The sequence below is a fragment of the Rhipicephalus sanguineus genome, chromosome 1 (assembly GCF_013339695.2).
Source record: "Rhipicephalus sanguineus isolate Rsan-2018 chromosome 1, BIME_Rsan_1.4, whole genome shotgun sequence".
Classification (NCBI taxonomy): domain Eukaryota; kingdom Metazoa; phylum Arthropoda; class Arachnida; order Ixodida; family Ixodidae; genus Rhipicephalus; species Rhipicephalus sanguineus.
This window is the reverse complement of record NC_051176.1, coordinates 289,350,820-289,415,479: the sequence shown is the minus strand read 5'-3', so window position 1 is coordinate 289,415,479 and position 64,660 is coordinate 289,350,820. Positions and strand designations below refer to the sequence as shown.

General features: G+C 47.4%; 8 non-coding genes across 8 annotated transcripts; all 8 read right to left on the bottom strand.

Moving 5' to 3' along the window:
• Window positions 1–28,459: 28,459 nt before the first annotated feature.
• On the bottom strand, window positions 28,460–28,532 carry Trnar-ucg (transfer RNA arginine (anticodon UCG)). The gene has a single exon. It is a non-coding gene; the product is annotated as a tRNA-Arg (tRNA).
• A 75-nt stretch (window positions 28,533–28,607) lies between these two features.
• Trnar-ucg (transfer RNA arginine (anticodon UCG)) lies at window positions 28,608–28,680 on the bottom strand. Its single transcript has one exon. It is a non-coding gene; the product is annotated as a tRNA-Arg (tRNA).
• Window positions 28,681–29,051: 371 nt separating this feature from the next.
• On the bottom strand, window positions 29,052–29,124 carry Trnar-ucg (transfer RNA arginine (anticodon UCG)). Its single transcript has one exon. It is a non-coding gene; the product is annotated as a tRNA-Arg (tRNA).
• A 223-nt stretch (window positions 29,125–29,347) lies between these two features.
• Window positions 29,348–29,420, bottom strand: Trnar-ucg (transfer RNA arginine (anticodon UCG)). Its single transcript has one exon. It is a non-coding gene; the product is annotated as a tRNA-Arg (tRNA).
• A 75-nt stretch (window positions 29,421–29,495) lies between these two features.
• Trnar-ucg (transfer RNA arginine (anticodon UCG)) lies at window positions 29,496–29,568 on the bottom strand. Its single transcript has one exon. It is a non-coding gene; the product is annotated as a tRNA-Arg (tRNA).
• Window positions 29,569–29,643: 75 nt separating this feature from the next.
• Trnar-ucg (transfer RNA arginine (anticodon UCG)) lies at window positions 29,644–29,716 on the bottom strand. Its single transcript has one exon. It is a non-coding gene; the product is annotated as a tRNA-Arg (tRNA).
• Window positions 29,717–29,939: 223 nt separating this feature from the next.
• Window positions 29,940–30,012, bottom strand: Trnar-ucg (transfer RNA arginine (anticodon UCG)). Its single transcript has one exon. It is a non-coding gene; the product is annotated as a tRNA-Arg (tRNA).
• Window positions 30,013–30,087: 75 nt separating this feature from the next.
• Window positions 30,088–30,160, bottom strand: Trnar-ucg (transfer RNA arginine (anticodon UCG)). Its single transcript has one exon. It is a non-coding gene; the product is annotated as a tRNA-Arg (tRNA).
• Between the last annotated feature and the right edge of the window lie 34,500 nt (window positions 30,161–64,660).

The window sequence follows — 64,660 nt, the reverse complement described above, 5'->3', positions numbered from 1 at the left end:
GCCTGCCGAACGTTGTATCTATGAAGGAATCGAAACGATCTTTTTCATATCCTTTCCTGTTCCTGCGGCCGAGGGGCCTGAGTCTCGTCAAAGCGTTTTCACTCCACGCCTTCACGGGCTATAGCGGTCGTTACGCGAGTCCAATTCAAATACACGGGCGAAAATGAAGGAAACGCAAATGACAGTTCACCTCCGCGCGCACAGGAAGCGCGTAATAAGAGACTGCGTATATCGTCATCAAATAAGCGTCCCACTTCCCTCACTGCCCCCTGCAGCATACGGGGGAGACGCCCACAATCGCGTACACCGCATCGGCGCGCGGTTTCAGCCGATTATTGTAAGCCGCTCGGGCACGCGTCACACGTATACACTCCCCGCGGCCATAGAGCTCGTGCTGGCGGGACCACAATCTCGGCGGGTGGTTACGACTCCGTAGGACTCGCGGGGTTCGCGGCCCGGCGGCGTCGGAGACACTGGCGTCATAAAGCCCCCAGTGCGCACGTTCGCGCGTCTTGTCGTGCTCGCTTATCGAACGAGGACGGGTGGAGGGTGCGAGGCCAGTGTTCGAGCGCGTGCACCGTGCCGAGAGCGCTCACTAGCCGCCGGCGTGCGCCGTGCAGGATTTATGGACAGACCACCGCAATACCGCGCCGCCGTTGCGCTCACGATAAGGGCAGCGCGCGCCTGATGACTTTACGAGCGCGTGCGGCCCCCCTGCCGAAAGAGTCGGCAAGAGGCGCGACCTTCCTCCCCGCGAGCCCGGAGCGCGCACCGTCGGCGGGACCCGGCCTTTGATTACCGCGACGAGAGCGTCGAGCCGTGCTCTTTTCGCCGACACCGCAAACAAAACCGCGTCGCGCTCACAATGGGAGAAAGAAAAGTGTCCACAGCATCGAAGAGTGCCGTGTGTGCGAATATGGGTGCTCGTTTTCAAATCTTGGCTATGTTCTGAAATGTATTCATTTCTTTAGCGGCTGTTTAATCTAACAGAAGCCCTCGCCGTTGCCTTGTATCTGAGTGCCAGCCCAGCTGCAGGAATAGTGTGTTTGATATACTTTCATGCAGTGGATCGTCGTTCAAAGGTGAAACGAGCATCCCGCGGCCTATAGCATCCAGTATTGTGCGAGGATATACAGCTCCGGGAAAAAAATCGAACTTTGTAAGCGCTTGTTCTTGCATAAAGACGAGAGCCACTGACAGCGGACATTGCCTATACAGTTCATTCACGTGATCCTGACGTTGTTCGATTCGTCTGACGCTGTACGGGCTGAAGGGGCATCGAAAATGGGAGGATAAATCTGTGTGGAGATTGGCCTTTCCTGATATATCAGGGTGACAAAGACTAACCTCACGAGCTGCAGCATCTGAGGATGAGTGACTCGCCGCACGCAATGGAAAGTGAATAAAAAACACATCCGAATTCTGCATCGATTCACGTCGAAGCGGTGTATAAGGTACCTTTTAATTCGTACTCTTCCCACGCCTTAATTGGCGACACCGCGAATCGCCTCTCTGCAACCAGCATTTTGTTAAACACGAAACATTTGTTAGCGAACCAAGGGCACTTTGACCGTTTCTATCTATCTATCTATCTGTTTAGCCGCCTATGCCATGGGCGCTCTCGTGGTCGCCTCTTTACCTTGGCATATACCAAAATTGATACACGAGGGTAAGGGTCATTATATAAATAGCATGATATGCCTGTCACGTACGTCATGAAACCCTTTCCACCAGTCACCTGTGTGAGTGAGTGAGCACAACTTTATTAGTCTAGTGCAGACGCGGAGGTTGTCCCGCGCCACTTGGCTACTCCCACGAGGGGACCGGCGCACTTACCTATATATATCACAGGCCACGGTACACGATATGCGCCACAGGTGATTCACAGTCAATATGAACACAGGAATGGCGAGAACAGACATTGCAAATTTGAACGCGAGAGCATCAAGGAGCACGTGTCGCAGAAAATCCGGTGTCGGCGTCGGCGGCGTGTCGGTGAGTGAAAAATCCCTACGGATGCAAAGAATAAAAATTAGGATTCGAGCCGGAATCGATCCCAGACATTCTGCGTGGCAGTCAAGATGTTCTATACCACAGAGCCACGCCAGGTCTTAAATATGCTTTGAAAAAAGACCTACGCAGGCGTCATGTCGGGGCAGCGTCCACTGTGGTTGCAGTGTTGGCTATCTGCTTTGATAACAATGTAATAAATATTAGTTATGCAGTCCTATGACTCATCTAGCCATATTCAAGCGTTGCTAGAGCCCGGAGGAATATGCTAAAGAACGCTACGTATGTTCACGGCCGGGCTAGACCGCAAGCGCGCGCGCGTGTGGTCTAGCCCGGCCGTGGTATGATATGCACGTCAACGCACCGCAGCGTGCACTTCGTTTCGATAATACTGACGTATGTGCTCTATACCGTGGGTGCTGACGTTACGTCGGACCATAAGCTGCCCTTTAAGCGCCAGTGTGCTCTACGTGCCTGGTAAGCCCACGATATGCACACAACTACTCCATTTACTCAAAACACGCCGATCCACCTCGTAACGCTCGGCTCAAAGCCAAAAAATGCAGCGTAGGCATTTTCTTTATCCGTATCCACAGCTTTCTTTATCCATAAGGCAGGAGATAAATGTGTGGCACAACCTTCAGAAATCGGTGCACTAATCAGAAATAGACTATATTAAAGTCAACGTGAAACAACTGTATCGCTGTGGCTTGTATGGTTTCTACATGTGCTCGTGATACTCCGAGCTTTCTGTAGCACATAGTTTTTTTCTTTTTTTCAAATGAACATTCAGTTGTCAGTAAGAGCTCGTGTTGTCACATTCGTATCTTTTTATTCGTCGTTTCTAGCGCGCCATTTTATAATGAATTACCACCTCGCCCAACATTCCACTCTTCTAGACACGTATACAATAGGAAACACGAGAAAGAAGTGCAAGACGCACACAAGAGGGAAGGAGAAGACTGCACGTGCTATGGTGGGAATGTGAAATGAGAAATAGAAGACTGCACGTCGTCTTCAAATACCATATACGCGTACGTAAACATCACTCATCCCACAACACATGTTCAAAACAACTACAACAGCAGCAGAAGCAAGCCGAACGAATACGCATTTCTCGAATACTTCCCGTTTAGGATGGTTCTATTTCATGTTTCTATTCATGCATCGCGGGCTTCCTTGAGGCGGCAGAAAAAACGATTGCGTAATACTACGAATGACTTTAATGCGTCAACACACGTCGTGCTTGTATTGAAGCGCTCTTTCCAAGGTGACAGTCAGTTACGTGCATACTTGTCACACGCGATTATCGCACGTGTTAATAGTTTGTGCAGATTAATGAATTTAGGGAATGAAAAATTCGTCAACACGGGGTGTCGCTGAAGAAAAACACGGCACGGGGTGTCGCTCAGGTGGCTCAAGGAAAAAAAAATGTCAGAAAGAATGAAGAGCAGGAGAAGCAGTGTCTCAGGCAGAGTTAAGCTGGTGGAATTAGACTATATATTTTGTTACCTTTACCACAGTACGCTACTACAAGTGAGGCGTTTTTTTTTTTTTTTTTTTTCTGAAGGAGCGGCGTCCACTTTAAGTGAAACTGAGAAAAACGCAGTTGTTTGGTATTGATAATATGGTCGGGCCTGTTCCAACAATTTTTTGCCAGGGCTTGTCACCAAAATACCTCAAACCTATATTGAGGCTAAAATCTATATAGGCCACAATCGTCGGTATTCGGGAGTAAAATTTGTATTTGGCTCCTATATATAGGAACATATCATTTGCACTTGAATTGGCTATGTAAAAGAAGTCGCAGCGAGTGAACGATATAGCAACATTTTACGACAAAATTAACACCGTCATTGTGCTTTTGTCGTTTCCGTCCTTTGCTGCATCGGCGTAATGGCGATGACTATAGTTGAAAAACGAGTGGTCCTTCTTGGAAATGGGCGCACTATCCAGGGCTGTCGGCCGCGTTTTCTTGTCCTTCCATGGCATCTATTGAAGGCCTTCAAAAATTCTTAAGCTCTTCTTCTTTTTAGCTGGTTTTATACACGGTTTTATGCCGTGCCATTTAGGATCACTTCTCATTCTAGGAATAGATCGGTGCCCGATTACCTTAACTTCAGATGTTTTCCATTTCAAATATATATCCTCTTGAAGCGAAAGAAGGGCATGATACTGTATAGCGCAAAACTCGAAAAGAAACTCTGTAGGCAGAAAGAAGTATAGTCGGCCTCTTACTATTAATATTCGAGTTTTGCCCAACATAATGTCCTTCAGTAAGTACTAAGAGTTACTGTATATGCTACATTTAGGTAGCAGAGTTGCGCATCTGCCTTCCAAACGCCGCTAGCAACCATGCATTGCGGAGAAGCTGACGCTCGGGCCAATTTCTGTATGTTTAGGCGCCGCCGCTCAATTTACGCTAGTCATCGATAGTCAATGCTTATTGCCGGTGTTCGATATACACTAGACCTGTTAATCGGCGACACGGTAGGCATGTCGCCTGCAAAAACGGAGTGCGACTTCACCGCATAGCTGTGGTTGCTAGCCAGACCTATGCGCAGCTCTGCTATCTAAAGGTAGCATATACAGTAACTAGTAAGTACCAACTCGCCCAAGAAAAACGTTATTGTGGAGTGAAAGCACGACAGCAAAGCAACTAGGTCGCAAATGAAAGAGAATGAGTGCGGCTATGTTGGTTGTTTTGGTCACGATTGTTGACGCAGCGCTGGTTTAGTGAGTCTGGCTCAGTATGATTCATACAGATGTAGGATATGGTTCATTTTTTATTCGAAACTTTTTTTTTTAGTTTCTGTTACAATCAGGAATCGCCCCATTTTGATTACAATTGATTTAAAAGTGAAAGATACTTAGGCGTGCTTTACGGTCCCGTGAAATTTAGCCCAGTTTCGGTTTCTGGATTTGGCTCTTTCAGAAAAAGAAACGCCGCAATTAATTGCAGCCAGGAATCAAGCGAAATTGCGTAGCACGATATAACACGAGTGACTACAGTCGAAACCCGCGATAACGAAATCCCGAGGGAACGAAATTCTCACCGCAACGAAATATTTTCGGAGCACCGGCGAACGCCCATAGGAGTCAATGCATTTCGTAACTCGCGACTACGAAAGATATTCATACCGCAGTCCCTCATTAACGAAATTTTTGAAACACGAGTGCGCAAATAATCTACTCTCGCAACATCAACTACATTCGAAAACTGCTGAAATGCAGTCATGCTACACTTAAATTGTGCAAAACTATCGCTACAGCGCACTTGAGAAGCAGCCGCCATCATTTTTTACAAAAAAACATAAAGCTGGCGACAATGATGATGATGATGGCTTGCCGAAACACCTGCTCGTTATCGTGGACTACGTAGCCAAATCCAGATTCCTCATGGAGTTTCATTCGTTGGCTTGGCCCTGTGCTTGGCTTTGTCGGTTTTGCGCGCACATGGTCGCGTGTGTGGAGCCATTTGTGGAGCGTTTGCTTGCTCGCTTGGTGCAACGTGAACCTGTGTGTTGCGACTGCTTCGTCCGATTTCGCTGCCTGCGAAGATGCCGCCTCCAACGAAAAAGCGGAAGTTCATCACGCTGGAAGATAATGCTGCAATCATCAGTGAGGTGGAAAAGGGCAGGAGAAAAATTGACATTGCTGAAGAATTCGGCGTTGCGTGCAGCTCGCTGTCCACGATTCCGCGCTGATCCAGCGGAGCCGGAAGAAGGTCCGCCTGTAGGCGCACTTGATGACGGTACTGGTGACAGCGCGGTGCCGCCGTCACTGACCAGTGCATGGGGAGAACTTTGTGCCGCGGCAAACGAGATTCCCGATCGAGAGGCATCAAGATGCTGCATGTTAAGGCCCGCCAAAGCAAACTTACTGACTTTTGGCAATAAAATGTGTTTTTTGTAAATTTCATGTCGTTTCTGCTGCATTCTCGCGCAAACTAAATTCCCGCAAGAGCGAAATTTTCTGCTTTCCCCGCCGATTTCGTTATTGCGGGTTTCAACTGTATACGGATAGCATAGAGCGTGTTACTGAGGAAAAAGTAAATAAAAAAGAAAGCTCTAGTATGCTTGCGTGCAAACGGCGTGCAGAGTCGAATAACAAACAGAGTGATTCTCTTCCTCTTCTATTTTACAGCTTTGTCGCTTGTCCGAGTGGTGCCCCGTTTTCGTTATTAGTATTAGCATCAGCCGATCGTGAGCCGTTGATGACAAGGAAGTAAAAGAGAAAGGAAGCGCTTCATTATACCGTCGAATAATTTAAGCATTATTAAATGGAATGCTTAGCTGGGTATGTTTTCTCAAGGCCAGCCGACGACACCGCGTTGTTATACTGAAGCAACGCGTAGTTTAAAATTAAGGGCTCGAAGTGTGGTTTTATTCGCTGACAACCACCGATTTCAGTCGTACCGTGTATTAGGTAACACCGTAAGCGACAAACTAATACGAAGGGCACGCACTTGAGTGTTTATCAGTCCAAGTTGTCTCTACGTGCACTGACTCGGAGTATTTAACTTGCCGCGCAGCGTTCTATAAACACCCAATTCGATTCGGGACCGAAGAACGAAGGCCCATTGGAGACCGATTATATGCTGACTGTGTTGACTTAGCCATAAGGGCAGAGAACAATGGCAGGTCAATTACTAGACTGTATACCTCTATACGCCGCTCGGTTCACTCACGTGAATTCTGCCTAAACGCATAATAGAGTTCTGCCGAGGGCTATTAACGGCAATGTAATCGTGTAAACAAACAGGGACACGGGACGTGGGCAAATACCTGGTTGCGTTTTCTCGTTAAACTGCGGAGCGTGCGCCGCAGGGCCTAAACTTCAGGAGCAGGCGTAATCGCGCTGCAGGGGCGTAGGCTGAGAAGGCACGGAATAGGGTGACGTGCCTGGTCATGGATGTGTCCACTTGCAGGTAATGGACCGCGCGTGGAGGAGGCGGGGGTTGAGGAATATTACGCTGGAGAGAGGCCACAGCCTCCCAATTCTGCAGAATCAAACAAGGCGGCGCCTTTTATTGGCTGCCGGCACGCATGCGAGCGCACGGCAGTCCGCGAGGCTGCACGCGCGGCCGCCAATCGATGCGGGCTCAATCGCACTGCGCTTTCGAAGCGCGACGCGGTGGACAAAGTGGGTCTCGAGAAGCGTCGTAATACGGGTCACGTTCGGTGCGCATGTTCGTGGCTGCTTTTCAAGTGAAAATGCGACGAGCCACGAAAACGTTTCTGACGCATCTTCTGTCATAAAGCTTGATTCGGAAAGGGCGTACACAGTTAGCACGCATTCTGTTTGTCCGAATGTTGTGCGCTGCAAGTTAGTATGGAATGTAAGTGAAGTCCAAATTATCCTCGCTTCGGTTTAGCTACAGAGCTCGGAGTGAGTTCTCAATGTGTCTTCTCCGAACGCTATGCGTCCAGCGCAAAGTAAATTATTAGCACCTAGGCGACAGAAGTGTTTCTGTGACACATTCCCAGCAGCGAATAGTGCACTAAGAAACGAGTGTCAGAGGTTAGGTTAGGCCCTGGAACTGCCTACCGTGACCGTGACAGGGAATGTAAGCGGCGCGAATTGCGCCATGGGAGTGAATCTGCTCTCATGATTTACATATCAAGCCCGCATATAACGAACTCAATATATTAGTTCGATATATTAGATAATTCGATATACAACTTTTGATGAAACTGTATTTTTAATGCGAATTTCGGTGCGCAAGTTGACATGGCACTGCTCAAAATAATGTAAGAAAGCCGCCTTCACGGCAATACGTATTTATTTATTTTTTCAATTTTGTATTTTTCCGCAGTTTGTAGAATTGGAGATGCGGGGTTCTATGCAGGGGCGGGTTACACAGGAGAAAATATGGTATCGTTGTAAATAGCGCCTAAAAATCTTCATACACAGCTGTGCGTACTCGTCGGGCGCCGGAAGCGTCTAGTCTGCTTTGGCCCCGGGCTTAATTTTCAATATCATACTCGGCGTGCTTCTTGGGGTGCTGTACGCAGCTGCGACGTAAGACTTCTTTCCCTCACGTTCGACTGTATTGATTATCGCCAGTTTTGCGCAGAACAGCAGGTTCTTCTGTTTTACGGCATCCACCGCGTTATCAAAACGAGCGGAGAACCGAACAGCGACCCCGACGAGGAATGATGGTGGAAAGAACGTGATGGCAAGCGGTAGTTTATACTCGGTCCGCATGGCGCTCTCCGAATCAGGCCGCTCGCTCTCCAAAATGCATGCGGCAAACTACAGTTCAGTGAGGAAAAGCCACTTCTTTGTAAGGGAAAGCCAAGTTCTTGGGGCGTTTCGCGCTGCCCGATTTTCGATATATGAAGTGGTCAGACAATTTTTTTTTTCGATGTAACCGTAGATATTTCCGTGCATTGGCGATAAAGTATTGCCGTGTTCGAAAATAGTTCGAACCCGTACTTTCAAGCCGTCAGTATGCAAGTATACCTATTCTTTGCAGTTATCAGCGTAGTAAAAGCCAGCGCACGTCGTTATTCTTGTAGAAAACAAAACTTAGTCTAACCGGAGCTACTATCGCAGACAAGGGAGATTGAGGGATGGATTACAGGCACTTATGTGGCAATGCGCACATAGAGTGCAACGCAGCCACGCAAAACAGGCGTTGGCCGCCCAGAGAAAGAAAGCAAGACGTGCATTCATCTCTTCCGTCTCGGTAGAAAATGCAGCGATAAGTTGGTTGCAGCAGCCGTTACTGCTGTTGCTCAGAAGACGACGAGTTTCTCGGATGCCTCCTTTCAGCCGCGCTGTCGGCGGGAGGGTTGGCGGCGGAGGAAAGCGGCCGACGGCAGCGGCTATCGGACCTCAGGGAGGAGGAGGGGGAGGGGAAGGGGGGGTGCGGCAGCGCTGTGCCCCTGCGGTGCATTAAACGAGTAATAATACGCGCCACGATACGGAGCTGTCGGATGGCGTTGAAGCCCGCGCCAGTGCTCGGAGCCTCATTTCCGCTCCCACCCACGTGGTTAATTTCCAAAGCTGCCAATCACGCGCTCGTTGCCAGAGCCCCGCCAGAGACTAGGCGACGTCAACGCCGCTTGTGCTGCTCCCGGCTGCTGTTTCTCGGAACTAGTTGGCTCCTTTTTCGTTTTTTTAAATCGTTTGCGGGCCTTCCTTCGCTCTTATAGTTCCCCTGGTGCTTCTCCTATAGCTAGGCGCTGTTTTGTGATTACCTGGACAGAAAGTTTCCAGCGGGGTGCCATTGCTGCTTTTGTGTAACACGGCCACGCATGAATAGCACGGGCTTTCTGTATTTTTTCCTTCACCGCGTTTCTTCCCTCCAGTTCTCTCTCCGCCCCCTCAATTTTTTTGTTATTTTCACTTCCTGTCTTAGTGAATATGATATGGCGGCCGGAGAACGGCTGACAAGCAACTTTGGACTGTGTCACGGAGAATTACTCCTGAGTGAGACGCCTCGCTTGCAGAAATGTGTGCGCTGCAGGTGAGTAGCGGCATACAACGACTTGCGCTGCAAGCGAAATCTTTTATTTCTCTAGTATGACTGTTTACATTGCAATTACGTATTTAGGCAAGCGCGCCCTCTGCTTTGAACAAACAACAGACCCTGGTTGCTCAGGTTCTGCATACGTAAAGCACGCAAACCTATTTGTTAAGCAGACTTTCTTGTTTCCTTTTTTAAATTGATTTTCTCCATATGTTTCGAAAACCACGCCTTTAAAAAGTTATTTTCCCATAGAGCATCTGCATGTGCAGATTGTTAGGGCCATCAGCTGGGTCTGCGTATTAAGCTTCACGTCCTTTATACATTCGTCAAAGCATATCAATGCATATGTATACGTCACAAGAAATAGATAACGCATAATATACTGAGGCAAGTGCTTCTGTAAGTTTTCCTTAAGGTATGGAGGAATTAGAGCTGATGTGCTTATAAGTGATATATTACGTTTTTAGTCTACATTTCACCAGCATTTGGCGCGCTTGTTCTTGGCTTCCCCCTATGCATTATATATATACTACTACACGGCTTAGTGTCAAGATACGCAAAGACGTCGTACTATGTCATTACTTTTACTGAAGAAACTGCCATCTGAAAAGAACAGGCAGCTGATCTAGGTAAAAGCACATATCCATTTCTAACGTGATTGCGTTAAAGAGCCCGTGTGGCAAAAATTCCGGTGACGATGTCGGCGGCTTGTCTGTGGGCGAAAAATCCCGATGGACACAAAGAATAAAAATTAGGGCCGGAATCGGGGGCAGGCATTCTGTGAGGAAGTCAGTTTTTCGACGGCAGAGCCACGTAAGTGCTTGAAACTGTATCATAAAAAAAACGTATACAGGCGTCAGTTATTGGGTGAGAAGTCTCGCAAACAGACGTAAGATTGCGTGGCAGAAGCGCAGAATTGCACCAGGCGTAACGCCAAAGGGTTCATTCGTAATTCTTCATAAATTAAGGACAAATAAACCTAAATTCAATATCATCATCAGCCACAGCATCGAGAAACGGAGCAGTTGCCGCGTAGGCGCGTGCGCACGCGTATAGTGGGTACTTCTATACTTCGGAAAATGATTGATTATGGCGTGGCGGGCACTTCGCAACTGTCCTTGCAGTACAGGCACGGGTAATGCCACGCGCACAGAGGTTCCTTTCCTCGATGCACGGTTGATGTGTCCACCGCGAAAAAAAAGCATGACAAGCGAATGAGAAGGCGATGCGAACGGTGCCCGACTGGGCTGTCGCGTTCCACTCTTAATAAGGTTTAACGTCCCAAAACGACGATATGATTATGAGGGACGCCGTAGTGGGGGGCTCCGGAAAGTTCGACCACCTGGGGTTCTTTAACGTGCACCTAAATCTAGGTACACGGGCCTCAAACATCAGCGTCTCCATCGAAAATGCAGCCGCCGCGGCCGGGATTCGATCCCGCGACCTTCGGGTCAGCAGTCGAGCGCGCGTTCCACTCTTGAAGGCGAAGCTTAAGCGTCCTTCAATTTTTTTCTTAGGTATTGCATGTCAATACCGCGATATGAGGCATGCCGTAGTGGGGGACACCGCATTAATTTCGACCTCCTGGGGCTCTTTAACACGCACCTGATTTCATTGCATTTCAACCCCGTCTAGATGCGGCCGTCGTCGCCGCAGTCGAAGTCGAGTCCTCGAGCGTATCAGCGCAACGCCTTGCCTGCAAAGCTACCGCGTCGGGTAAACGTATACTATAATATGTTCATTAGGAATGAACAATCTAATAGGAGAGCGGAAGCTTATATATATGTATGCGAGCGAGTTTAAACCATGTGCTTAATTCTCTTTGTATTAAAGACAAAAAAAAAAAAGAAAGTTGGCGACTCCTGTTTGTTAGATATAAGTAGTTCAAACCGATCAGTTTCAGTACTTCTGCGGAAGCGTCGTTTCATGTCGGTGTTATGAATAATCTTTTACGGCATGTATACAGAAAACGCTGCCATCCTGTTTTCAAGAACACCGAGCTTCTGCAGGTTACATTCATTAAATAAAAAGCTGGTTTTGTTGAAACTTGCAAACAGAGACGCCCTTTCCACATATGCATGCATTTTTTAAAAACCTATGATCATATCATTTTTGTCACTGCGCACTATCAAGGGCGCATCAGTGCGACACAGCCTACCGGAGGGAGTGAAACTCGAGGCCACCCACCTTCGTCACGTTTTTAAATTTTCCCTCTCTCTCTTTTTCGGATGCACAGGAGTAAAGAGCGCAAAAATCTTCATCCTGCGATAAGTAAAAATACACTCTTCAACGAACCTTTGTCACTTCTGTACTTTAATAATGGGGTGCAGAAATGGCAAGTCTACGAGATATAATCCTTTAGTGAGACACTGTTTATTTTTCTTCAAGTTCCTATTTATTTATATTTTACAGTTAGAGTGCGAGTGAACTGCACTCTTAGGGCATGCGGAAAGCGCGTCTTTGGTTCTTTCGAGAGATTCAGAAGCGGTCCGTTCTGTTGAGCTGAAGCTGTAGGCAACTGCACTCTCTGGGCTCTCAAGCCAGCATTAAAGGCAAACTTCACAGGGTTTGGATGCACTGCGTTGACTATACCGTATACGGCGTTAAAGACGTTTACAAAAGAGTAATACTGCTAGTTTATTTACTTCTTTTTTCTCAGCTTCGTTACTACTGCGATATAGGAGGGAAATAAACGTGAGCCTTCCTATCTGCTGGCGTTGTGTGTTTGAAAGAGGCCGAGGTCGGGCTTCTCTTTTTTTTCTCATTCTTTTTTTTCTCTGTTTTTCATTTCTAAAGCTTTACAGCCCTCGTTGGAGGGGCTATAGATGCTGACCGCATAAAAGCACCACAGTACTTCTTTGCAGGACAGCGCCGCTTTTTTTGGCTGATCGGGGAGAGCGAGATGCGCTGTCCGGCGACATGGTCAGCGGTGGTCCGAGCGCACACCGGCCGAACGAATCTGATCACGTTGGTCACACCGGAAACATTCCACTCGGGGCGGCGGCGGCCATAAGGGGGAGATAAAAAAAAGAGGAGTCCGAATTTCCCTGCGCACATTTCTCCTCTCTCCGGGGAGCTTATGAGGTCAGCGGGATTCCGAGCGCCCGACGCTGGCGCGCAAAGGTGTCTCTCCTCCCGCACACTAATGTCCGTGCGCGTGAGCCTGCTGCTGCTTGACACCCGGCGCCGCCGATAAGCCGGTCCGCGCGGCGGGAGCCGATAGCAGTGGCCGCCAATTTACTGTCACTCGCACCGGGACTCGTCAAGCGAGCCTCGTTTGCCGGAGCGGACCACGCTTCCTGGAGCTCGCGACCCCCCCTTTCTCCGCGTTCTTTGTTGGGACACTTTTTGTGTGTGTGTGTACGGGCGATTCTGCCTAGCGCGCGAGGCGGGCATTATTCGGAGCCCCCGAGCGTCCGAGCCCCGGGTCCGAGCGCCGATAAGCCCCCGCGGGGGGTTTTTTGCGCGACCCTAAGTGGGTTTCTCGGCGTATCCCCGCGCTGGCCGGCCGCCCGCTGGCTCCATTATTGCCAGTGCCGCGCAATTTGTTGGCGCTCCCCACACGAGTCACGCCGTCTCCAAAAAAGTCGGGCGCGCGCGTCACGCCGGCGCGCACTTCCTGCGCCGAGCTGTCGGAAGAGCCGTTCAGGTGGCTTGACAATTAAAAGCGACGCGTTTATCGCGCACCACGCGTCACTTTTCATTTGGCGAGGAGGAGGGGCGGAAGCGGCGCGCCGGGAGCCGAGAATGAATTAAGCAGAGATTAGAGCGCCGCTTTTGTGCGCCCCCCTCCGCGCGCACGGAACGTCGAGGAGGGGAGGGCGCCACGGAGCGCGCGCGCCTTATCGGCTCGCCGATAAGGCGCCTTTTGTCGGCCGGCTGGAATTAATAGCTCTATTACAGCGTCCAGCCTCGCGTCATTGTCGAGGAGAAAGTCGCATATTGACTCCCCGATAGGATTGTGCGTCGCCCTGCGGTCGCACCGGCATCCCCGAGCGGATTAAGCGGGAGCTGGGAGAGCATATGCGACCACCAACACTATTATTTTTTGCACCGCTCTCTCTCGGCGCGCTCACGACGGATTATCGCGCTGCCTGTCTGTCAACGAGCTAATGGATTCCCGGCTGGTCGCGGCCGACGCGCGCGCGCGCGCGCGCTTCTGGCCACAATACAAGCGCGCGACGTCGACGACGTTGCGACCGGCGGGGTGGTCCCCAATGGTCGTGTGAAGTCGGGACCGGCCTTTGTCTCGGCGCGTGACGTCCGCTCTATCCACGTTCTGACTGCGAGCTGCTCATTTGCATTCGGCGGTGAGCGGCCGGTTGAGGACTCGCCTCGACGCTGACGTCAGGCTGTCACCGGCGCCCCAGGGTGCGCGACGCCGGTTAAACACTCCTTCCATCCCTCCCACCGAGATTGCGCGCACGTGGGAAAGTTGCCGGCAGTTTTCACTCCCACCCGATTCGACACTTGACTCACCCGATATTGCGACTATTATCGTGAGATTTCGTGGGCGCTTATAGGATGTGTCTGCCGCTCGTTCGGTCCGCCAGGTGCTTTAAGCTGTCTTTCCTATATTGTGTTTTCGCGATGGAAGCGCCGTCTACTCACCTTTTCTTGTTTTTTGTTAACGCCCTCCCAAGTTTATATGTTTAGATGCTCGTTGTGGCACTGCTCACGCGTTCTCGTCGAACGGTTGTTAACTTCTGTTAGTTCGGTATGAAATTCGAGACCCTTTCGTTTTGTCTTTGAGAAACTTCGTGCATTCTGTGCAAAAGTGGCTTTCTTTCCGTTCTCTCTCTCTCTCTTTTTTAACTGCTGAACACATAATACATGGAGAAGTTGTCGTCATTTCCTGGTGACGCCAACCATTCTTCAGTTGGTTTTTAGTGGAAAGGAAAGCTCACGAAAGAAAAAAAAATAAAAGATAGAGTTTTGTGTTCGCTAAACAAAAGTTATCGTTCTAACGCACGTCGCGAATGTTTGCCACACAGGAGTACGATGCATACGCACCATGTAGGCCAGTCAGTACTTATTACACTGAAGTATTAAAACAGTCACAGCGATATCGAACGCTGGTGTAATCTGGGAATGCAAAGTAAATTTTCAATTTATTTCTCGTCCCTCTCGCTTTCTTTCTGTGCATTCATTCAATCGCTCATTCATTCTATGCAGGTACCCTTCAGTGCTTCATCTAATTTTTTCATGTAGTAAATGAACTTGGAGCACTGCAATGGCCTGGATTTTGGACCGGGACTCACCATTGGAAGCGCAGGCGTGTCCCATCCTATTGGTTAAATGACTGGGCCTTGCCCAGGCCCGCTGTAAGATCCCTGTGTGCACACGGAGCCTTAATAATGACATTGCTTAGGTGGCATATCAAAAGACATTACAATATAGTTGCAAGGACAATAAAGTACGCGAAAACAAATTTACTCTTTTTCGACAGAGCGAGTCTGCAGCTACACACACACACACACACACACACACACACACACACACACACACACACACACACACACACACACACACACACACACACACACACACGTGTACGGAGTTCTTTATGTTGATGGATACCTGCGTAAAGGGGCATGCCACGTTTCTTTTTTTTTTTTGCTTTTTAAGCGAAGATTATATGCCTCATAGTTCGGCGTTGGAGGTGTGACCGCAGAAAAACCCGGCGCCTGCCGCGTCTGTATTCTGCCGTTAGTATCTGGAGAACGAATGACACATGGCGTAATCAGGCAATAAAGAAAAAAAAAACACATGGCGTAATTGTCTGAGGCAGCGTGCTGTGAAGCGAGGGGTCACAAGTTCGAATCCCCGGACGCTTGTTTCGGAATTTTTTTCTTCTGAATAATTTTTATTCGTTGCTTTTACGTACGTTTACATAGACATACATACATACATACATATACGGGACATGACGGCGACGGCAAAAATCCGCCGAAAGTGTCCATATAATTGTTATCGCGATAAAAACTCATGCCATTTATCACTCTCTGTAATTCCGGACATACTGCAAACCGGGCACAAGGTAATATACAGTGCTTAAGCAAAATGAAGTGAAGTGTATAAAGAACTCAACTGGCGTCGTAATCTTAAAGGCCTTAGAAATAATGCCTCAAACGCGAGTCATAGAGAGAGAATATAACCAGCCGTTGTGTAGGAAACTGTTCGCATACATGTAAACAACTTCACGACTTATGAGTACGCGAACAACGCATGGTTTTGTGATATGCAGTCAACCATAGACAAAAAAAAAAGAAAGGAAGATACACTAACCGTGAGCATCACAGAAAATCAAATTCGAGAAAAGTATTTGGAGTTGTGCATGATTAAGCAGCACAGGCAATTCGTATTTTAGTATGCTATGAAAATACTTGTATCGTCTCCACACGCAACAAATTTGGTGTTAGCGTCAATATTTGCTACACTGTATGCGGTAACTATGATAACGGAACGACATGCTTCCGTGCTTGGCATCGCGTACATTCGGCTGTCACGGAGTGATCTAGTAAAAGGTCGCGTTGCGTTGATTCACTGCACACACACACACACACACACACACACACACACACACACACACACACACACACACACACACACACACACACACACACACACACACACACACACACACACACACACACACACACACACACACACACACACACACACACACACACACACACACACACACACACATTTATGGAAAGGCGATTTGTTTGAAGCTGTTAAGCACTTTCGTGTTCAAAATGCTGTGGATTAACGATATTTTTGAGCATGACTCCTGAGTATTACGTAGCTGTTGCAGCAGAATCAAAACGTTATATTATGTTTGACAACGAGCTCAAACTTCAGCCGCGCTTTCGACCACATTTTTTTATTTTACTAAGGCATATAGTATACTAGCAACTTCAGCTTCGCACAGAATGTTTTGAATTATGCAGAAAACGACCACGTGTGCTCGAAGGCAGGCCGCAGCAGCAACAGTCCCGTGCTGCCCAGGCACGCGATTTCCAGCCCCAGCTGGGCCCAGGGCCGAAGGCGTCAGTTCCCGCACAGGTCCGAGAAAGAAAATATCAAACGCTTTACCCAGCCCGGTCGCATGCAGTGTTCTAATAAGTAATAATAAATGTTTCGCAATTCTCATTTTACCAAGCATCCGGCTACAACTTTGTCGGCGCTTAAAGGGCCCCTAAGCCGCCCAGAGGTATCAATTTAGTTGCGGTGTTGCAGTTGTGCCCGAGTCTACAACGAACACGTAGCCGCGAGAATGTTTCGAAATGCTGCCGTAATAGCGGAGTTACGCGCGTTTGATGATCGAAATGCGGCCCTCGCTCGTTTCGCTCTTTCCTTCGCTGCTCTCCGTTCGTTGGCTCGTCTCTCCTTCTGGCCGAGTGTTATATACCGGTATACGTAATTTTCGTCAACATATCTCACAAAGCTAAGTCACCTGTTATGAATTAGGATCTTTTTTTTTTCGTCGCCTGGAAGGTATAAAATGGATGAAAATGTGCCAAATAACGCATCACTGCTCTAGCTATAGAGCCAGGAATTTCCTAATTTGCTCAGCACCCATAGTATATTCCCACTTCTAACGCCAAGAGCTTTAAAACAAGCGTTAATTACTCACATTTTTTATAACCCCCTCCCTCCGCTCTCTAAACTATTCGGCACTTCGAGGTGTGAAAATAAAAGCCCTACATAAAATGGAATATTGATTGATTACATAATATATAAAGACGAAAAATTGTTTACGCCCTGCCAGTGGATTACTTGAAGCTCTTGGATTACTTGAAGAGGCGGGCATCCCATGCAAAACAAATTGCAGTGTTCTATCATGTAATTCCGGCCAATTCCTTTCTTTACCTGTGCACCTTCAGGACACATATAGTAATAGAGTTTTCTAATGTTTAAAAACACCCGGACATAACAAGATTTGCTTCAAATTATGATGTTATATCCTATAACTCATACATGGGCAAACGACTGTCGGGTTTTTGGCTCAAGGCTGCTGAACTCGCTCATCGTTAAGCAAACGTGGCATCATCTTTTTTTTTCCCCAAGTCTTCTCTTTATACATGTATAGGTATGTATACGTAAACAAGCTTACGTGTCACTTATTGCTACTCGTTTTTCTCGCTCCACTTATTATTTTACTTGTTTGGTCACAAATTATACTCTTAATTAATATCTGGGGTTTAACGTCCCAAAACCAAGATATGATTATGAGAGACGCCGTAGTGGAGGGCTCCGGAAATTTTGACCACCTGGGGTTCTTTAACGTGCACCTAAATCTAAGCACACAAACAAATTATACTCTTACTACAACTGTTCTGCCCTCTTGCATGCTCTTGGTACTCATATGTTCTACATATTTAACAAATTTCAGTAATCTACCCTGGGGCGCACCTCTTCTTTGTATACATAACCCTATAATGCAAATATCGTGAAAAGACAAATAAAACAAACAACCGTACAACAACTACACTACTACCACTACACCTTGAGGTGGATATCTGACCCAAGAATTCAACATACAATGGAGTTTTGGTAAATATTTTCCTGCAATATATATACCTCGGACGTGTACTGTGGTACAAAACTTTTGATTATGAGGAGCTGCCCCGACAGTCACCGGTACTCCTTGACGTATACGACAGGAATATTTAAAGAGTGGCGTTATCGCAGTGTGTTTGCGTTCACTTGAAGGAATATCTATCTATCTATCTATCTATCTATCTATCTATCTATCTATCTATCTATCTATCTATCTATCTATCTATCTATCTATCTATCTATCTATCTATCTATCTATCTATCTATCTATCTATCTATCTATCTATCTATCTATCTATCTATCTATCTATCTATCTGATAGTGTATGACGAACACGATTCACAGGTCATGACATGAATAACGTGACTTCCCTGTCGCGTGCGTCATGAAGTCCTTTCCACTAGCCACGTGTGGCGCATACCCGCATAACACGGCCAGTGGAATACGGGAATGCGCCACAGGTGATTCACAATCTATATCAACCCAGGGGCAGCAAGAATAGACTTTCGAAATATGTACGCGAAAGCGTTAAAGAGGTCATGTCGCAGAACATCCCGTGCCGGGGTCGACGGCGTTATCTATGAGCGAGAAGTACCGACGTAAGCAAAGAATAAAATTCACGGCTCGAGCCGGAATCGAACCTATGGAGGCATTCTGCATGGCATTCAAGTAATCTACCAAAAAGTCATGCCAGTCCTTCGAACTGCTTAGGAAAAAGACCCTACACCAGCGTCATGTCGGGGCAACGCCAATTGTGGTTGCAATGTTGGCTATCCGCTTTTGTAACCATGTAATAAACACTGAAAACGCAAGCCATAGTTAAGTGTTGCTCGAATACGCCGACAACGGCTATGATACGCACATCATCGCACCGTAGCGCGCACTTTGTTGCGATAAAACTGACATCTCTGCTCTAACGTAAGTACCGACGATACGTCGGATCACGAGCTACCCTTTACACGCCAGTGTAGTCGACGTGCCTGGCAAGCCCATGATATGCGCACAACTGCTAAATTTGCACAACGAAGTCGATCCCCCTATAACGCTTGGCTCAAAACGAAAGATCTGGCATAGGCTGCTACTCGCTGATTGCTTCGTGTGAAGTCGATTTCCACAGCATGTGGGATCTGCCGGAATTTTTTTATAGATAGAACTATAGCTAAAAAAAAAAAAAAAAAAACCTCACGTCACATCTCAGCCCATCACGGAGGTATGCAGTCGATATTTTACATACATTGCTTGAAAAAGATCATGTGCTCAGCCACATCGCCGAAAAAGAAAATGAAGAGTCAGTAATATGGTCAAGAAAGGCCACAGGCTCAGCCCCAGGGGAGCGCTCGTGCACGCGCCTCTGTTCCGATCCCCTCGCTCAGTCAAACGCGATCGCGAAGACGGCGCTGGTGGAGGCGGCGATCTGCGTGCTACATCGCAAAGACATTACAGGAACGCGGCCCCAGGAAGCCGGACCCATTCAGTCCGTCAATGGGCTCGTAAACTGGCCGCCGCTCATTGATTCCTAATGATTTCCCATCAGCGCCGTCGCCGATGCGGCATTGTGCCGCCGCGAGCCGCTCATCGATCGGCTCGGCCGCGCTCTTTGTCGAGGATGCGACAGTTCGTCCCACGGCGGCGGCACGCTGGCTGCACTGGCCAATTTGTTGACCGGCGGCCGCCGCGTATGCTAATAGCGGTCACGACCCTGCGCGCCGCGTGGTGCCTCTTTCGCCGCGTGCGCCTCATATTTCACCTCGAGCGGGAAGGGAGCCGGGTGCCGATAAGACACCGGCGATCGTTCATTATACGCGAAGCTCGGACTGTTTGTCCGGCCGTCGATAATTAAAGTGGCCGGCGCCGATTGTTTGCGCAAGCAGCGCGCGCGTGCACCGCCACCATGATCACCACTGCGTGGCGCCCCGCGCTGCCGTCCCGCTGAGGGAGAGTGAGTCAGCGCGGCTGGGGTGGGCCCGCCGTCCTGACCTGCAGGTGAGGCTGTGCTAACCGCTGGCCGATCTGAAGACAATACACGGTCCCGCAGCCTTGAACAGGCCTCATAAGTGGGTTACTGATGCTTAACGTATAGTATATACATACGATCTATAAATAACAGTTACGCACCTGGTAGAAAATAGGCTACATATCATAATCAGTATACACAAAACACGGTACTACAAAGCGCAGAGAAAGAGAGAGAGAGAAAGAAAAAAGCGCGCAAATAATGCAGCAACACAAGTGCTAGTTCTGGGACAATGTGGCTCGACAGAAACACTTTATGGCTTTAGCCGAAGCACGAAAATGATCAACATCCCCTTTATCGAACATTACGGTTTTCGTGCGATACAATGGATGCTTGAAGACGCACTTTCGGAATTCCAAGATGGTCATGTAAATAACGAAACTGTTAATGTAACACGCGAAGCAATCTTCATAAGGTGTGAAAAAAGAAGACACAATATAGTTAGGCCCTTTTTCCTGTATACAGGGCGTTTCTTGTCTTTTTTTAGAAACTACAGCTTTTTTATCAAATTACTATATCACAGTCAGGCTGCTGTTGTTTTCACACACGAACGCTACGTCGAGGCGGAAATACTTTGCCGCAGCTAAAGTGACATTCAAGTGACAATGAATTTTCAGGATGGCACATCTTCAAGACATTCCGATTCGCCAAGACAGCCAAGTCGTTGGCGGCAAAGTACGCGTACATTAAGGTCCCAGTAATTTTTATGCTGAAAATGACGTTTTTATAAAGAATGAGAAAGAGAACAGTGCAGTTTAAACGACAGTTTAATGGCGCTATTTTGATACCTGCTTATCATTCCAAGAATAAGTTAGAACTCGATACCGCCTTGTGAACTTACAGGCTGCACTTAGTAAATTGCTGTATGTGCCATAATGTAATCCGTAGAACCGTAGTAACTAACGCTTTGTTAATTATTGATGATCAGGCATTCTTATTTGTCGCGGAGGTAACGTTCGTCTGTAGTCCAGTTCACCAATTAGAACTCTTGTGACTTGAAATTGCCCCATAGCCGTGGAGACAACGTGGAGCCAATGCCATAACCGTCGGTGGAGCCAACGTTTCGGCAAAGAGACCGATCTTCGTGAGGGCCCTGACGATGACGTTGGTTCTTGAGAGATTCCTTGTCGGACGATTTCTCATCACTCGAACTTCTGTCTCGTTTGGGCTCTGGTGCAACGTAATTGTGCATGTTGTGTTTGATGGCAGGCTAAATGGGATTCCCGATGACGGTGGTTAAAACGGCAATGCTCTCGCCGATGCCTCGGAACTACTGCTTGCGATTCCCTATACAAATAGCTGCAGTGGCCAAAAGTGACTGACACAGATAAATAAAAACTCAAGAATATGAATGGTAGCACATCATAGGTTGCATGGGCGTCGGCAGGGAGGGGGGTGCAAAAGGGGCACTCCCACTGAAGCCACACCAGCACTCCCCCCTCCCCCACCCCCTCCCTGCCGCCGCTTGCACCTGTGCTCGTCTTTCTGGTGTCCTGTCTCGTTGCGCGATGGTTCCTATGAGATGCAACGCGGTTTGCATCCCCCAAGACAAAATCCTGCCGACGGCCATGATGGGCCGCTAAGTTATATAGAGGGCATCGCACGTGTAATCCAAAAGATTTAGCTCCCACGTGCGTCAAGTCGTGCTTTCATCCACATTGTTTTTCGTTTGGCATTTACTTCGGCAAAGGAAGAAAAAAGAATGAAAATGAACACTTAATTTTTTTAATGCTCTCATTGGCTATGTTGTCAGTCATTTTCACTTATGTGTGTTTAAAGGGATAAGAAAGTAAGTAGAAGGCGTGTTTTGAACGTGTCTGGCAAGAGTGAAAACCACGCAACACAAATAGAGTTTTATCAAGAACGTGCGCTCGCTCTTCCCGCAGTGGCTGCTGCGGAGCATATTTGCAAATGATGACTTCCGCTTTTATATTTCAAAGGCCGCAGCTTGCCTGCGGCGGCTGCGGCCTGACTGCGAGGCTATATCGAGGTGCGAAAGCATCCGTCATTCCGAACGAGCAATAAGCGTACGAGGTGTGGTCCAAATTAATGCTACTTCAGTCCAGTCTGGCGGTTCGTCTCGGTCTTCATAGCATAAAGACCTATCATCTGAGGTCCAGCGTGCGGAGAAGAGCACTGAGGGAGAGAAAACACAGGCTCAAAATAAATGCTCCCGTAGATTCCCTCCTCTCAGGTCGGCCTCTGCCACGTAGACACACCGGCGCACAGCCATCGCGTATAGCAGCCGCCCTTCTCGGCGGGCGCCACACTGCAGCGTGCGACAAAAGCGCGTGGGCCGGGCCCGCGGTTCTGGTCGGCGGAGTCGCGCACACTCGTTTATTAAGAGCGCGCCAGCACCCCCCGGCATTGTGGCTGATGAAGCGTAGTGCGCACCGAGCGGCATTGTGAGCGCCGCGGGCGCCGTCGCCAATCCAACGGAGCCGCCGCTTTGCTTTCGCGATGCGATGGCTGTCTGAGCGCATAATGGCGCCGCGACACGGACTGACGCGCACGATCCTCGGGGCGGCGCTCTCCTTTTTTTCGGCCCGACTTGCTCGGGCGCGCCGGAAGTCTTTCTCCGAACAGCGGCACAAAGTCGGCCCGAGCTTTTCTTCGGCGGCTCCTGCGTGCCACCGGTGATGGGGCTGCTGAAGCGTGTACACACCGCGCATCCTTTTTTTTTTATCTTTCATTTTCCGCCCTGCATCACGTGGGAGCATTTGATACGTGAGAGTCCAGTTCTTCGCAACACGATTTCTTCTTTTCATTTTTCCGGAGATAAATTTTCTCTAACATTAGAGGACCTTTCTCGGTTCGCTCGTTCTCTCCTCGCGGTCGACATTACCCGACATGAGCGTCGATCATTCGCTAAGGGCCACGAAGTGCTTCCAGTGTAAACAAATAAACCACAGTAGGCATGCATACATAAAGGAGTAATTTTCTGACAACGCATCATTCACGGCCAAGACCGGCAAAAATTTGGTAATACATTAGAAATGTGTCTATATTTTTTTTATAAAATAATTATGTTAACGAGAAGTTTTAGGAGAGTGCTTACAAGTGCGATAACAAAGCCGGTACCCTTACGCCACGTCGATTTGCCAGTAGCCTTTAACAAGCACCAACATATACATTCTGCCCCCAAAAGTTTACAGCAATATTGCATTAGTTACAGGTGTGATGTTTGCCACGAAATCCCACTTCGCGAATTGCAAGACAAGGTTAGAGCAATCCCCAGATCTCTTGCGAGATATTTCAAAGATAACATGCTAAAAGTTGGCAGACGTCTCAGACAGAGACAGAGAGAAGCTTTTTATTGAAATGCAGGGCTTTTTAGAGAAGTGCCTGAGTCGTGTGTTATCTTAATCACCATTCTGTTTTCGCATTCTTTGCATTATTAAGTTTCCGTGAAGGCAGAGCGTGTATATGGCCTTTGACCTGGTAACAGCGACAGGAAGGGGAAGGTTTCTAATGGGTTTCAATGGTGAGCGAAAAAAAATGGTATAAAAATAAATTGAGTCAGTAAGCCTGAGAAAGTGAAACCCACAAATGTATCGACCCCTAGAGTGGATGGCACAAAAGCGTCTGTGTGACTGACGTGATCATAGACTGCTCTAGTTTAGCGTTTCGAGGGCATGCTGATATCGATGTCACCTCAGGAGAGGGCCACCGAAATTTTCCTTTCCATTCAAATGGAACCTCACAGTGAGGCACCTGTTTAGCTTTTGATATTCATTTTAATTGCAGTTCATACGGCGTTATGATATACACTGGCGTAAGCTGACTAACCTGTATCTACTAGCATAAGTAGCCGGTGCTTGTTCTTGCTTTCGTGCCGGCGCGTTTTCTCTATCTAATTTTTTTTTAAACCCGTATTTACTGTTTAAAACCTGTATTACACCATGCTTCCGAACAGCGATGTGAGTACTATATGCACTAAATAACCTATTGGTTTTCTTGCGCATAACGACATTTAATGTTTGGAATCTGTCAGCGTGCCTCAAACAATATCAGTTAAGCCACCACCTGCGAAAAATTATCTCCATGGCAAGAAATGAAAATGTCGAGACAGGGGATTATACATGGTAACCTTTCAGAGCTAGATACAATAGTTACATGTCTTGTTCTTTGGGTGTGTCTGGAGGTTACTTGGTCTTATGCCGGAATCTATAGTTGTATTGATATTGTCGATGAAGCAGTCTATGCATGCCAGAGCGGGGAATTGTGTTCGATTTTGGCTTTTGTAGAATGTTGTGTTTGCGTGCCTCATAAAGTACAAGAAGTATAGAATTTTATATGTACTATAGTAATAATGTGCCCAGAGTGGCCGCGATGCCGACATTTTTGGAGTTTTCAATAGTGTCTGTGTACAAGTAGGTAAAAGTAGAAGTAAAAAGCTAAGTGAGGATAAGGGTACGGTATAATCACGCCCATGAAAGAGTGAAAAAGTTAAAGGAAGGAGAGGGAGGTTAACCAGAGATCTTCAGTTGGCTACCCGTACGTGGGAATGGGAGAGAGGGCATGAGAGAATGATAGAGACGAGTCCGTAAGGACACGACTTATGACTATAGCTAATACACGAGAACATTATCAATGCACGTTAACAATGTGTCGGTTTCTCTAAGAAACCGCAGCAACGCCTTCACAGTGACTTGCCTTTAAGTTTGCGTAGGTCAGTGCCCTGTAATTTTGCTTTCTGTGGGCGAGTGTTTGTCCAGCGGGCCTTGCGTGGCACAGAGGGTTCTTTTGCTGTGTCAGATCTTGAAAGGGGAATGGAGACGCAGAACACGTCGTCGTGGACAGATCTTGCACACTGCGTCAGCTTGATCATTTCCCTGACTATCGAAGTGCCTTTAGGTAACCACTAAAATATCATGGTGTGTTTTGCTGCTACTTCATGGTGGAGTTGCCCAATTTCTGCAACGAGGAGCTCGTGTGAGCCGCGACGTCGTGTGGAGAGTGAACTTTGGAGGGAAAAGAGCGTGAACGAATGCGACCAATTAGTCGCATTTGTTCCTACGTATATTCTTAAGAACACGTAGGAAATAATACGCTCTACACACACTTTCAACTGCCCCTGCTGCGACGCCATATCAGGCTGTTCATTTCCTGCCTATATTTGTTGACCGTTGTGTTAAAAGTGCCAGTTTCAGCCGTTTAGTAAATTACCATAGGCTCAATAAGAAACAGGATTGAAGATTTTTGTCTTCTTTCACACACTGAATCTAAAGTATAAACGGTTACAGAACAAACCCTTTCTAGAAAAAAAGAAACAAAAAGAAGCTTGCTCTACGACGAGTGAGAGGACTCTTCATTGTTTTGGGATGCATTTAACTGTATAGTTAGCTCCTTGCAATTTTGGCAACAACTAGAAAAGGACCGTTGTAGGACACTATACAGAATTCATGCTTAAAGCGGAAGGCTCAATATCCGATTTGTTCGCAATGCAGATCAACCAAGGTAAGCTAAATGCAACGGAACACCCTCTGTTTGCAAACGATGTGACGTCACTGCGAGTGTCCGGCCCATATCCCAAGCACTATATAGGAGCAGGTGCTGGTTGGCAAAATAAAAAAGTTTAACATGGCCAGATTCCTCCGCTAAAAGAGCCAAAAAAGTATTGAATGCTCGTGTTTAGCGTGCAAAAACCGTGATTGTGGAACACGCAGCGAGGGATTCCGGATTAATGATTTTCCGCCTATGGTTCCTTAACATGTCAAGATGTACTTTTGGGCTAGTTGGTTCATATTCGCTGTAAGGCAGCGCTGGCGAAAACAGACCAGACGAGGAGAAAGAGCGCAAACGAGGTGAAAGAGCACACAGAGCGCCTTGTGTTACGTGTCTTTCTCCTCGTCTGGTCTGTTGTCTTCGCCGGCGCTGTTTTTACTGCGAGTGGTTCCTTGTCGGACATCTAAATCTATAGGTACATACACGGGTGTTCTTGGATTTCACCCACATCGAAATGCGGCTGCCATGGTCGGGAATCGCACCCGCGCCCCCAAGCTTATCAGCGCGATATCTTAACCTACCATGGCGGGTCACTCAAGTAATTAGTCACTCAGGTATTTAGTTAAAAACAGCGTTGCCTTGTTCCCGGCGTCGTCATGGCTTCCTCGTTGCGTGCACAGCGTCGCGCAGCAGTGGCAAGGCATCACAGAACGACGGCAAAGGACCAGCAGCTAACAGTTGAGATGCGACTATAGCACAACACTTCGGCATAAGAATCAAGTGACTCGCGAGATAATGTTATCCCACCACGTAAAGAAGAGGCGACATGACTGTGTTAGTCAAGTCACGATTACGCTGTACGATAAGTATATATATAGCACACGTTTTCAGACACGTAGGGATTGTGCTAACTAATAAATAGTATTTAACGTCAAAATAGTATTTAACGGCTCCGGAAATTTCGACCACCTGGGGTTCTTTAACGTGCACCTAACTCTAAATACACGGGCCTCAAACATTTTCGCCTCCATCGAAAATGCAGCCGCCGCGGCCGGGATTCGATCCCGCGACCTCCGGGTCAGCAGTCGAGCGCCATAACCACTAGACCACCGTGGCGGGGCGCGCGCTAGCACAGTATACAAATAAGTTTAAGCGTATATAAAACAAACGTAAGAGACTGTACTTTCCAACAGTGATTTTGATACGTATCTTAGACACACAGCACATTAATCCCCTACCTTTGTAGCCATCATGCGTGGTTCACCACCCATATGCGGTCAAAGGCCTCGTAGCCGCCGGTTTTCCATCCGGCACTGCCGCATTTGGCGGTGGTTCCACTTCCTCGCTTGTAGGGTCTCCTGTATGGCACTCCTCGATCCCTATAGACTATTTTACGGACGGGTTTCGGTGCCGCCATGCTGGGCTGTTAACCTTGCCGTGTTTTATCTTGAACAACTAAGCGAACAGCGTTACGGTGGGCGTATACGCATGAAAACTGTTGGGTTGGTGCATTCGGCGTTTCCTGACTTTATCAGTTCACGTCAGGGAATAAAAAAATTAGAAAACATTCGTTTAACAGCCCATGATGGCGGCGCCCATATGCCTCACGTAACATAGTCCATATAGCAGTTTGGCCGTGTGTTCTTTCCGTTACGTTCCTGCTTGCGGTAGCTATAGTATACATCCATTTCCACAGTCTGGGATCCTCCGCGGTCAGCGTCCTGGAGTTAAATTCATTTTTCCCAATCACTGCAATCGTCCCTCGTTGTGTCTTGTCTTTTGTCTTCTTCTTTTTTCTCTCGTTTTAACGCTCACTGGTCTCTCCCAATTCCTTCGAGTCAGGTAACCTCTGACGTTTTCTTCTCAGGGGGCGTTGCCTGTGCCTTCTGCGTGTCACCTGAATGCGCTTCCTCACCTTCGGCTTCATCCATAAGGAGTTCCCTCACATGCTCCTTTGCTGCAAAGCCTGTCATGCTCGCCAGGCCCGTAGCCGAAATTTTTATGATACACGGTGTTTTACCAAAAATAAATAATGAAAATAGGCGTTTTTCTCAAATAGTCAAGGCTTTCAGCAAGTGGGCCCCTTCGTAAAAAATTCCTGGCTACGGGCCTGATGCTCGCATATGTTCACACGTGTTGCGACTCGTCGTGTTCACAACGCCGGCAGAGAGCGCAGCGCAGAGCGCTACATTGACGAATATATCCTGTGTTGTTACCCCGAAGGCAATCCACAGCTCGGCGGGGTGCGACAACCAGTGCCTGCATGCCCGCTTCACATAACAAGTGCGGCACGTCATCCACAGTTAGGCCTTTCCGCAGCACCAAGGTGACAAGCCGTGTTGATGAACCCTTGCCGCGCCGCCCCTGAACACGTCACCGCTCACGCGTGATGTCCTTAACAATGCTATAGAGTGCCAAGGCTTCGCACATGTCTTCATCCAGTAAGTTGTGCAGCAACGAATGCATCTTTAGGTGTATGGCTTGATTTGCAAAGTATATATATCCATAAGGCGACCGATCTTTCACCGATATCCTCTGCACGTAGCAGTTGCTTAACACACACAGCACCGGCGCTCTTGAATGTCAGTGACCCTTCGTGACTGATATGGTACGCCTCTAGTGCGATTATGTCAGGCAGCAACATTAAATTTGCCAGCATGTCCCTGAAGTACGTATTCCACACGATACAGCCGTGCATTAACATCGGCATGTAAAAATAACGTGTTCAAAACAACTCGCGCGGCGAACAACTGAGCCAAATTCCTGGGCCAACTGAGTATGTAATCTAATGGATCCTTAACAGTTTCCCTGGTACCACGGCCTTGTTGCGGACGGAAGTGGAATTGCCGTTACACCACAGGCCCGAGATGACGCGAACATATTTGGAAGGTTATGCCATTTCTGCTGTGCTCTTCTAAAATCGGTAAGTAAAAGACGAGCGAGCCCGCCAGGATTCGAACCTGGAATCTTCTGAACCGAAGTCAGACGCGTTATCCGTTACGCCACATGCCCGACATGACGAGAACGTATTTCGGAGGATATGCCGTTTCTGCTGCCCTCTTCCAAAAGCGGTAAGTAAAATGCGAGCGAGCCCGCCAGGATTCGAACCTGGAATCTTCTGATCCGAAGTCAGACGCGTTATCCGTTACGCCACAGGCCCGACATGACGAGAGGGTATTTGGGAGGATATGCCGTTTCTGCTGCCCTCTTCCAGAAGCGGTAAGTAAAATGCGAGCGAGCCCGCCAGTATTCGAACCTGGAATATTCTGATCCGAAGTCAGACGCGTTATCCGTTACGCCACAGGCCCGACATGACGAGAGGGTATTTGGGAGGATATGCTGTTTCTGCTGCCCTCTTCCAAAAGCGGTAAGTAAAATGCGAGCGAGCCCGCCAGGATTCCAACCTGGAATCTTCTTATCCGAAGTCAGACGCGTTATCCGTTACGCCACAGGCCCGACATGACGAGAACGTATTTCGGAGGATATGCCGTTTCTGCTGCCCTCTTCCAAAAGCGATAAGTAAAATGCGAGCGAGCCCGCCAGGATTCGAACCTGGAATCTTCTGATCCGAAGTCAGACGCGTTATCCGTTACGCCACAGGCCCGCCATGACGAGAGGGTATTTGGGAGGATATGCCGTTTCTGCTGCCCTCTTCCAAAAGCGGTAAGTAAAATGCGAGCGAGCCCACCAGGATTCGAACCTGGAATCTTCTCATCCGAAGTCAGACGCGTTATCCGTTACGCCACAGGCCCGACATGACGAGAGGGTATTTGGGAGGATATGCCGTTTCTGCTGCACTCTTCCAAAAGCGGTAAGTAAAATGCGAGCGAGCCCACCAGGATTCGAACCTGGAATCTCCTGATCCGAAGTCAGACGCGTTATCCGTTACGCCACAGGCTCGACATGACGAGAGGGTATTTGGGAGGATATGCTGTTTCTGCTGCCCTCTTCCAAAAGCGGTAAGTAAAATGCGAGCGAGCCCGCCAGGATTCGAACCTGGAATCTTCTGATCCGAAGTCAGACGCGTTATCCGTTACGCCACAGGCCCGACATGACGAGAGGGTATTTGGGAGGATATGCCGTTTCTGCTGCCCTCTTCTAAAAGCGGTAAGTAAAAGGCGAGCGAGCCCGCCAGGATTCGAACCTGGAATCTTCTGATCCGAAGTCAGACGCGTTATCCGTTACGCCACAGGCCCGCCATGACGAGAGGGTATTTGGGAGGATATGCCGTTTCTGCTGCCCTCTTCTAAAAGCGGTAAGTAAAAGGCGAGCGAGCCCACCAGGATTCGAACCTGGAATCTTCTCATCCGAAGTCAGACGCGTTATCCGTTACGCCACAGGCTCGACATGACGAGAGGGTATTTGGGAGGATATGCTGTTTCTGCTGCCCTCTTCCAAAAGCGGTAAGTAAAATGCGAGCGAGCCCGCCAGGATTCGAACCTGGAATCTTCTGATCCGAAGTCAGACGCGTTATCCGTTACGCCACAGGCCCGCCATGACGAGAGGGTATTTGGGAGGATATGCCGTTTCTGCTGCCCTCTTCCAAAAGCGGTAAGTAAAAGGCGAGCGAGCCCGCCAGGATTCGAACCTGGAATCTTCTGATCCGAAGTCAGACGCGCTATTCGTTACGCCACAGGCCCGACATGACGAGAAGGTATTTGGGAAGTTATGCCATTTCTGCTGTGCTCTTCTAAATCTGATTACATGGGCCTTTTTGAATTTCGCGCCTATCGAAATGCAGCCGCCGTGGCCGGGAATCGAACCCGCGTCCTCTAGCTTGGCAGCGCGACATCTTACCTGCCAAGAGTCTACGGTGGGTTAAAGACCGACTATTTAATATCAAATGTAGTGTAGCCTATTAAAAACGTACTTCACTGGTATATAATGTTTTTTGTAACGAAAAGTAGTTGTTGAGTATCGGCCGAATTAGATCTAGATCTAGTTATTCAATATGGCCCATGCATGCAGACCATAAAAGTTGCATGCACATGCGACTTTCAAGTGTTTTGTTTTCGACTGGAAAGTCGAGGGTAAAAAACAAAACAAAACAAAAAGAACACGCACCTTTACTTAGACATATGTCAAGCTCATGATAGCGTCGTTGAAAATGTGATTTTATATGTTAATATAATAGGTTGTTTAAGGGACCATGTGCTCACGGGATATGTTATAGTGTAGATGAAGGAATTTTAAGTAGGGGAAAACGTAGTGTTTTCAAAGAGGCTTTGCTTCTCTCAAACACGAAAAAGCACGACGTACCCCAGGGATCTGAGGAATACGCCATGCACAGTATTATTTAATATCATTCTGAGCATAGTCCCTGTTCACCAGGGGCGTAGCCAGAAAGGGGGGGTCAACCATACTTTATGTATGTTCGTGCGTTCTTTTGTATGTGTTCGTGTATATATGCGCAAGCAAAATTGAAAAATTTCGGGGGGGTTTGAACCCCCCCCCCCCTTGGTTACGCCCCTGCTGTTCACCAAGGTGTGATCCACTACATGTATGCTGACTTGGCAGCCGTATTTAAGGGAACAGGAATGTTTGTATTTGCACTTGAGTGACAATAAACGTACTGTTCTTGTTTTCACAGTTAAAGCCCCGAGTGCAAAATACCGCCGAATTTTAAGCTGCAAGATATATCCCACAAGTACAGTTCATCAGACATATTCGAATTGCTTATAGCAGATTGTTTAATTGGCCCACGCATATTGAATTTGTTGCGACAAAAGGAGCGTGCAATGGTCAATTTATGAGCAAAGATAGATAATCTGTGAGAAGAAGGGTGACTTTGATGGTTATAAAATATTCGTTCGTGCAGTATTGGAATTAGGCTGCGTACTATTCTCTGGTGCCTCAGCATACATGTTTCGACCGCTAATCCAACTAGTACTGTATGTGCTTAGGTCTTTCTAAATATGCTGTCAGTGCTGCATTGTAGTTCTTGGAAGCGCGAATCCCACCCCTTGTGCGTGATTTCACTTTCTGGCAGGGCAAACCTTCTAAAGGTTAATGAATCACCTTTCAGCCACTATCAAATCAATTTCATCTCCGATCCAGATTTTCTTATCGGTTCATTAGGCCAGATTTCGTATATACTCAACTCAAAATTATGTTTGTTCAAACACTCCAGTGAATCTACAAATTTGCTATGTGCTTCCCATAAGTACGCATTCTGATTCTCCCGGCATTCTATTTGATACACCTCTTTCGCAAATCACGCCAAACCACTACCGTACGGCATCTTAAATGGGTTGTTGCAAAATCATCTAAATACGCTAGAAACAAATGTTACTGCAACGGACGCACCTCCATATTATCAGTACTTGGCGTTTCCCTGGCGTAGCGAATCCTGCAGCACAAGTACGATCGAGGTCTCTACAAGAGAATTACACCCTGCCGCATTTTCTATCTCAGCTTTTTCTCAGGTCAGGCTCCGTGCTCTCCCCTCTGTTATTTTTGTAATCATGAAGAAGCAATTCATCTCTTCTGTCTTGTCGTTTTGCTACTGCAAGAAAAAGAATGTTGAACAATGCCTTTTGTCTGGACTTGAGAGAACCTGCTATTATTTCTTTCGTTCATATGCTCTCGTATCAGCTATATACAGAAATGTTTTCCTTACTGTCGAGGAATTTCTTACGGTGCTCCAGCACAGTCGCCGTTACGAACTCCTTTTATGTTTTTTGTTCTTTTTATTTCTCTTTTTTTTGTTTCTTGGGTAAAAAAAATCGCCGAAGGATAAGAATGGGCAGGAACGCATACGACAGACATTCCCAAATCATGACAGGCAATTTACCGCTCTCCCTAAAGCGGAAAGTGTCCAACCACTGCATTCTACCAGTACTAACCGACGGGGCAGAAACTTGGAGGATGACAAATAAACTCGAGTAGAAGTTGAGGACCACACAGCGTGCAAACGAACGAACAAAAGGTAGGCGTAACGTTAAGAGATCGGAAGAAAGAGGAGTTGATCAGAGAATAAAGAGGGCTACAGCTGATAAAAAGACAGCTCCTATCCCTGCTGCCACTAAGAGTAAAAAGTAGACACGGGTGGGTCACGTAATGCGCACGACAGATAACCGATGGCCAGTGGTAACAGTTGAATGAATAAACATAACAGAGGCCGGTAGGAAGTGCGATGAAGTGAAGAAGTTCGCAGGGATAAAATGGAATAAGCTCGCGCAGGATAGGGTGGGTTGGAGACTCGGGAGAGGGCTTCGTCCTGGCAGCGGACATCCAACAGTGGATGATGAAAAGATGATGATGGTGACGTACTCTAAAAAATTCATCATTGATCCTTCCTGATATTATCGTCCCCATTTTCATAAGTGTTAATGTGCAGCAGTCCTGAAAGCCTAATTGTTATCGTAAAGTGGAATTATCCACCAAATTACTGGTCAAGTTGCCGCAGTGGGTATGAGCTAGATGTTCTATGGACAACGACGCAGCCGAGTCGTGTTCGATGCTTTTAGGCGGGTTGAGTAAAATGTAAATAACGTCCGATATTCCTCTTTTTTATTGATATGATGGAAAGCGTTGATGCACAAATAAGGCGCCGGCTATTCCTTGGCAATTGGGTAGGTCTATATAAACATACAACATCTGCAGGATTCAAGACAAGACGTCGATAACGTCATCAATGTAGCACCAGGCCGTTATTAATGTGTGATACACGCGACGCACAGGTTTGGTGCCCCATAAAATTTAAAACAACTCCAGGTCATGGCGAAATAAGCTAAAAAATAGGAATAATACAGTAACATAACAAAAGCTTGTCAAAGCATCGGCGGCCCATACACTAAGCAGCTGCGTCATCACGTACAGACGTAACATAAAGATCAGCATGTCATAAACAATAATCATATGCACGTATTCCCAGCGACGTTACAATGGAAATAACATTAAAAGTGTTAATAGCGGCCAACAATGCAAGGAAACGTTTAATGCTAATGAAGAGCACTCTTGCAAAAGTATGGTCTGCCACGTGCCCAATAATTTCTTTAAACTAAATGGTCTGCGGTCCAAGGTGCGTCGTGATGTGTGCTCGCTCAAGGATTATTTTCCAGTTTTTTTTTATGCTATCACAAGCACGTCAGCATGAACGCACACACACACACGCACACGCCGTCATCAATATTGCCAAGAATAGCTTTTATTAGCACATCAAGCCAATACAAGCTTTAACCAGAGAGCTCAAGAACGCTATCAACACAGCCTCCGAGAAATTCGATGTCGCCATGAGAAAGTCGCATCGCCTAACCGCCATGGTGGTGTGAGAATGGAACCGAGCGAGTGAGCAGACGCGATTGGTTCTGAGATGATCTTCCAGGCCCCAGGCTGCAGAACCGAGTAATTAGTCAATTTAATTTTTAGTTTAAATGTCCCTCCTCTTTCAGCAACTCAGCTCAAGGGCTGTAGAATTGTACTATCAGCAACAGTCGACATTAAAAATTTCTTGCCAATAGAATTCTGCCCCAGAAACACCCAGAGAGAGGGAATGTGTGTGTGTGTGTGTGTGTGTGTGTGTGTGTGTGTGGGTGTGTGTGTGTGTGTGTGTGTGTGTGTGTGTGTGTGTGTGTGTGTGTGTGCGTGCGTGCGTGCGTGCGTGCGTGCGTGCGTGCGTGCGTGCGTGCGTGCGTGCGTGCGTGCGTGCGCGCGCGCATAACAATTTCACATTTTCTTCAGAAGCTTATAGTGAAGCCATGAAGGATGGTCAAGTGCCGCCTTCCCCGAAAGTGCGTGGCGCAAGCAACCAAAGATGCTGTTGGAACATATACTGCGTGGAACGAGCAACGTGGGCGGAAGAGAGAGCTCTGTTCTCTATGAGCCATGCAGCACCATGCATACGTTACGACGCTGACGGTCCGTGTCAGTCCTGGCACAGTGGCTTGTGAAGCCAAACCCGGTTCAAGCTGAATCCCGGTCAAGGTAACACGAGGAAAGTGAAGCTGCGCCGCAAAATAAATCGGGAGGCGAATCATGACGTTGCAGGTGGCGCATAATGTACCGTCGGAACACGGTCACGCTTTGTTGCAGCGCGTCGGCTGTTTGTCCCAGCGGGAGCCGACCGGTCCTCGCATGAGTCGCGATACAACGCTGCTCGCGCGCCCAGCGAGCGCAGCGGTGTACCGGTGCAAGGGCGTCCGACGTGGCCCGCCAGGGAGTGGCTGCAGGTAAGTCGGCGGAAGGGTTGGACCAGGTGGGCACCCCCGCGGGGCCCGTAAATTGCCGACCGGGACAAAGTAGCGAGCGGCGCGTTTACGGGCGCGCCTCCCACGGCCAGCGGGGCCGGTTTGAGTTACGGCGCTGACAGGGCGGCCCTAATTTAGACGTCGCGCGAGGGCAGCTGCTTCTTCTCGGCAGCCACAGGTCGGCATCGAACGGCTTCGACCGGCCCGCGCGCATTAGGTTAATTGCCGGCCGCCACTGGGACCTGATTGAAAACCGCGCGCCGGCAGCCGCTGCCGCTGGCGTGACGGCCAGAGGCGCGCCGGACCGCGCGCCTTTTGTCCGTCCGGAAATTGAAATTCGATCTGGCGCCGACAATGGCCAACGGAATCAATTGATTTTGCCATAAGGAGCTGCGCGAGCGCCTTATCGGCGTTCCTCTTCCCTACTGCGGGGGAGGGTGTACACCTGCAATTGGCCTTCGTTAGGCTCCACGCGCACCGAGGAGGAGCGTTATCGGCGCGCCTGATAGATGGGTCCGCGCGCACTTCACGGGGACGCGTCTTGGAGCGCGCCAGAAGGTTTCAATTTTCTCTGCCATTACACGGACGCCTATTTTCTTGGCGGCCGCACAAAGGGCCGGCCAATCTGGGCCGCCCATCTCTCGGCGATAGCTGCCGACGGCGGCGACTGAAAAACGGCGCGCACCTTGGGCCCGGATTGGCTCTCGGGCCGCGCCGGGGGCCGGGAGATGGAATTGAACCGATACGGACGCCACGCGCACTCGGGCCCGCACAAAAGGCGATACCCGCCACCACCCTCCGCGTTGACGCTCCCAAGGCTCGATTAACGGGCGCGCGCAGGTCGATCAGGGCCGAGAGCGCCCGCAGTATACAGTCGCACCCCCCCTTTTTTCTATCGCGCCATTCTCGCACCTCACTATACGCACACACGATAAACGCGGTGGTGGCCGAGCTCGGCAGCGCGCAGAGTGGGCGCCACACAATGCAGCTCGTATTGCTCCACGCTCGCTGTTGAAATCTGGCAGCCTTTTTATACATTTCCTTACGCACTGTTCGCTTGCGCGACCCACGGTTTGTCATGGGACGCAGTTTTTCTCTAACGCACACTCCCCTGACTCGAAAGAGACGCGATCTACTCAATTTCAAATGAAAGCGTAGCTGGCGTAAACAGGCACGAAGATGACATCCTTACAGAGCTTCATGTATGTCTACCGTTCAGGCAGAAAACGAACAGGGAGCAAATTCATAAGTGAGGCATTCTCACTCACAAAATTTTAAAATGTTGCGAAAGAACTTCATGTCACTGAAGTGAATGAAGTTCTGTTGCGGTGTGCGGCGTCCGTGTTGTGCATGTGAGATCTAAAAACTTGAAATGTCACAAATTTTTGTTAAGGTTCGTTCATGTTATATAGCATGTCAAGTTGACCGACGCTTTTTTATCGTGTTTATTGCGACTGTTATAGCGTTATTCTGCTGAACAGGGGTATCGCTATACACTCTTAATCAGGTCCCGCTTAAAGTGCTAGATATAGCCGGGAAACCGGACATTTTTCGTCTGGTTTCCTGGATATATAGCGAGCCTTTAACCAGGACCTGATTAAGAGTGTAAGGGTGGTTTGGCCCCTCAGAGATTTGAACCTTTAATTAGCCATGTTCTTTTACATGTTTGTTGTCGTTTTATAAAACGACAACAAACATATATATGCGCAAATTTTCCGCGTCGGCATCACGTCTATTTCAAATGATCGCTTCGCATGTTGGTTTCATTATTCATGAAAAAAAAAAAAAAATGCCCGCCATCCTGCCCTGCGAACGTAAATGTCCAGCAAAACTGTGTCAAACATCACACGTGCTGATAGGGGGGGGGGGGGGGGGGGGGTTCTCGCCACGGAGACGAAACTTTGCTGTGAAAACGGCTTCGATACTGCCTGCTTAGAGCCTATGAGCCTATGCTCGGGCAGTTCGTTTCGCTGCAGCGGTAGGCGAAGCACTTACACCGGTTGTGCTCATTGCTCATAAAGAAAGCGTGAACAGGGGAACCCATGGCTTGAGTGGAGATCATTGGGCGCTGCGGCTCGGAAATGTTAGCTGAAACCAGTAAAAGACGACGAAGAAGAGGCGAGTCTTTATTTCGCATGACGTCCAGTATCACGCACTTGTATTTCCCTTGCTTCTTCTGAGTTGCCGCCTTTTCTGGAACGTCGTTGCCGAGTGGCATCGGCGCGGAGTCTTTGCACTTCTTTCGTCAGCGCCCTGCTGTACTTTCCCGCTCTGCAACCTCCTTGAGTTGTTTCTGACGTCAATTCGGTCGGCGAATGAACGCCCCACCGGAAGGCGCATGGCGCGACCATAGAAGCGCATCGGGTGTTTGGCGTGTTTGGTACACACCTCTCTGTCAGTCGTTCGCTCGTCACTGAGATCACACGCTCTACGTTCCCGCGAGGTTCGACCTGCGCACGCTGTTTTTCATCATCCACTGTGCCAATCGTTCGCTCGGTTACGCAGTAGGACGGCGCGAAGCCCACGAACAGTCGCATAAAAGCTGCACTCCAACATATAAGATATAGCATTTTAGAACATTTCTCTACTCGACGCCCTGCCTCGACTCTAGAGACTGGAAGGTATACAGCTGCTCCTCATTTCAAATGGTACTTATGTTTTGACAGCAACTCTTGGAGATTTCTACATCTGATGAAAATACTAGACACTCGGTACCACTTGGCACTTATCAGTTTTGGCCATAAGAACCGTGACTTCATTGACAATGCTTGCTGCACCGGGCAATCCTTCATCACCTCTACGCAATGAATCGTGCATGTCCCAACGACCAGGCATTTCTAATGATTTCATAGATATGGCTGATGTGTGACTCGCTAACGCAGTACTCACCTCGCCATCATGCTATAATACATTCGACTGGAAGCACTATCAGTCACGCGTAAGCCCGGCAATTTCTTCGTGCAAGTGAACGATACATGTAATGATCCGAACTGTGTCTTATTATTATAACAGTCCATCTATAGCAGCTTGCGTAAAAAAAGAAAAAAAAAAAGATCGGGGAGAACACCACTCCGCCGGTTATCATTCTTTTCAAGTTTGTTCACATCCTGCGCGACATGCTGCTTGGATCATTTATTTATCATACTCTGCGCCTCGTCGCCTTCAGTAATGCGTTTCGTGATCGCGCACGGCCGCTGCAGGGGCTCTCGGCGCGACAGATGAGAATCACAAAAAGAGAGGATAAAAAAAAAAGAGCGAGCGAGGCATCATAGGCGCTGGAAGCAAAGTGAGAAAGATCCCGTCGCGTATATGTAGTTTTTGTTTTCTTACTCGGCTGCTCCTTGTCGCACGTCGGCGCCACGGGCGATGCGGTGCGGACACAGCAATGCACTCGAGCAAGTTTTTCCGCAGTTCCTCCTCCACGCAGGTCGTTAGCAGCTCGACGGCTGCGGGATGCGGAGGAAAGCGGCTTTTCCCGCAGCGAGGAGAAGGAGCCCGGCGCACTTTGCCAATTAGCGGCGAGCGCGGTGCCGCGCTCGGCCGAGCCCCAGGCTCATTTATCGCTCACGGGGGCGAATTGGCGGCGGCGGAACCCGAGCTCTTCCCCGCCCAAGGTTGGGGGAGAAAACCCCGGGCGCAAAGGAGACGATAAAGGAGTCGTCAGACGACGGCTTCGAGGGGGCGCTCTTAGATAAGACGTCGCGCGCACCCATTATACAATTCATCTGGCCAGAGATAAGCGTTTACACAGCAATTTCCCCCGTCTAATGGAGTTTTATGAGCTGATGACTGGGCCGCGCGATCCTTCGGGGGCCGGCCACGATAACCCTCCCCGACCGGAACACACCGGCAAGAGGAGGGGGGGACTCGCCATCTTGGGACGACGCCTGATCGACGCGTCCAGGAAATAGCGTCCGCGCTTTATCGGCCCCCGCTGCTGACTCGGCGTTGGGACGTGATCTCATCGGCCACCGCCGCTACTGCGGCCCAGTGCACCGCCGCTGTCTCTGACGAGCTCGTGTACGCGCTACCAGCGCCGAACAATACGCCCACCTTGGTCGGAAAAGTCGGTACATGACGCCCAAGCACGCCGATGGACAAGCTTTTTTTTTTCGTTCTCTTTTCAAGCCCCCTCATACCTTATGCCACTCTCATCGTCCAGCCTCCGTTTTAAACGTATCCCTCCTTTTCTTGTGCCTCAGTAACCGACAGCTGCAACGATGCTGGCCTTACAATCCAAGAAATCGTCCTCAAGGTAAATTTCTTCCCTCCACCCCGTTGGAACTACGTATGTGCATCCTGTTTGTCGACTACTACGGGATCATACAGGGGCAGTTCATTTCGAATGTTTGCTGGAGATGACACCTTCATGTAATGACACCTACAGCGATTACGAGCGTGGTTACGTAAGTAAGTTTACGTACGTAAGTTAAGCGTATGTAAGTTTCTGTTTATAGGATGGAAACTTGTTCGTAGTAAATTTACAGCGCGAAATAACGAGAGAATGAAAAAGAAATACTGCACAAGACAAGCGCTGACTGCCAGCTACAACATTTATTGTGCATAACCCATGCTTAAATAACATCGCTGCGTACCACGTGAACATGCGGGGACGAAAAGGTAAAAACTTATTACAAAAAAGGAAACTTATTGCGTAATTAAAAGCGAAACCTGAACAAAAAATAGCTATTTCATCAGTGGTCTCAATATCAACTGCAAAACGAGAACCTCGCGTCAGACTCACAAAGAGAGCGAAAAGAAAATCCAGGATGATTACTAGACTGTAGGTGGACAACTGGGAGAGAGAAATGGAAAGAGGTAAAAATTTTAAGAGAGAAAATGGGATGCACGCACGACAGCCTTCAGTGTGCGTACTCAGCAGCAGCCTAACAGTTTACTGTTTTGAAGGGCCGGGCACCAGGCCTAATATGCCGTGCAACGTTAACTGATCGTGTCAAATCATCTTCATTTGCCGCTCAAAAAATTGTCTCTCGTCGCGGTACGCAGGGCATTCAAGCAATATGTGCTCCACTGTCTCTATGTGCTGCCACAGTTATCACAGCAAGCAGGGACTAGTGGTACGCCCAATGCGGTACAGATAACCGTTCGTGTATGCCACGTTCAGTCGAAGACCATGGTACAGCGTCTCCAGGTGGCGAGGAAGTCACTAGTCCATTACGTGTCAGAAGTCGGCCTTGTCGGAAAGCTTTAATGACTGACTATTTCACATAGGAAAGCCTTTCGACACCCTAGTTGTAAATATTTTTATCAGGTTCACTTGCGCATTTCATAGTTGTTTATGTTTTTTTTATTATTATTTTGTCCCCTCTGTTCTTAAAACTTTTAATCCCATTCCCCATCACTATACAGATTAGCATGCCAGCGATATATAGACGCCGGCAAAAATCTCCATTTTTCTAATAATGAGTCTCTCTCTCTCTCTCTCTCTATAGTTTACTCAGCGTCGAAGAAATGCCCAGCATTTATAGGAGATCTCAACTTTATCTAACCTTTCAGAGCGGTTTCACCATTTCTGCGCTGCTACAGCACTTCCGCAGCGTGCTAACAATTAAAAAAACGCATGTATTTGTTGCCTTCAGATGTGCATTGCACCTCACTAGCGCGGAAATGACAGCTCTAACGTGACATTTGTGGGATGCTTTAACCGGCTAAAACATCGGAATTTGAGTGCATACGTATATTTAGGCATATATTACAACCAGACTTGTACGTTATGCGTTACAAGGATTACTTACAATCGATTACGTTTTACTGCAATTTCGTAACGCTTCAATCACTTCTTTTAAGGAGTAACGATTGTAATTGTAATTGTAATTACTTTTTTTTCCTGTAATCGATTACAAAATTACAGCTTACAGATGTTCCCAAGGATTCACCCACGGATGATTTCTTCAGCTTTTCGCTGCCTGTGGAGCCTTCAAGCGCCAACAGCGATGAAGTGCGTCGCTTCCTGGACGACTTGGAGGCATGCATGGAAGTGCTGCAGCATCCCGAACTGAAGTGTTTGTACCGTACAACTCCGCACTTCCCTCTAATGCGTCCTTGGAGGGGCACTTCAGCGTTGCAGCGGGCGTCTGCACGAAGAAACGCGGGAAAATGAACACTGAGAGACAGCTGCGCTGCTGATACTGAACAAGGTTTAGAGTACTAAAGAGCATCATGCAGATGTACAAATGCAGAAGACCTACTTAAAATACAGCGGGCATAAATAGCGAGGTCACCGATAAATCGAGTCGGAAAAATCGGTACCCACACGCAGACCCCTCAGCTTTTTGTGTTAAATTTCAAGCAGCGCTTTGAAATCTGGCATGGTAGCGTGCATCACTAAAATGACCTTTGACGAAATTTGACGTACGGACGTGCAGGTACCGAATTACCGACAACCTCACTATTTATGCCAGGCTATGTGTATTACGTGTGCTACCGTAATAAAAAAGTTGTATGAAAAGTAACGTGGGAAGCAATCGAATAGTCAGAGTAATGTTTGATTACTTTTTAGGCGATAGTTGTAATCGTAATCAGTTACTTTTTGCAGTGAAGTAATTGTAACTGTAAATGTTACTTTTTTTTTCGGTAACGTGTACAAGTCTGATTACAAGTGAGTTGGGTTTTGCGAGCATTCCGGGACAATGTGCGTATCCACATTTGCATAATTTTATCGAATGCGAAGACGCGCTTCCACTAGATCAGTGTACCCCTATCCACCACGGTTTAATTGTATAGTATTATTCGACCACTGTTTGTTTATACTCAGCAGGAAGGCACAGATAACATGCTGACACTTCATCCTATCTGCCATCACTCTAGAATATTTTACGCCCTCTTGCGGTTATTCGTTTCTTATAAAGTACAACCGCTGTTTGCTCCAGCCTTGCACCACAGATGCGCCCCTTTTTTTGTTGTTGTTTTTTGAAATGTTTCTTTTTTCAGCAACATCTGACTATGACGTCTAACGAATATGAATTTTGATAAACATTTAGGACTTTTTTTCGTGGCTTAACTTGAGTTGATAACTACTCAACTTCAGCATTACTATCAGCCTTATGACGGCTCACGCTTGTACTCGCTCCTACTCACAGATACTTCAGCGCACTAGCGTTCATATGCAAGCTTAATATTTATTGATCAGGGGACCTTGACAACCCCCCCCCCCGCGAATTTTTGCATAAGAAGTTCTTGATAAATATATCTCGTGTGAGTCATATATTTCAATAAAAATGTCCTTACTGGATTGCAATAACTGATAACACGTATGTGAAGGTACGAAATCAAAACGTGTACGTAGAGCACCGATTATGCAAGATATTGACATTTAATGTGGTTGAGATCCTGATCGAAAAAGCTAATTATACGCTAACGGACTCTGACTGACTCAGACTCAGATCGAGCCGTGAGTCTGAGCGAGTCCGAGTGAGTAATATTTAGGTGAGTTTGAGTCCGAGTAAAGCCGAGTGAGGAAAGTTTTGGCGAGTCTGAGTCTGAGTGAGCCCTAAGGGCAAAATATATTCCATGAGTGAGTCTGAGTGAGCTCCACATTTTTTGCCGACCTGTGCTTCAGTATATCACGGAAATAAGCAGTTTTACAGTTTCTTAACGGGCATTATTCATTAGTTAATGTGACATTTATATCTATTATTTTATTATTTTATTTTATTTTGCCGTAGAACGAAGATAAAAAATTAAGGCAGCTTCGTACTAGGGGTGCCCAAGCCTGAAGGAAGTGCGGAGCTGGGCGGCCTGCCTCGTTTTTCTTCATTTTTCTCTTTCTTTCTCTGTTTGTCTTTCTGTTTTTTCTATCTCCTTTTTGTCTCTGTTTCTATTTCTGTCCTTCTCTCCCTATCCGTTTCTTTCTATCTTTCTTTGTCTTCCCTTTCTTTCTCCATATCTCTCTCTCTTTCTTTCTATCTCGATCTCTCTATCTCTCTCTCTGTCTTGCTTTCTCTTTTTTCTCTCTTTTTTTGTGTCTCTTTCTTGCTATATCTTTTTCTCCCTGTCTATTTCTTTCTGTGTCTGTCTATCTTTTTCTGTCCTTTAACAGCGATGCTGTTTAGGCTGGCGGTAACTTGTGCTCCGTCGTAAAAAAAACTATCATCATCATGAACCGGCACGCGCTCTTTTCATTCTCTTTACGGTGAAGCTGTTTGAGCTGTCGGTAAATTGTGCTCCGTCGTGCAGGACTCCTTAGGTGGGTATGCACCAAAGGAAGTGGGCAGGCCCCGCTACCGAGTACAGCGGGTGCGAGTGTCAAACGAAAACGAACACGTGAAAAAGAGAGAGATAAAGAAAGAGACAGGAAATAGAGAGAAAGAAAGAGGAAGAGAAAAATAGAGACAAATAAAGGGAATAAAGACATAAAAAGATAGAGAGAGAAAGAAATGCATAGAGTGAGAAAGAAAGAAGTAGAAAGATACAGATACAACAGAAAGAGATACAAGAAACAGATAGCAAGAGAAAGAAAGAGAAGAAGAAAGAGAGAGAAACAAGGAAGGCCGCCCAGCTCCGTCCTTCCTTCAGGCTTGGCACCACTAGTTCTAAGCTGCGATAATTTCCTCCCTTTCCTTCTATACATTTCTCTCTCTCTCTCTCTCTCTGCACTCGTTCTCTCAGCCATGAGAGTTATCGCATCCCTTGCCGGACAAATCGATGCACGTGTTCTGGGAGCGAAGCTGAAGATGAAGAAGAGGAGGAATAAGAAGATGATGAGCGCCTGCCGGTTCATGGCGATGATAGTTTTCTGTCCGCTCTGCACGGACTAACGGTCGGCTTAAACAACTCCGCTGTTAATAGAGTAGCTGAGACATTTTCTCTCTCAGTCTCTCTGTAAGCACGACACGGGTTGCCTTATAGTTTCTTTTTTATATATAAACATTTCTCTCTGTTCCTTCGCTGCAGACAATTTATAAACAGAACCGACCTAGTTGTGTTTACAAGACTTCACCTTTCAGAAAAATGCAGCTTTATTTAGAGATATATACAAGAAAAACTTACAGGCGACACAAGTTATATTATCTAGATATTGCAACCTTGTGCCAGGTTTCTGGTAAGCGGCAACGTCGCCAATGACCTGAGTCTGATTGAATCAGATCCCCCAAAACCAAGCATTCCTAGATGCCCGCTAAAGGAAGATACATGCGTTGTACTAGCTGCGCACTTCTCCCGTTGCACAGACCATATATAGAAGTGACAGACAACTACGGGTGGTTCGATATAGGCAGGTGTGAGATATATAGACATATAGAGGAAAGAAGAGGACTTTTAAGGGCTCGTTTTTCTTTGTTAGACACAATATGAGAACTAAACAGACAAAATGCCAAGGAAAGTATAGGGGGTGTTATTTGTAATAATTGGGATATAAATGTGAAGAAAGTAAAGTGGACGAAAAGATAACTTGCCGCGGGCAGGGACCGAACCTGCGACTTTCGAATAACGCGTCCGATGCTCTATACCACTGAGCTACTGCGGCGGTCATCCTCCAGTTCACTTTATAGGGTATATATGTGCATTAAACCTAGGAGTGTTAGTCAGCGCCGATTGCAGCCATGGCGGCGTGTGTGGAACACTCTTTTTCTGCCTGTTGGAGTCACGTAGCACGTGATCGTTTTTCTTTTTTCATCCACATTACTTTCTTCAGATTTATATCCCAATTACTACAGATAGCATCCCCTAAACTTTCGTTGGCATTATTGTCTGTTAGTTCTCATTCATATATATATATATATATATATATATATATATATATATATATAGGTTGTACATTCGACTTTGCACTAGCATAGCACTTATGACATCGAGGAAACAAAAGGGGATGTACGCAAAAAGAAGAAAGAAAAAAACCTTGCTAAGCTTAGAATCTAGTTGCAGGTGGACGCACCTAGTTTTATGGCATTGAGTACTTGCAGAAAGAGAGAGAAAAAAAGACAAGCCGAATTTTACAACAACAGGATCAAATTACAACTATATAACGACAGCCGCAAACTCTTAACCGCACATATACTTCTTGAAACCCTTTGTCTATTTCAAAACGGTTTACTTGTGAAAATCTAAAAAAAGAAAAAAGAAACGTCAGAAAAATTTGGCTTGTATTATGCAGTGAGTCTGGGACGAGCTGGTTGACAAACTTTTACTGGCGCCGTTATAACTGTCAATGCTGCTGTACAAAGGTTGTGTTGCAGATTCAGCCGGCTCTTCACTAGAGCAAAATTAGTTTCAATTAATGCGAGAGCTAACGCACAAACTATTAGTACGAATGCGAAGTAAATGACTAAATAAAGACTGGCACGATGACTTTTTTTTTTTTTCATGTATTATAATAGATTGGATTAAAGCTCTCGGTGCCAAGCACGTTGAAAAATAAAATGCGAGCAGCTGGCGCTTTTCTTTTTTTCTCTCCTCCCTTGTCGTAGCGCGACGTTAATCAGCTAAGTTACACGACTGTATACACGATCCTGTCCGCAAGGGTGGTGTAAGTGTTTCTCTATACACTTGCGCAAAGTATTTGTTTGTTTCCTTGAAGGAGTCGCCACGGGGCCCCGTTTTATGTCCTCGCGTGCGAGGGCGTCTTTCGGTGAAAACGTTAAAGAAGAATGGAGCGACACCTTTTATTTAAGCTCAGGGGGCTTTGATGGCACGCGTCCGATAAAAACGCCGTAAAACGGCCGTAAAAATCAGCGCAGTGTCAAGTTCGTTCAGAACCGCTCAGCGCTGAACGGCAGCAGGCCGCTTTCTCTTTGTGCCACTTTTTTGGGGGGCGACATTTTGCCTCTTCGTCTGTAAGTTTTCCGCGTGAACTGCGCCTGTATTATCAGCCCTGTTCTTGTCTTCTTCTTCTTCTTTTTTTTTTTTTGCGTTCTCTACTCACTCCGTGCGCGCCGCTTAATACCATATTATTCGCTACTAGCAGGTTATTTACTTGCGAGCGCCTTGTATCTGTTTACTCCGGCTTACTTTTCAGCGGCACGTGCGCATTCAACTCGATCGAGGAAGAACTAAAGGCACAGAAGCCAATCAGACGCGCGTCCGGTTTGCTACCCTACTCTGGGGTAAGGGGTTAAGGAATGAAAAGACAGAAAGACGATTGCCTCAACTGTGAAATCACTACCATAGGCGTGCGCAGGGTTCCCCTTCGGTGGGGGGGGGGGGGGGGGGGGCGAAGGTTTTTCGCAGCGCCCTCCCCTTCTCAATTATGTCAATGCATGGCGCTGACATTGCGCCCCCCCCCCCCCCGAGTCGCAGCGGCCCCCCCTCCCTGTTATGTCAATGTATGGGGCTGACTTTGCGCCCCCCTCTTAGATGAATAAGGGGGGCGGCCGCCCCCCTCCCCCCCCCCCCCTCCCCCCCTGTGCGCACGCCTATGCTTACTACAACAGCAGCAGCATCCCTCTGTGAAGACCATCATCTCAATTTCGTTCGTCGGCTGTTTCTTTTTTTTTTTTTAAATTCACCATGGGAAACTGGACAAAAATAAAAAAACAGCAGTTACAGGGAGGTAGGTTTGGTGAATCAAAGCAGTCATATGATAATGTATTAAAATAAGAATTTTTAAGAAGTCTTTATGATATTTAACTCTAAAACGTTAACTACACAATATACGATAATGAAAAAATAAAAGCGCGTATTATATTAATAAGTTTTAACTTCTTTGCGATGAACGCAGCTTCCTATTTATGACATATATAGTATACAGTGCATGTTGCGCTCAAAATGCGTATATGGACTGACTTTAGCAGTTTCAGTTTTCTATGTCTAAGTATAAGCTACATTTCTTTAGTTGAAGCCTATTAATTTATTGAAATCTCCTTTTCGCAGCTTTTGAGAAAATTTATGCTATTTCTTTCGTTCAAGGTGATTCAATATTTTACTACTTGAGCATAGTTTATTCAGACAAGCTTGATCCATCATGCTTATGTCCAGTTATTTTGGGTGTATTATAACAAGGTTGCATTATACCTTAACAAGCACGTCACGTTGGCAAGAGATAGCATACGGACTCATATGTAAAGGTACACTAAAAAAGCTGTGTAAAGGTGGTTGCAGCGAAGGTTGACCGAATGACAAAGGAGCTTTACAGATCTACAGGCGTTGCTTTTCGAATTCGCCCGATTTTTTAGCCCTAAACACCATCTTTGGGCATCAGCCCAATAGTTGACGGATATCCTGTCTTGTATTGATTGATTGATTGATTGATTGATTGATTGATTGATTGATTGATTGATTGATTGATTGATTGATTGATTGATTGATTGATTGATTGATTGCAATTTTGAATGTGTCACTATACGCATGGTCTCACTGATACAGTTGTAGCAATAGCACGATTAGATGACCCTATTAAACGACATGGCTTTATGCAAGAGAATTTCAGCATAGATGCATACAAAGGTATAAGCGTCACGGATTTTGAGGAATGGCCCTGACGAGGCTCCAAACAGCAGCACAGCAGTACAGTATCACTTCGTCTCCATCTCTCTGTGAAACTCAGTCTTCTTAGGACAAATGTTCAGGCAAATAAAATAATTGGTGCGGGAATTTGTTGCCGAAAAAAAGAAAACGGGGATGGGTGAAGAGAAGTCGTCTGGTGCATGGTGGAGTTCATCATTACATGCAAGGTGTCCGCTCAGCACCTGCAGCTCGAAGATGGTCTCAGGCACTGAAAGAGAGAAGCAACTGCGGAGTGGCACAATACGCAGTTGCGTAGCACACCGGATGGCGTCGCGCCGTCTTCCCTGCAACATCGCGCGAAAGCACCGAAAGGGGGCCTCCTGTGTAGGCGCCGCCGCCAAACAAGGTGTCTCATTGACCCCGCCGTGTTCATCGGGCGCCGATTTATGGCGTCGCGAAGGGGGCTTTTCCTCCGCGCCCGACGCGGCGCCATCGCAAGCTTCCAAACGGGCAGCCCTTGTGCGCGTCGCGTACTCGGCCCTGTACAGCATAACGTGTGCCCGAGCCGGCAAAGAGAAAACAGGGCGAAATACAAAGACGGTTGCTTACGGCGGCCGGACGTGGTGCAACCGCGGCTTTCCTTAGCAGCGATACGTTCTCTTTTTGGAGCATTTCTCTTCTGCTTGTAGGAGAGCGTTTCGCTCTTTTTAAATCTCGCTCGCTTCTTTTCGATGTCCGCACTCTGGCCTCCTCTTCGGGAAACTAATTGGGAAGACTTCGCGCGCCGCTTCAGCGAGCTGCTTTGGAAGCGTGGCGCCGCCTGGGATATTGGAATGCCCCCACCGGAGATTTATATGTACTGCTCGCTAAAAAGGCCGCGATGCAGCCGAGGGGTGCGGTGCTCGGCTTTCCTTGCGCACTCCGTACAATCCAACGCGTTTGTATGCGCCGTCGCGCTCCGGAAAAAAAGAGTTGAAACATTTAACGTCCTCGCTGAGAAAAGAGTGTTTGTTGACGCTGCGTGCAGTTTGCGTCGGTACTTACACAAGGCACTACGTTGTGTGAGTTCTCTAGCCGCAGAAGCCGCTGCTAGAAAAAGCCGTGGCCTGCGTCGGGCTTATTAGAACGTAGTGAAAGCTGAGCTGCTTAGAGGTGAACGCCATAATTATGTTTTATGACGCCGCGCGTTCTTAAACGTTTTCTCTCAATTACCGAACCAAAATATTTGGCTGAGTCGACACGCCAGGCAGTGCAGTGAAACACGCGCTCAGCCTATTGAGTGCGCCGCCAGAATCAAGAGCTTCCCAGTGCAGGCTTAGGGATGATAATAATTCATCGAACCTGAGTGGCCAGACGTGTGTATGTAAGTGTCACAGCTGGAGCTGCTCAAGCCCTCTCACAAGTTGTGCTGCGCGTACTTATCTATCCATGTGTTTCTATAGGTTGTATAAGTATATAAAACTCCGCTGAGCAAGCTGTAACTATTGCGTGGTTAAGCATAGATTAACATTTGAGTGCATCCCCCCCCCCCCCACACAGAAAGAAACAGCATTCCGCCACAACCTTCTGGAATCAAAGCAGTAAGTATAGGTACATCTATTAGAATGTCGACCTTGATTAGTATACGACGGGGTGAACTGCTAGACTGTCGGACTCGTATTCTAAAGTGTCAAACTCACAAGTCCTTTTCCCATGAAATGTCGTTCTTGTCCCAGTGGGACAAGAACGAGATGCCGCACCCAGCAAAAGCAAACAAGGAAAATCAAACCGCTCACGTCACCAGATATGGATCTCGGTTGAGTTGCTTTTCTATCACTGCAGTTAATTTTTGTAACTGTAGAAAGACATTTTCCGTCCACGTGGGTCGTTGTGCACGCCACCAAAATGCACCATCACTTATTCGCCCAAACATCAACACCTGCGAAATCGCTACTGTGGGAAAATATCTTTTCCGTATAACTGGGGGACGTATATATATATATATACACACCACCACCACCATTTTCTTGAGGGCGCTTCTGTATTAAGATCACGGCGCCATCTATGACCTGACCCATTTGGCTGCTATGTTCGACTGTGCTTGACGCACCGTACGTGCTGTTGGTGAGGAACTTCAAACACACATTGCACACGCTAGAAATACTCCAACTTCGCACAGTTATCACTACAGCGTAAAGCTGCCGCTGACATACACAGTCGTCCGCACTATGTGCCATTAGGACGGCGACACGGCGCGCTAGTTCGAGGCCACGCTACTCCTCCCCAGGGAAAAGGTCTATACGAATTGCAAGAAAAGTTACAAAGGTAGTTTCTCATTCATGTGCACGTACAAGCACTAAAAAATACAGAAGGAAGAAATGGGACCGAAATTCGGTGGAATTCTCGTGGTGTTAGGCATTGCGCTCATCGATCTCGTGACAGCGACGCGCGTCTCTATAGCTGGTGGGGCACATTATACGTCCGCAACGAGATAGTTCAGTGGGTAGATAGAGCTTCTGGAGTTTCATTTCTACCATCAGGTGATGTCTGGTCTCATTTGTAAACTAAACGCCCCGACAAGGCAGGCATACAGGGTCTCAGCTACTTTGTCATGTTCTTTATCATACATATTTATCGTGATCAAGGTAGGTGCGGAGTGTCGTTTTACTGCGTAGTCGTCAGCCAACGAGCACCCTTGGGGAGAAAGTTCAGCGGGGGCTACATGTGAACAAGTTCAATTGCTAGATTTATTGGGTTTCGGTGAACTGAAAATCTGGCGAGAGATTGCAAAGCGTGGCGAGATTTCACGAGGGCCCGTGTAAAAGTTCTCAAAGAATGCTTCACAGTAATAGGTAAAGGAGCAATCTGAGTCCGTGCATATAGAGTTAATCTGCATGTGAATTCCACATATATATGTGGGATTTACAAATTTTTTAGAGCTTCTCTTTTTCTCAGCGCCGGCCACATTGCCGGCACTATATAGGGGCAGGAGCTAACGACAACTGTTTTCAAATTTGAAGATATAGTCTAGCATATGAAATTGAAGTTAATATGGAAAATTAAATAGAATTTAATCACATATTTTGGCATTTAAAGTAGCATAATTGCAACGCTTACACTATAAGGGACAGTGTAGGTATTCCAGAATGCTACCCATGTCATGTAACGGCTGCCTGTTCCCTTACGGCTTTTGTCTTATGCAGCCATTTATACCATTTCTGGTGAAATATAAAGGGAATTAGAAAATTCTGAAATAATTCTGACAGCCTCTGGTCTTCCAACACGTATCTAAATCTGAATGAGCGTTGCGTTCAGCTATTCTATAAATTAACATCGCGACGCAATACAGCACCACGACCTCTTGATCAGGAGCAAAGTTCGTGACCACCGAGAAAAATAATGGCGAATGAAAAAGCAGCAAAAAAAAATAGAGAGAGAGAGAGAGAGAGAGAAAAGGGAAGGGGAAAAGAATGTGTAGTTCTACGAGGAAGCACAAAAGCTGAAGGGTCTGCCTCGTAATGAGGACGCTTAGCTAGAGCCCATCGGTTCTTGCTTGAATAGCGCAGATTGTGTGTGCGTGTGTGCGTGTGTGTGTCTTCCCTACCCTTAGAAAACGTGATTTCTGCTTCCTAACTTCGATAAAGTTTCAGTCATCGCCGTTTATGTCTTGTTTCTTGGCACGCATGGCTTACGCGTCGATGCTGTTCGCGATCGCCTCCTCGGTGTCACTTGCATGCACGCAATGCTCATCAAGCGACCGGCAGCTGCTGCCGACAAAGTCCAAACTCAGACACGTATGGCACGCGGCTTGTGCGCGAGGGCGCCGCTCTCCGGAACGTGCGCGTCGTGGTGCCTCGCTGCGCCGCCGCCGCGCACGCGGCACCCGGTTCGGGCCGCGAGGTATCGACCGCGGCGATCGGCAACGCGTGGCCTCCCTCGGAGGCGATTCCAATTTGGAGAAAAGAGAAGAGACTGCGGTCGGCCGAGCGACAGTTCCGAGACGTGTAATTAATGACGCCACGACTGCAGATTGGAGGGCCCCACCTTCCTCCGTCGCTCCCCGAGCTCGCAACCTGAATCACCGGTTTGTGCCGTCGACCGCGCATGCGCCGCTCCGCTGCTCGGCGCCGCCGCGCGCCGGACACGCTTCGAGCACCCAGACAGCGCCGCTTGAGCTTCGTGGGAGCGCGAGCTCTGCGCCAGCAGTGGTCAGTTGCGCTTTGCCGCCTTTCTCGCGGTTCTTCGTTTGGCTCCCCTCACCTCGACAGTGCTGTCTCTATACCGTCATTTTCTCGGGAAATGCCATCTTTCGATGTTTCCATTTTTTTTCGGCTTTAAGCCTCAGTTCCAGTGGAGAGCCGCGTTATGCGCCCACCCGCCTCCTCTCCTATACCGCTTCCTTATCACTATTTAGAGAGAGAGGGAGGGGAGGTTAAATATATCGCGAGCATCATATATCGAGGGTAGAGAGGGAGGAGGGGACAGGGATATTCGGCCGCCGAGAAAGAAGATAGCAGGGTGGACAAGGTTAAGCTGAGCGGCGGCTCCCGTTAGATTGTATCGCGTATTAGGTAAAATGAGTGGCCTGTTCCAAGCCTGTCCGAGGCATGCGGCACGGCTTGTACACAGACTACGTGCGCGCCGAGAGGGCGTTTTCGTAATCGCTCCGTCCGTCTCTGCGGGGAAGTTACGGCCGTTTGAAAGAAGAAAGATGGTGAAGCGCTTGGCGGTCTCTCCATCTGAGGGAGAAAGGAAAGCGAAGAAGTCGGCCGCTGTTTTCTGCCTTCAGGCGTCGGGGCGATTGTTCTGGTTTGTATGGGAGTTTTCGCGCAACGCGATAGCCTTGGGAGGTAAACGATTCCGTTAAAAGCAATTTTACGAGGCGCTGACACGTTCATGACGCAGCCAGCGTCTGATAAGAGGCGTCGTGCTGTTTCTTCCTCTTGTTTCTTTTACGGTATGAGAAAAAAGCGTTATGTCCACCAATCTTTGCCGCAGGTTAAACACCGTATAACAGTGTAATGCCAGTGGGCATAGCAGGATTTTAGGGGCTCTCTGCTGAAGCTAGTTCACGTTCTAATGAGGATTACAGTTGCTGGCATACCACTAATGCAAAATGAACATACCTTAAAACTAACACCCAAGCTATGCTTACAACCAGCAAGGCGGTAAACATCAGTGCCTATTCTGCCAAATGATTCATCGCGAGAACTCTCGCTTGAACCGGTTATGGTAAATATTTAATTAAAATTATCTTCAATCATATCGAATAACTATACTCTTTAATAAAGTTAATTTTTGATTAACGATGGTAAAAACGCTTCAGGTATCTCTCCCGTGAAAAGAGTTATGACACTCGTTCACGCTCTGTGTAATCAACTTCGCACTCGCAAAAATAACCTTCCCAGTCTTCTGCTTCTCCATTCTAAAGCGATGCTGAACTAGTTTTGCACGGTAGTGACGGGGGTACCACTTATATTTGTGATACTGTGACGTCTTTCTTTATTTGCCGGGCATAGTTGAGAGTTCGACTGAATACCGTCATGACCACGTGATGCATAGAGAAACAAGCGGAGAGCAAACATTCGCAATAACGCAAGGGGAGAGGGGGGGGGGGGGCAGAAAAAATATAAATGAGAGAAAGAACACATGCCTATGTTTCTCCCTTTTCTTCTCCCAAATTCGTATTGATCTCGTTCAGATGTAAGCGTTGTGCCACACAGTTCGCCGTCTTGTTAGCAGGCTTTCTAATTCCTACTTCGCTAGCTCAACAGGCTATTCTCGAAATAATTATATATTTACACATATCGACACTGTTCACTAAGAAAGCTGTGCAGTTCACTATTGAACGATGGGAATCGAGATTGAGTTAGCAGAGATTCACGTAGAAAAAAAAATAATCAGGCGTACAGACACGTACCCAGCCGAGGAGAAACGTCGACTGCCAACTGAGTTGATAGCGCTTGTGTCGTCTGTTTCTCTTCACTTGTGTTCATGTCTGCGCGCCTAATTTTTTGCCTATTATGCTCATTAGGGAACACTAGCTTTAGTCCATTCGATGGGCCTAAAATACGCCCTATATATATGAATCCGTTAAAACTTCCGCGCACGTTGTGTCTGATATTATACTTTTAACAAAATAACGCGTATGACCACATTTTCAACACAAAGTGTGCCAGAGCGGCGCACAGATGTGCCTAAGTATAGCACTAATGTTGCTGATGTTGGGCAACGGCCAACGCGCTTCGAAACTGTTGCCTTGGTGCCATGGTCGGCCAAGAACTGAGGGCGACTGTAGATTATCCGTATCAGGGAAGACGCGTCTGTACTCCAATGCGGTGCGCGCCATTCGTCAATAGATAAGCAAGCTTCTATACAGAACTAGCTCGCGTTAAACGCCATATTTTCCAACCAAACCTAAACTCTTGAGTCAGGTAGCCGCCAACAGCGTATCTGCGCACCACTCTTCTCACTTAAAAGCGCCTCTATCTCGCTCGACGTGCACCAGCTGCCCGAAGAACACATGTCGTCGTGCATGTATTGCCGTGTACCCTCCTACCTGTTTTTTTTTTTTTTTATTCCTTCCTTTGCTTTAAACAGCCCACACGCAATCCTATTCGAATGCCTAATCTTCACCTCCTCCCCCCCTCCCTCCGTCGTGGCTATAAAATCTTTCTTTCGTTTCATCTCACGTAGGCATCAAGGCGAGCACACCAGTTCGCGCGTGCGCCTCTGTACACGAAGAGGAGGAATACACTAGAAAAACAAGGTAAAAGAAAAAAGAAAAAGCCAACGGAGTTGTCTCGCGGGAGGACCTGTTTATTGCGGCGACCGTGCACTGTGCGGATTAGCGCCGCGTAGATCTCGCGATACGCGCGTAATTTATTGCTCGTAATGTGAGTTTGGGCGTTGCTATTTGTATACATCCCGAAATATCCTCCACGCCGAGGCGCAATAAAGTGATTTCTAATCAATATAATAAACTGTGTGCTGCACGTGCACTCTGCTACAGAGCGCCGTTCAAAGATACCGCCTGCCGGGTGTCAATTTGCCTTCGGCGCCTTTAACGTCTGAGTCAGCGTTACGGCGCGTGGTTAATGCGTGGCTAAAAGAGCGAGCCATTTGTCCAGGTTTGTTACGCCGTTATTGGTCGTCTCCTCCTCTTCATGATCAGGAAGACAGTTTTTCAGTAGTGATAACAGTAATAATATTAACATTAAGAAGAGTCACAAAGTAGTAGTATTTGTTGTTGATGATGATGATAATGATGATGACTATTGCGATGACGAAAAAGCCTGTTTGGCCGCTTGGCAAAGGTAGATTGAGCCATTCCTTCAGAGCTCAACCAACCAACCAACCAGCTAAAGAAAGTCTTAGGAAAAACGGCACGGCACCACAAGGAGCGGATTTCTCAGCCCCGTCACTAATTAACACGCAACACACTTTAAACTTTCCGTCACAGACTTTGCTAAAGACACTTGTGCTTAAGGCAGCCGGAAACCATAGCGGTAAAGCCACGTGATTTCACTGAGCTAGGTTAAAGAATAAATCCGGCAGAATTATCTACGACGACTGCCTGCCATTATATGAGCAATCGCCACAAGCATGCGTAATTTATGCTATATAACTTCCTTTTAAGCTAATTAAGTGGAACGTGGTGGTGCGTCCAAATGGCTCAAGTCTCTGTTGCTGCAGCCAAACGCGTGGCGCGCCTCTGCCGTATTCTGAGATGATCGCTTTCGGCAACAGTGTCGCTTTACGTGACGTGCACCTCTGACGTGTTCAATAGCTGCATTTTCTGCTTACCCTTAACATCATTGTCGCACTGGCCGTTGGTGTTTTTGGACGTCTCAGGACACAACAGTGAGCGCGCTGTATACGAGACCAGAGCGGCCCGAGTGTGGCGTGGTCAGGTGTACCGGCTTCTACGCAGTGGGTAAGCTCGGCTCTGGCTACTTGAAATATAAAAAGAGTTGAAAGGGCTTTCAGCGTTTCTGATATTACTGTTTAAAACGCAGAATAATTTTTAAAGAACGCACGCTTGTGTGAAATACATTTTCATTGAGCGATTAAAATCACGTGCTCACAGAGTTCAGGAGATGATACCACCGCAGCTCAACATGACAGCCCATATAGAGTTAGTATACAGTTCGACAGCCCCCATGGAACAGCACTGGGGTGCTATGCAGGATGGCCCGAGTTTGGCGAAACTCGGAAACTTTCCGAGCTCTGGCGACACCCCCTTTTGAACGAGCAAACAGTACCAGAAGGTCAAATCCATCCCCAGAGCGCGCTGTGTTCCATTGCTTACGATGTAACGCGGCGTCACGTCAAGGGCGGTCGACAAGGTTGGGTGGTGTCTTCAAACCAGAGGCATCTTCTTTCATTTGTTTGTCGTTCCACTGAGTGCAGAAGTGCACCGATGCAAGAAAAGTGTCAGAAACTTTTACGAACGATATTTTTTAGTGGTACAGGCTGTTTAAGTTCCTTTTCAAGCGTTTAATGTCTGCACTAAGTATCCTTTGGAATAATCAGCACCGCGGCCTCTGAGATTAGCTCCGGCCGAGGGCCTTACAAAACCGCGGCCGGAGCTAATCGCCGAGGCCACGTGAGTAATCATCATGGTCGGCCTGTTCATTCTAGCGCGTTGCTCGGCTGGCGCGCGCCCTCTTCGTCCTCTTATTAATCGTCTGCTCACTCCCCGAGCACGTGCGCCCGGCTGATTAGCTAAGTGGCTGGGTGGTATACCTAACTAATTAAGTCAGGACATGCTGTAATCAAGCGAATTAAGCCAGGTCATGCTAAGACCGAGCTAATTAAGCCATCTTACTAAGATCATGTTAATGAAGCCGTGTAAAGCTAATACCGAGCTAAGTAAGATCATGTTAATTAACGCGACGCTAATTAGGGGTGCGATAATTAAAACCACGCTAATTAGAACATCATTCACTAAGGTCATGCTAATTAGGATCGTGCAAATTATTATTATGCCACTCAGCCCTACACTAATTAGAACCTTGCCGATTAAACCTGAGTAACTGCCGTGTTGATTAAAACATTACCAAATAGTACAATACTATTCAATATCATTTTAATTAACGTCTAGCTAATTAATACCATCAAAATTGAGACCGTACTGACGTGGCCTTCCCTCCGAAGCAGAACGAGCCGACTGAGTAGACGAGCCACGTAAAAGCTGAAAGAAGCTATAGGTGATCACAAGCTCCTCCGATGGCTCCAGCCTTGCACAAGTAGTGCAAGCTGACCAAATTATTTCATATGCAACGAAGCTGCTGCTTAGCGTCCCCCGCATGAAATGCTTGACAGGCACACCGGCACTATGACAGTCACGAGTTGAACTGGGGCCTTTTCAGAATCAACTAGTTTGTGTCCGAGTTCGCGCGTCATTCAGTTTGATTGACGGACGCCCGCGGCGAAGATATATGGTCCGCCCACCGCGTTTGCTCTTGCCGAGGAGCAGTGCTCACGCCGCAACGCCAGCGAGCGGCACGATTCATCTATGAGTATATTCGCACAGACTATGCACACACGCACGAAGTACTAAAGGTTATATCATCACGTGGTTACGATGTCTCGCATTCAATTTCACCGCGCTCACGACGTACCACTCACAGCCACGAAGCAAGCACCCCTGGTGGCATCTGTGGCGAGAAACGTTACTATTTACATGTTGGTGGTGACATTGTTTCTACCCATTCGTTACTGCAGAAAAATTTTCAGTCGTATAATGTAAGCAGCAGTAACCTGTCTATTTATTTATCTACAATATTCGAGAGAAGCGAAACGAGCTGCACGAAAGTGCCACGTGTGCGCATTTGTTTTCTTCAAGAGTGGAAATTTCCATGCTGCAGGTGGAACGAAAGAACTTGCCCGAAAGAGGACAAACTATACCACGAACACGCCCGTGGAAGGCGCGATGTTCAGTTGGCAAAAAAGATAGCGCGACAGTCACGCTGACGTCGCTACACTGTTGAAATGTTGACTGAATCGCGCCGCTGACGCGTTCGCACGCGGTGTTCCTTTGAAAAGCTGCCGCAGATGCCGCACGTGCGTTTGTGACGCCATGCTCGTTCTTGTAGTCGTTTTTATCAACGCTGCTATCGCGCGCTCCGCACTGTCTTCCTCTCATGACCGCCGTGGTGCGAGCTCGGAGCAAACTCGTGTGCCCGACAAGCTCGGGCCATCCTGCATAGCATCCCTGGAAAGTATACTGTCCATGCCACTGAAATGCTAGACTTCCCCACCAATCGACAGTGAAAAGTTGTGCTCGTTTATCCCAGGTCAAGAGCACTGTATTTGACGTAAAACACACGTCACCGGAAATACTAGTTGGCGCCATCAATTTTTCATCTTTAAATGTGGTCATCTCAGAATACGGCCGATGGAGACCTTCTAATCCTCCAAGCGCGAGCGGCGCATGCGCGCACGTCGATATCGAATTGGTAGCACGGTGCTCTTTCGCTCTATTATCGCACGTGTTCCGCCCTCCTTCCTGGCTCCTGGCGTAACGCTGCGAATAATAGATACTCGGTTGCCGTGATGCAGCCCCAAGTTTAATTTCTCATGAGTGAATTAATTAATTAATGAACTTTAATTAAGGTCAGTCTGGTAGTTTCTTTTGGGAGAGGCGGAGGGAGAGGGGATTGGGGCTAGGTTTTCCTAATTACTTTTTCTCGGTCGTGTATCGAGGCCACGTTCTTAGAGCAAAATAGCCTGGTCAAAGAAATGCCCGCACATTTAAAATTATATTGCGGGGTATATATACATATTTCGAAAGTGCATACTGTGGATTGCCGGTACTACCAGATTAATATCGACCACCAGCACACGTCTTTGACGTGCGCCCAAGCCTAATATTAAATTCTGGGGTTTTACTTGCCAAAACTACCATACATGATTATGAGGGCGTGGAAGAGTGATTGACTGCGCCTCCATGGAAATGCAGTCGCCATGACCGGAAATCAAACCCGCCTATCAGAGCTCAGCAGCGCAACACCTTACCTGCTAAGCTTTGACGGCGGGTCACGTAAATAGTGCAGGGTAAATCTATCAGTGAGGTGAGTCCCCATCGTCCTCATTACGTGTGCGGTGCTTTACGATAAAGCGACCACAGCGCCATCCTCCCGTCCACAAAGCAGCTACATGGTTACTACAACGTGAAATATTACTTCGACGTTTAAATAATGTTTCGTGTTTTACGCGCGCCAGACCAAGGATATCATTATGAGGTGCACACCATGGGGGGGGGGGGGGGGGGGGGGGGGGGTAGGAGATTCATTGCATCACCTTGGGGTCATTTGACGTGCTCGGAGGTATAGTATACGAGCCGTCTAGCATTTCACTTCCACTGAATGCTTGATCGATACCACAACTTCGAGATCATAAGCGTAACGCCATAGGAACTGGTGTATACCGCGGCCGTTCATCGAATATTATAGCCAGGGACGTAGCCAGAACTCAAAGCAATGCCAGAAGTAATTTTTTTTTCGGAGGAAGAGGGCTTTGACACCCCCGTACTTTTATGTATGTTCGTGCGCGTGTTTGCATGTATGTGCGTATATATACGCATACAAATATAAAGATGCGGTGGGCAGGGGGGGGGGGGTGGCCACTCCGAACCACACCCCTGAATATATATATTTATTTATTTATTTGAAAGTACCTTACATGGCCACGTGGGCATTGGGCAAGGGGGGCGTAACAGAAATTGCATATACAAAAGGTATAAACTAATTTACACGAGGTAAACAAAACAGATATGCAAGAGCAAAGCATGTCAAACAAGGAAGTAGTACAATAAAAATGCTATAAAACTGCGATGATACAGGAACCAGGCACAAAAGGTAGCATCAAAAGTGAAATACAAGTTACATAGAATAATTTTGCGCCCAATAAAATACATAGACAAATACGTGTGATCCCAGACCGCAGTTACCAGTTTCCTGACGCTGGGCCCTGTTCGTATTTTATGCGAGATTTTGTTGTACGCTATAGAGGACGCTGCTAGACAGGACTAGCGCTCGTTCTGTCTTCGTGTCTTCTGTTGTGTATGTGCCTTTATAATTTGTGCAAAAATGATTGCCAGTTATTAATTCTACCAGTCATTTGCGCGCACAACTCTGTGTGTGTGTGTATGTATATATATATATATATATATATATATATATATATATATATATATATATATATATATATATATATATATATATATATATAGTGTAAGGAGCTAGTCCACCGTGCCCTGTTTGTTTCTACTCTAGATATTGTCAATACTCTGCCTTCTCGACTTTCCGCGCTAAAACACCACTGAGCATGTCGACTCATAATTCTTTGTTGAACTCTATTATTAGATACGAAGCAGCTTTTGCGCTGGGCTGTGTCCGTAGTTCCATTGGCGACCGTCCGCTTTCTATCACCCAGCATAGCCATCTGAGCGCGCGCTCGTTCCAAGGAGAAGTCTTCTTTCTCCCTCTTGTTCTTCGACCGCCTTGATGGTGATACGTGCAGAGCACTTTAGGGGCCCGGGCTGCCGTATGTTGTCCTAGCTTGGCGTGACGCAGACAAAACCATGTGTGCTGGCACGCGCTAGCGCGTTCGGGCCTGTGTAAGGGGCTGGGTAAGACGTTGTGGCCTCTCCCCCTTACACTCTCTCAGGAATCATCTGATGGCGTCGGGGAACGAGATTCTGCAGACGCGCGATGAGCCCGCAAGGCGTGCTCCAACAAGAGTTAAGTCGACCCATGCGCTGCTTCGCATCCCGACATGGTTCCCTTTAGTGGGAGATGGTGTAACTTTTTGCGCAACCCTGTCGTCATACGCTTGCATGACAGCTCGGCTCGGCAAAGCAATGAACTAGGTTCATTATTACATGGTGTGCAATAAACCAGTCCCCGAGACCTCGCATGAACGGAGCGTGTCGCACGGAGAGGCACATGCGTGTGGCGAGGCAGCCGGTCACCCAGCGTGCCACGCGTGCAATAGTATACCCAGATATGTCGCGATGCTCCGCGGCGCAGCGTCGTCCCGGCGCGCGGCACATCGCGTCGGAAGTACACTTGAAAGCGCCGCTTCGACAGCGAATTAAGCGCGGCGGCGTCGATAACGGAAGCCGGTCCGGAAGCTGCTTCGGGACGCTACGCTCCCTCTCCTCGGGCGAGCTTCGTTGGAGATGCGCGTATGCCTGGCGCAGCAGTGCGGCGACACGCAGAGCGCCCAACTTTCTAGAGGGATCCGACGCCATCGCGCCGGTCACTTTGAAGATACCGTCATGTTGATAAAGGCGAACATTTTACATTTGTTTTACAGGTAAGTGGCTTACTTTAGGTTAATCCTGATAACAGACGCATGGTTTTTTTTTCTCTTTTCTTCTTTTTTTTTTTTTAATATGAATACTGACTTAACATTTGGAGAGGCAACGTACTACTGAAACTTCAGCGTCTAGGCGTCATGTTAAAGGAGTACTGACATGAATTTTAAAAATTTTCGGGTTGTTGCTCTAAATGAAAGCACGCGTGTCGAGAACCCTAAAAAGAGTGTCGTGGTGCCTGGGGGTGCATTGCATATATTTTTAATACCACCTCTTTCAACCAGCAGTTTCGGTTTCGGTTTCTAGAGGGCGGCTTCATAGTGACGCGTCAAGTCGCCCCGTGACGTCACGGGCAGACTGCAACCCACGAAATATGCACCTGCTGTCCTTCGCTGTCAGTCGAACGTGGTTCATGATGAGTGAACTGTCGTCCTGTGCCTCCGACAGCGATTTCTGTGATTTAGGCTGCATGCAGAACCCAGACTTCGCAAACCAAGTGAGCTGACTTGAAACGTCATAGGGCTCTCCATGCGGTGAAGCTGCCTTGCACATGCTGGGAGATGAAAACTTTAAAATCAAACTGAAATGTTTATACGTGTTTCTCGGATGCGGTGTGGGGAGAGCGTTAACACTACATGCCAAGGAAACCAAAAACGTCCGTTTTGCTGCACTTTAAAATAGTGTCAGTACTCCTTTAAAGACACACTAAAGAGCAAAACGATTTTTCTCATATTAGTAAAATACTCTTTCACGATACCAACACCACGTTCGCTGCGAGAAGACGCTTAGTAAGCGAGAAAACGCTCAAAAAGAAAATGTGGGTGGCGACGCCACCTTGAAGTTTCCGCACCATTCGCAGTGACGTCACATGTTTTGACGACGCCTACTATAGGGACTACGTAGTTCCTAATCGGTAAAAATGAAGTACATTGTCCTCTGAAGGGGACATAGACAACATACCAAGTTTGAAGGAATTTTGTAGAGCCAATGACGCCAGAATACGATAAATACACTTTGAAATTCCTGACGTCATTTCGGCGCGATATTTAAAAATGAAAATTTGAACTTGATTTTCTCCGCTATTAATAAACCTATGATGGCGAAATTAACGACGCTTGAGTTCTCAGAGCACAATTTATCGACCTAAACCGATTCGTTGTTTCTCTTTAGGGCCCCTTAAAAAACCGCGGGTCAAGTTTTTTTTTTCTTCAGGGAGAAAGTCCGCCGTTGAGATTGTGACTGATGATGATAATTGCACGGATGCATACGATTGTCATCATCATCAATAATAACAAGAAGAAGAAGGAGAAGAAGAAATTCATTCGCGCCTTAGTGAGTGTCTTAACGACCCAGTAACAGCTTGAAATAAAGGCTGCATGTGTTTGTGACATACGCTGGCGCTGCACACAAACTTCACAATGGGGGTCACGACATGCAAACATCACCCCTTGGTCCACGCATGTAACACAGCACCTGGCGCCGCAATTACATATTATGATCTCCTGTTTGTTTTACTCGTATTAATGTACACTACATCAGTCTCACATTATACTTCCAGCTTCCAATGAGCGTGTTTAGGAAATTTGCTAGTTTTGCAGCATAAATTTAACACATTTTTGTGCAGTGGCTACTGGCTTCATATAAAAAATTGAAAGTGTCTATCTTCGTAATGTAAGCATATTTTACTTAAGGTGCGTATCGCCGCTGTGGAAGGACACGAATCGGCCAGTCATTTCCTAATCACAACACCGTCATCCTGTCGTCGCAAGCGAAGGCAAAGAGGAACGTAAACTCTGTCCGCTTCGGCCCCCACGTCGGAGTCCATTCTCCGGCATTTGGAGATGGCGCTGAACGATAGAAATGTAGTACGATGATGTACTTACGGCCTGAATGGACATCTGTCGATGAGTGTCATATATAAAGTCGACTTCGTGTTCATTCTATGCTTACCCTTGATGCAGGCCCGCGAGGACTCAAGGTTTCTCCCAGACTCGTAAACCTCACATAATCGATGTTATACCCTATTAAACATGCTTTATGTGGCCAAGTTTATTTTTTCCTTTCTTTCCTTTTCTTTCCAAGTACCGTGAAAGCAGTTGACGGAATTCGCTCATATATATCCTCAGCACGTGTGTGCTGAGGATACACGTAATTTATGGCATACCCTTTTTTTTTAGAAATCACGAAAATTGCACGTAATTAGAGATATTCGTCATCGAATTTTAAGGCCGCGATGCCGAAATTGACCGCGCCCGACGCGCAAAAAACTCTGATACGTCAGACCGAAACTACCCGTGACAAGGAAGTGACGAAATTTCAGTGAAGGCGCGTCGCGGCCATATGTTTTCGTGAAAAGCGGCAAGTCATCTTTGCTGCGCCTGCGGATCGCCTTACCTCTGCGTGTGGTGTTTGGTGCTTATCTGTTTTTTTCGAGCTGTGTGCCAAAAAAACCGCGATATCAACTTTTTCTGTCCCTGTGAAGCATAAAACTCAAGGGCAGCCGGTACGGCGCTTCTTCTTGCACGCGGGCGAAACAGTTTTTAGTGCCTGTTTATAGTTTAACAAAGATACAGACAAGCGCGACACATCGCACCGAAAGAACAAGCTGTCTACTACATGTATTACTGAATGCTTGCTGATTTGGTAATTCTGCTTCGGCGCTCCTTGATTTAAATTTCGTCACTTCCTTGTCGCGGGTAGTGCCCGTCTAACGTAACAGAACGGTTGGGATTCCTGCGCGCCGGACGCGCTCAGGTTTGGTACGGGGCTTAAAATTCGATTATGAATATCTCAAATTACGTGCAAATTTCGCGATTTCTAACACAATGGGTATGCCATAAATTGGCATGCACTACAATTTTCGAATATAAACAACTGCCCTCAAGTCAATAATTAAAAACCTTAATTAACAAATGTTTTGTTAATTAGTCACATGAATGTCATTTTAGCTGCGGAAAAGTATTTCCGCGCCTCGACATAGAGTTCATGTACGAAAACGAAAGGAGCCTGACTGTCATAGTATTTTTTAGAAAAAAATCTGTATTGTCTTAAAAAAAAAAAAAAAACACCCTGTATATGGCTTGCATACGAAGCATATAGAAATAGGGCAAGGCAATTACATGTTCTATTTTACCTTTCAAGAAATTGCCCACTTGCGATGTTGACGATTAAGCACATATTTTGTTCCGGCGCATGGACATGACAGAATATTTTTAAGCATGCTTTTCGTACGTAAAAAAAAAAAAAAAAAGAAATCATTTTCCTCGGTAGGCTTTTTAGCCTCTTGGCAGAATATCGGATAGAGCGATGACCACCCACGTCGACAGGCTATTCACGCTTGAATTCTTCCGAGAAACATGGAGGAAAAACGACAAGCTTCTAATGCATTATCTGGAAAAAACTGGATTTCTTTGGCACCAGCTCTGCAGACGCTGCTCTGCACCTCACAGCCACGACCTCATGCAGCAGACTGCCTCGTCCGTTTGACCACACCATGACAAACGCTACAGACACAGTACTGTATATGCTACCACAGGTAGCATATACAGTAACTCTAGGGGGGGGGGGGGGGGGCTTAATATATATTCAGGGTATGCCAAGTGATCAGAAGTGATGATTAGTGCGTAAGGCGAATCAAATATCAATTAAAGTGGATTAGTGTAGTAAGGGTATGTAAGTTACTCAAATGTTAATCAACAGCGAATGAAATGTTAAAGTGAATTAAAGGTGAATGAACTGTGAATTAATACGTCGGTGACCAAGCATGCAGAACCAGCGGCAATGTCTAGGCAAACGAAAAAGAGCAAGTAACAGGAAGTAATAATGCAATCGACTAAGAATGTCCAAGTAATTTAATGAGTCCTTCGTGAGAGTATAGGAAGTTCGCTAGTGCTGTCCTTAGCGTCAGCTGGAGGAACTGTAAATTTTTGCATGAATTCGAGTGGGAATCGAACCCAGGTATTAAGGCGAAAGCCTTGGACGCCTCATCAAACGCGAAAATTGACCGGCGTCCCGCGTCGGCGGCTTCGGCGCCGACACGAATGATGCAAAAAAAAAAAAAAATCACATACGTGATAACGTCATCATGACCTCACATCTCGTGATGTCATACGATGACGCCATCACCTGACATCGTTGCTTGGTCAAAGGTGAGCCGATCGCAGAGGCAGTGCGAAACCACGTCAGGTGCAGTGAGCTTTCGGAGGGTGGGGGAGGGGGGAGGGGGTCAGGATCAATACATCGACGGA